The sequence below is a fragment of the Gobio gobio genome (genome assembly GCF_949357685.1).
Source record: "Gobio gobio genome assembly, chromosome: 7".
Taxonomy (NCBI): Eukaryota; Metazoa; Chordata; class Actinopteri; order Cypriniformes; family Gobionidae; genus Gobio; species Gobio gobio.
Window position 1 is genome coordinate 1,990,374 of NC_137103.1, and position 72,089 is coordinate 2,062,462.

General features: G+C 41.3%; 2 protein-coding genes across 2 annotated transcripts; both read right to left on the minus strand.

Annotated features, from left to right (window-relative positions):
* Positions 1-9,725: 9,725 nt before the first annotated feature.
* LOC307128853 (putative C-type lectin domain family 20 member A) lies at positions 9,726-60,507 on the minus strand. The gene is made up of 5 exons (XM_079820864.1): positions 60,408-60,507; positions 29,092-29,457; positions 13,867-14,208; positions 11,522-11,616; positions 9,726-11,420 (listed from the first exon to the last, which is right to left on the minus strand). The coding sequence occupies exons 1-5, from the start codon at positions 60,421-60,423 to the stop codon at positions 11,286-11,288; spliced, it is 954 nt and encodes a 317-aa protein (XP_079676990.1). The 5' UTR covers positions 60,424-60,507; the 3' UTR covers positions 9,726-11,285.
* LOC307129007 (uncharacterized protein) lies at positions 50,421-51,395 on the minus strand (the record flags this gene model as incomplete). The annotated part of the gene is made up of 4 exons (XM_079821119.1): positions 51,167-51,395; positions 50,968-51,062; positions 50,758-50,871; positions 50,421-50,674 (listed from the first exon to the last, which is right to left on the minus strand). The coding sequence occupies exons 1-4, from the start codon at positions 51,286-51,288 to the stop codon at positions 50,421-50,423; spliced, it is 585 nt and encodes a 194-aa protein (XP_079677245.1). The 5' UTR covers positions 51,289-51,395.
* Positions 60,508-72,089: the final 11,582 nt, after the last annotated feature.

The window sequence follows — 72,089 nt, forward strand, 5'->3', positions numbered from 1 at the left end:
GTGGAGCCAGTGTCCGACTATGTACTCGCCCCCCCGAGGGGCCGGTGATGGGCCAGGCTCAGGTGTCTTCGCTTGCTCGCCACTCCACTCCACGGACTGGATACGTGTGATATTCTCCTCAGGTGAGCTCCCCGAGAGCCCTGAGCTCCTCCAGCACTGTCGACGCCGACATCAGTTCAGTCTGCCCTTTCGAGCCCAGACCCTCATGTCTGGCCAGGTGCCCCATGTGCATGGTTCCCCTCCGGTGACCCCCACATGTGTATTTCACCGTAAGTCTCCGCAGTGAGCGGGTTTCTTCCCTTGGCGTGTCCCCGCCACCCCTAGGGTTAAAAATCCACCTTCGGCTGGTACCCTAGAGATCTTCCATATGCAGCCCTTAGTGGGTCATATGTGTCTCTTAAGTCCTCCCCACGGGTAGGCGTTTTGGCATTCCCTCACTGGGATATGCTTCCCAGTGTACCTTGGTATTCCTGTGTTAAGTGGGAGTCCTTCGTCCGTATTAGTCTTACGACAGGGTACTCACACTTACGCAGGGCGCTGGAAGACAGCTGAGTGGCGGGATTATATTGGGACCCCCATTCGTTAGTCACTAACGTTACGTCGTAGTGACTGAATGAAAGGGAACGTCTCGGTTACGGATGTAACCCTCGTTCCCTGAGGAGGGAACGGAGACGTAACGTCCCCTTGCCACATCAGCTGTGCTACCTGGAACGCAGGAGTTCAGTTTTGGCTCCTCAAGCAGGTAACATAATGCGATATTGCCTCGTACTTCCTTATATACTCACGCAGTGAGGCGGAGTTACGTATGCAAATTCCGCATGCCCCATGGCATTGGCACGCCATTGGGCGTTTTCTCTAAACTCGAAGTTGATAGGCTTCTAAGCGAAACCCCCATTCGTTAGTCACTAACATTACGTCTCCGTTCCCTCCTCAGGGAACGAGGGTTACATCCATAACCGAGACGTTCTGTTTGAACACAATGATTTTTTTTGATGGATTTGAATATATATTTAAAAAATCTCAAAGACTATTTATTATAAAGTTTTAGATATTTTTTCGTTTGTTAGAAATATAGATTTTTTTCTGTGAATTTGTGTTTTTGCAGATTTCCCATTCATTTCCTATGATGGTAATTTTTGACCGAAGAGCACAAGTGGGAGTATTTTTTTTACGACCACTTAGCATTTTTTTGTGTGTTTACATACCTAATGCTAGAAAAGTCACCAAGTTTCATATCATTCCGATGAAGCTGTGATTTAAAAAAAATAAAAAATGTGGTTCATTGGCTCAGTTTTTTATAGGTGTGTGTGTGAGTGGATGTGTCAATATCACACTCTTGATGTTTTAGAGTGTCACCCCTTCACTGCTGTGTACCCTGCAAACAAACCTGCACTGGCCCTTTACGGGCCCACTTAGGGCAGGGCCCCAGAGAATTTGACTATATGTAAAAAATGTTTATGTAAAATATCTTATTCAGGACCAGAGTTGGGCACGTTACTTTAAAAAAGTAATTAGTTATAGTTACTAGTTACTTCTTACAAATAGTAACTGAGTAAGTAACTGAGTTACATCATTATAAAAGTAACTAATTACCGGGGAAAGTAATTACTGCGTTACTTTTTTTTTTTTTTTTTTTCAAATGTTCAAATATGTCAAATAACTTGGATGCCCCCAATATTAGATATGTTAAATGAATGAATTGGACACTAAATAGAATAAATTATTATTATAAAACATTGTACATTAATGTACACTATTGTAATGTTGCTGTGGGACAATGTGAGAGACACCTATCAAATTCAATGCATTATTGTAAATATTATCAGTAGGCCTACTATAGTGTAAATATTGTGTAAATATTATCAGTACTATACTTTCCTTTGGTAGTGGAGCTCACGTTATCACCTGGGTTTTTAGCCACTAATTTTGTGGCATATGATGATGTGAGGCGCTTCAGAATCACTTGCCACCGGCGTGGAGAGACTCTTTCTTTCTGGGCATAAGTTGCACGTTACATAAATATTCTTACCTTTCACCTCCATGAGGGAAAAGTAGTGCTTATACTTCCAGTTTGCGAAAGCTACCAGTTTGAAGTCGTTGGACCATCGCTGAATGTGCATATGCGTGTGCGTCATAGGTGTCTGTGTGTGTGTGTGTGTGTGTGTGAACCATCGACCGTGAAAAAAATAGCTGTGAACTCAACCTATCAACTTCAACCTTGTCTCCCACCCACCAATCATCATCAGTTATGTGTACCAACCCACCCACCCCCCCAACACGCATGGCTGAATATCAGCAAAGCATCAGTTTGCCGCTCTGTATGAACTGTGTACCTTTCTTTAAAAAGACTACTCAATCTGTTCATCACATTCCCTGGCCACAAAGCTATTCGTACCATTAAACATGCCTTTTATGGAATAGCTGGTAAGTTCAAATAACTATAAAATATGGAAATATTTCTTGACTGTTGATTTTACATGGGACATATTTAAAACAAACAAATCATTTTCCTAGGTTTCCCAAATGTTATCGGTGCATTGGACTGCACCCATGTGCGTATTAAGTGTCCGTATGGTCCACATGAAGCAGACTTTGTGAATAGGAAATCAGTACACATCATCAATGTACAGGTACGGTCCCACTGAGATGATATTGAAGGCTATGCTCTAGCACTGAGTGTTCTGTACTAAGCTGGGCACCAGTGTTTAGTTCATTGCAATTAAAATGTAGTGACCTACAGGTTTAATTTATTTTAGATGATTAGTGATGCAGATTGCATCATCACAAATGTAGAGGCCAAATGGCCGGGCTCTGTGCATGACTCCAGAATCTTTAGAGCCTCATCTCTCTACCAGCAACTAGCAAGAGGTATGCTAGTAATCACTTAAATCGCAAAAAGTCTTAAAAAAAAAAAAAACCCGACATTATATATCTATATATATTCATTCTGTCTATGCAGGAGAATTCTCAGGAGTTTTGCTGGGAGACAAGGGATACCCATGCCTGCCTCACCCCAGACAGAGGCACAGCACCGCTACAACATTGCCCATGCACGCACAAGAGGTCGAATAGAGATGGCATTTGGGCTGATAAAGTCAAGGTTTCAGTGCCTGAAGCACCTCAGAGTGACTCCACCTAGGGCATGTGACATTGTAGTTGCTTGTGTAGTACTCCATAGCATTGCTTGTCTGAGGAGAGAGAGGCAACCAAGGATTGTTGAAGAGGAAGACTGGGGCAATGAAGCAGTATTGGAAGAAAACGAAACAGGCAGACTTATACGAGACACATATGCAAATAATTATTTTGCTTAATATAGTCTAAACCATGTGTAGCCTTTAAAATGTTCCACTGGCCCCTCAACTTTCTCAGTTGAACAAACACACAGAAGTCAAAGTATTTAATGTGATTTGTCTTTATTCAGAGTGAGTCTGCCTGTTAGAGGTGAAAACATACAATTAATATGTTGTGGAAAGTGATCAAAAAGGTAATGTTTTTTTTTTCTTTTCCTTTTTTAAAAATGGTAGTTCTACTTGCATTTTTCTGTAGCTGTTGAATTTCCAGCTCCAACTTCCTCATCTTCAGTTTTTTATACTGGATGTCGATATCAATCGCTTCCATTTGTTTAAGGAGGTAGCATTTATACACTCCTTTTATGTTTTCTGGGTTCTGTAGCAACATAGATTTAAGTTATTTCATTGAATACTCTTGTCACATTGTTTTCATTTCTTAATACTCACTTTGTCACATGTGGTCCCAGACTGAGAGGGCTCTAGAACAGTGTCAGCATCCTGAAAACACATTATGATAATTTTATCACACAAGTACACTTTTTAATATTCAATACAGTATCACATGGAACCTGTGACTACCTCAGGCCTCCTTGAAAATACAGACACAGTCTCCTCATCCTCCTCAACTGATGGGCCTTCTCCCTGTGACCACTGATTAAACTCAGTTAAACTCATTAGCTTACATGACTGATTTAAAAGGTCTCATACTCACAGGCAACATGATGTCTGGTGGATCCATAAAGCATACAGAATCTTGATAGAATTTTTTTTTTTTTTTTACCAAAATGCACCATTACAGTAGCACAAGTACCTCTACGTGACATTACTGCTATTCTGTACTTAGGCTGACAATGCCTAAGGAAGGAGGAAATCAGTTAGTCAGGAAGGAATAATGATAATAGAACACACACACACAACTTTTTTTATAATGAGGTAAAATGGTTAAATAATGATGTGATTTGAAACAGGTGATGTCAACAGGTGATTGTAATTATGATTTGGTACAAAAGCAGCATCCAAGAAAGGTCTAATCCTTTAGGAGCAAAGATGGGCCGAGGATCGCCAGTTTGCCAACAAATACGTGAGAAAATTATTGAAATGTTTAAAAACAATGTTCCTCAAAGAAAGATAGGAAGATATTTGGATATTTCACATTCAACAGTGCATAACATAATTAAAAGATTCAAGGAATCTGGAGGAATTTCAGTGCGTAAAGGACAAGGGCGCAAACCTAAGCTGAACAACCATGATCTCCGATCCCTCAGGCGGCACTGCATCAAGAATCGTCATTCATCTATAAGCGATATCACCACATGGGCTCAGGACTACTTTGGCAAACCTTTGTCAAGTACCACAATACGTAGTTACATCCACAAATGCCAGTTAAAACTGTACTGTGCCAAAAGGAAGCCCTATGTTAACAGTGTCCAGAAGCGCCGTCGACTTTTCTGGGCTCGGAGGCATCTGGGATGGACCATCACACAGTGGAAACGTGTACTGCTGTCAGATGAATCAGTATTTGAGGTATTTTTTGGGAGGAATGGATGCCGTGTGCTCCGGACCAAGAAGAAAAGGATCATCCAGACTGTTACCAGCAACAAGTCCAAAAGCCAGGGTCTGTCATGGTATGGGGTTGTGTCAGTGCCCTTGGCAAAGGTAACTTGCACTTCTGTGAAGGCACCATTAATGCTGAAAAGTACATAGAGATTTTGGAGCATAATATGCTGCCTTCAAGAAGACATCTTTTCCAGGGACGTCCATGCATATTTCAACAAGACAATGCAAAACCCCATTCTGCACACATTACAAAGTCCTGGCTGCGGAGGAAGAGGGTACAGGTACTTGACTGGCCTGCCTGCAGTCCCGACCTGTCTCCAATAGAGAATGTGTGGCGCATTTTGAAGCGCAAAATGCGACAACGAAGACCCCGTACTGTTGCCCACCTTAAGACTTGTTTGCAGGAAGAATGGGACAAAATTACACCTGAAACACTTCATCACTTGGTGTCTTCAGTCCCTAAATGTCTTTTAAGTGTTGTAAAAAGGAATGGCAACATTACAAAGTGGTAAATGCTTTACTGTCCAAACTTTTTTTTAAATGTGTTGCAGGTCTGAATGACAGGAAAGGATGCATATTTACAAATGACATGAAGTTGACCAGACAAAACATGAAATATTTTTTGTTCATATTGTCTGCAATGAAATACAAGTCAAAGTAAATTTAGAAATCACTTCTTTTTTTTTTATTTGCGTTTTCCATACTGTCCAAACTTTTTCTGATTTGGGGTTGTATGTACAAATAAATTAATTATATTCTTCTTTACTTTGTTTGTGTGTGTGATTATATATGAATATATAATCCGCTTTGAATATAAATACCCCTATATAAAACCCCTTTGAATATCTCCCTAATTCTGAGGTCTCAAGGTTGGCAAGTATGTCGTTAAAACAACATATTTTTCTTGATAAAACAACATATATTTTCTCCTAATAAGGACATGTGTTTTACAGTGATGTGTACAAAATATGCCCGTATCCACATTAGAGAATTCATATAACCCATGTGCCTTCGTCACACTTCCATTCTTTGAAAAGCAGAAGCAAGCTCAGAGTAAAATAGGTTAATCCGCCGCCTGTTTCAGTGGCAGTGCCCACAGCACGAATGTGTTGTAATTTATTGATGTAGCCTACAGTTCATAACAGACAGCCATGGACCCTCATGATTAGCCTCAGCGGCGTAACTTTAACCTAGTTATGACAGACCCCAGTGCACAAATATCATAACTATCTATAATAGGCCTACTGTAATAATTCAAGAAATATAGTTTCAGCCTTACTCAAAGGCCATGGAAACATGGCCAGTTAGGAGCGTCAATCCATTCCCGACGTTCTTGAGAGCTCTCATGTGACGCTCTCGCGTGAGGTTCTCGTCATATTGTAGAAAGAGCGGTAATATTTTCTCCAGGAGAGAGCACCTTTCTGAAGATTCTATTCATTTCTGAAGCTCATCCGCTCAGCACCAAACTCAACCCAGAATGCCCTTTGTGACATGCTGGTTTGAATATAGGCCTATCTGACATAAGTAGGGCTGCCCCCAACTGAAGCTTTTTTAAGCCGTTGTTCACACGGCGCTGGCGCCTCCATGTCATTGTCTGCTCATTGCTTATTATTTATTAAATCCAGGCATAAAACTTAATTAAAACATTTATTTTATTGAAATTAAGATACAACTTATACACAACGAAATTCACTTTAAAGAAAGGCTTTCAACATAACAAAACTTAATGAAGGGATCAAAGTAATAATAGTCTTCTGACATATTTCGATCTTTTCATGATCAACATAGATGGAATAAAAAATAACATTATTTAAACGTGAAACTAAATACGTCTTTTAATGGTTACAACAAGTAGCCTGTATTCTACAGTAGCAGATACATTTCATGTCGGAGCGGGATTTGAGCGCACCTGGTTTTTACCGGTGAGCCGTTCTCCGCTCACATGCTTTGGTAAGGTAGGCAGGTTTTTTGCATTCATATTATTTCCTGTTGCTGTGCAGGCTCTTTTATTATGTATGACAGTGTAAACTGCTCAATAACCCTTTTATTTAAAGGTTTAATGTAGGCCCTACACAAGTGTCCTCACCGATATGCTTGTTGTGTTTCGTGCAGTTTTGACGCGTTGACTTGATATTGTTTCTTATTCAAATTAACTCCAAGACCATGAGAATTTTTATACTGTGAAACGTGAGACTATAAGATGCAGCCTGATTAGGATGTGTTCTGCAACAGTGTTCATTCTGTTATGATTTGTTGATTGTTCTGCCATTGATATAAGGTGCAATGAGTTCATTATTTTAAAGTTGATGCACGTAAAGTAACATAAAATAATTTAATGTTATAGTTCAGCAAAAAAAAATGAAAATCTGTCATCATTTGCTCACCCTCAAGTTGTTCCAAAACTGTATGAATCTCTTTCTGGTTTCTGGTACTTTTTAAAAAACATACTATGGAAGTCAATGGGGTCCATCCACTGTTTGTTTACACACATTCTTCAAAGCTTTTAAGATAAATTACTTAGTGTAAATGATATTGAGTCCAAATGCAATTTGAATAAAAGTCCAACTGTTTGCAAGTATACAGTGGGGAGAACAAGTATTTGATACACTGCCGATTTTGCAGGTTTTCCTACTTACAAAGCATGTAGAAGGCTGTAATTTTCTAAATAAATTTTCAAAAATCCAGAAAATCACATTGTATGATTTTTAAATGATACATTTGCATTTTATTGCATGACATAAGAATTTGATCACCTACCAACCAATAAGAATTCTGGCTCTCACAGACCTGTTAGTTTTTCTTTAAGAAGCCCTCCTGTTTTCCACCCATTAACTGCACCTGTTTGAACTCGTTACCTGTATAAAAGACACCTGTCCACACACTCAATCAAACAGACTCCAACCTCTTCACAATGGCCAAGACCAGAGAGCTGTGTAAGGACATCAGGGATCAGGGATAAAATTGTAGACCTGCTCAAGGCTGGGATGGGCTACAGGACAATAGACAAGCAGCTCGGTGAGAAGGCAACAACTGTCGGCGCAATTATTAGAAAATGGAAGAAGTTCAAGATGGCGGTCAATCTCCCTCGGTCTGGGGCACCATGCAAGATCTCACCTCGTGGGGCATCAATGATCATGAGGAAGGTGAGGGATCAGCCCAGAACTACACGGCAGGACCTGGTCAATGACCTGAAGAGAGCTGGGACCACAGTCTCAAAGAAAACCATTAGTAACAAACTACGCCATCATGGATTAAAATCCTGCAGCGCACGCAAGATCCCCCTGCTCAAGCCAGCACATGTCCAGGCCCGTCTGAAGTTTGTCAATGACCATCTGGATGATCCAGAGGAGGAATGGGAGAAGGTCATGTGGTCTGATGAGACAAAAATAGAGCTTTCTGGTCTAAACTCCACTCGCCGTGTGTTCAGGAAGAAGAAGGACGAGTACAACCCCAAGAACGTCATCCCAACCATGCAGCATGGAGGTGGAAACATCATTCTTTGGGGATGCTTTTCTTCAAAGGGGACAGGACGACTTCACCGTTTTGAGGGGAGGATGGATGGGGTCATGTATCGGCAGATCTTGGCCAACAACCTCCTTCCCTCAGTAAGAGCATTGAAGATGGGTCGTGGCTGGGTCTTCCAGCATGACAACGACCCGAAACACACAGCCAGGGCAACTAAGGAGTGGCTCTGTAAGAAGCATCTCAAGGTCCTGGAGTGGCCTAGCCAGTCTCCAGACCTGAACCCAATAGAACATCTGTGGAGGAGCTGAAACTTGAAGGATCTGGAGAAGGTCTGTATGGAGGAGTGGGCCAAAATCCCTGCTGCAGTGTGTGAGAGTGTGTGTGAGAGAGCGTGCAAACCTGGTCAAGAACTACAGGAAACGTATGATCTCTGTTATTGCAAACAAAGGTTTCTGTACCAAATATTCAATTCTGTTTTTTCTTATGTATCAAATACTTGATTTTTACACATAAAATGCAAATTAATTATTTAAAAATCATACAATGTGATTTTCTGGATGTTTGTTTTAGATTCCGTCACTCACAGTTGAAGTGTACCTATGATAAAAATTACAGACCTCTACATGCTTTGTAAGTGGGCAAACCTGCAAAATCAGCAGTGCATCAAATACTTGTTCTCCCCACTGTATAAGTGGTATGAATTATTTAATGATTTAAACTGAAATGTTTCTCTGTTCTATAAAACAGCTCTTAATTAGGGTGAAAAAGATTACAATGCAATTAATTCCGATGGCATTTAAGAGTACAAATAGTTTTAAGCATATTAATCACTGTTATTGTTATGAGGGGGTCCTTGTAAAAATGTCTCCACTGTAAGGGGTCCCTAGTCCCAAAGAGTTTGATAACCCCTGCCTTAAAGGGACTTCGGTTGAAGTGGTTGGTCTCAGGCATTTGAACGGCCTGGGTAGGACTTCATGTAAAGTGTGAAGCTTCCTCTTGAGGCTTTTAGTGGGTATATCGTTCCCCAAAGCGCTCTAGGACGCAATGCGAGTTCCCTTCGAAAGGGAGGACGCAGTGTAACTCCCTTCGTTAAGTATGTGAGAACAGGGAATGAGACACTGCCTCTGGCCTGCCTGCCAAACAGTCCCTTCAGACGATAAGTTGAATGTCATGTTTGCAAGGCACCCTTTTTTACTTCCTGGTCACACATTGATGACATCATGGGCTGTCTCCAGTCAATAGGGTTGCAGTGATTCGACAGTAGTTTAGTGACAGTAGTGGACAGCCGTCACGCTGAGGCGGTCCCCAAAGCGCTCTAGGACCCAGTGCGAGTTCCCTGTTCTCACATACACAACCTGAGATGATTTCTGGTGAGATTGGGTTGGAAAAAATCTAAACTTTGTTTATTTATTTATATATTTGTCCTTTATTTACCCAGGATATCCCATTGATAAAGTTTCATACATAACCACAAAAACAATAATCCTACAAAATTAATAAAGATAAAATCAAGAAAAGCACTAAAAAGACTCATTTAAAGCACTTTGCAAAATACATTTAAAAGTCTTCAGAAGCGGCAGTATCTCTAGTTTAACTATATTTTGCAGATAGAAAGTTTCCCAAATTCTGAGTACCGTAAATCCTCTAATATAGGCCCGGGCCTTTATTTTACTCAAGCGCATCGCGGTCCAGGCCTTTATTGGAAGGAGGCCAGAATTAGAGGCAGGCCTCAATTTCTATTTGAGCAAATCAAACTACCAGTAGAATGACTAAAAATGAGATTTTGCGTCTATTTCAACCTATAAAATACTAGGTTCATTTATTGAAAACGTACAGTTACCATAACATTATGGTATGCATACAGAACATTAACAACAAATACCGGTAATTCAGGCTAAATTCCAGTGTAGAAATATGGTAACAAAAACGTAGCAAACATAGGCCACCGGTAGTGCATTGTAAACACTTAACCATACACGGTGATAATTAGGTTATTGATTCATAACAAAAGGCAACAGACACCTTACCGCTCCAAAGTTTAACCATTCCTGTCTCGTTTGGTTTGAAGTTATAAAAAAAAAAATCCTCCAATTCTGTTTAATCCTCGTCCTCCTCAGTTTCCTCCTCCTTTTCATCTCTCCCTGTAAACTCCTCATCACTCGCGCCAGCCTCTACAACAAGTTAATTATTGTACAGATCCTCTTCGTCCTCCTCATGTTCCGCTGCGCGTCTGTTCTCATCCTCGCGCCGTAATTAAATGAAATGAATGAATCTTGTTTAACTCAACCATAACATGTTAGTTACAAACTGTAGAGCGTGCAAGATTGTCATTATGTTTATACTTTATACTTTCGTTTTTTGGGGCGAGAGATAAAAGCCCGAAGAGATAAAAGCCCGCCCACACTGACAATTGATTGGTTGACTTACCGAAACAAGCCAATCAGGACGCTCTCCGTCTTACATGCGCTTCATTAGGTGCACACTAGCACACACACGTAAGGTTTCTCGCTCTCTCCCTCTCTGCCGTGCGCGCGTGCACAGTTTGTGTCTCGCATGCGCGCTCTTGCTCGCTCGCTCTAGATTGCGGGAGAATTTTACTAATTTGCGGGCATCAGGGAGCTGCTATAAATATGCGGGAGACTTGGGATGTCTGGGTGATTGACATGACCAGTACCCTGTGGTACTTGCATGTTACTATCACATGCAAGCATAATGTTGAGGCCTGCCCAGAAAAACGTTGGTTCTAATAATAGCCCCGGCCGCTATTAGAGACCGGCCTTTATTTACCTTCGGTGACAGCGAGACCGGCCAATGTTGGAGACCCGGCCGCTAATGGAATACAGGCCAATATTAGAGGATTTACGGTATACATTTGGAACTTTTAATCAAATGTAAATATGCAAATATGTGATGAAATATATATATTTTTTCAGATGTAATGTAATTGATAAGTGAATAAAAAGAGCCAAAAAATCATTCTACATTACATTTTTGTGAGATTTCTTTTTTTGATTCTTTGATCTTTTGGAACAGCTTTCCATCCGGCTGCTCCCGCCACACCACCTTAACATCCGCTGGCATTCCCTGTTCTCTCAGCTTCTGCTGGACCTGAGGACAGAACCAATGCATGAAAAATAATAAATCATTATAGGTTCATTTGAATCTCTGAGACTCCAGAGAATAGGTGTGGTGATCAGCATATGGCTCACTTCCTTCAGCACAGTGTCTGTAATCGCCTGATTGTTGACATCATCCCCTGCTTTCACCTCCAGTCTTAATATCTGTTGCTTCACCGGTTCTTTGACTGAAACACATAAAAACACAGACACTTAGACAGTCATCTCAATCAGACAGATCAGTCACGCTGTGATTGCTGGGATATTTAAAGGTACAGTAAAAGCAAAGCACAATGTGCAGAACCATCATTCTTTCATGCACTGGTCAGTTTGGAGATTTTAGGGTTATTTTGCTTAACATTAAACTAGAGGAAAGAAAACATCCGAAATACATATTTAAGTGTTTGTTTTATTGCACTTTGTCTGTTTGCGTCTGTATATTACAATGCATATTTTTAACCCTCTACTGCTCGTCATTTTTGGCCGAAACATTTTACGTAGTTTTTTTTTAATAGTTTTTACTTCATCTGATTGGTATGAAATTTGCTTAAGGTTTTGGCACTTGTTGTGTGAACACACACACACACACACGGACATGACTGCACTGCGCCCAAACAAAAGCACATTTTTTGAGATATCAAGCTCAAATTTGGAACACAACTTGATTCGATTTATGGATTTGATTTTATTGCAGGTGTAAGGCCGCTGAAAATCGCTCCAAGGATCGGTAGCGATAGCGACTCGAAGGCCGTTGCGCGTTCATGTTTCAGCTGGGTAGAATGGATTTAAAACTAATATATCTTTAATCTAACTCCATTTATCATAATGTCGAATTTAGGATAGAATGCCAATTGGTTGTTTGATCATTTATATCTAATAGTTAATCATACATTTAATCATTTCGTTTTAACCTTTTGTTGCAATTATCGTTCCGTTCTGGAGATAGTTAGCAATTACACAGTAATTCAGAAAGGATCAAAATGTAACAATTTTATTAACAGTCAGGTAAATGTATAATGGCAATTACATAATCAATTCAAAGATAATTCGTATATAACATCAAATACTTTGTAGCAAGGAATAAGATATCGATACCTGACTTCTGAATATTACACAGCGCAGAGTGTCGAGACACCGGGCCAACTCTATTACAGTATGGGCCCCGATCTTTCTGTTCCACCTCCTTATATTACCAAGACAGATTTATTTCAAATAGAAACACATTAAAACAAAGGGAATTTAAATTGAGTCGAATTCCCATTTGGCTCGATTGAAAGGAAACCAAATGGCTCCAACAGCCACACCCACCTTCATAAGTAAAATACCTCTAAGCTCTAAAAACTCTTATTAACTTCTTGTATATTTCTGTGCTTATGAGATTTTTGTACCATTCACACTGAGACATTTCAAACGATACCAAACACATATAATATTGTATAGTGAGAATTGACATTGAAATATACCCAAAATCCATTGTTTTTGTTTTCTGTTTGTTCATCAGGGATCCCAGGAGAGGGGATCAGGAGTTTGGGACAAGGTAAATACATGCAAATGAAGCCATTCTCTCAGGTTGTCTCAGATGAGAGTGATAATTGTATGAGTGGATTCAGATGTTAGTCTCTTTCATTAATTTTCAGACAGTCTTTCTGAAAGTTACTCCAGTTAATCCAGACAATCTGGCCTGGTTCTTTATATTCTTATACAGATTTAGAGTTAAATGTTTTTGAAAATATATATTTAATATAACGTTTCAAAATTCAGTAAAACTTACATACACCAAAACGTACAGTTTTATTCATATCTATATTCAAGGGTTTGTTTATATATCACCCAACCTAATTTATAGAACATTTCATTCCTAAATGTTTTTTTTTTCTTCTGTCCGTTCACAGTATTTTCTGATTTATGGAGAGATTAAAAAAAAATCCCAAATCCCCTCACTAAAAATCATTAACTCTAATATGTCAACAAAATCAAACAAGAGTTTTGAACCCGGCTTTATCCAGTGTTCAGATTCATGTTCTGGAAATGTATGCAAACGACTGTATATTTAAGGAAATAGTGCCTCACTTGCGTATTTAAACATTTTAGAAATAAATGTGTAATATAAAGCAAATGTCTTGGTGTACGCTGTGTTTAATCAGCTGGAGATATCTATATTACCCTAATCACCTGCGGTGTCTTGCCTTATAAAAGGTTATGTTTTCAGAAGAAATGCGAGGGGTGTTTGTCCATGCAAAACCCACAGGAATCGTTCATGCCTTGCACACCCCAAACTTTAATGCCTGTGTTATTCCAATCCTGTTAGTATGAGCAATAATAAACAGCTCTACTAGATTCATTACATGGCAGCTGCTTTGATTTTATGGCTAAAAAAGTATAAAATTAGACCCGGAAACAACCTCAAAATGCTTTAAAATAAAGACACTTAAACTTACCGTTGCAAAAGAAGAAAAACTGTGTGGAGCAGCTCTCATCAGCAATCTGACCGTCACTATTTACAGCAGCACAGATTTCTTGGGGAAACTTGTTATCTGGTTGTCCTGGAGCCCATGGCAGGGAAGAAGGGCTCGAGCTGGTCTGATCCGACCACTTCCACGAGTCTCTGAACAGACCACTCCAGGCAGACCAGATATTCGTGTGACTTTGGATCATCATGGCTAGCTGTTGATTCTCCTCAGTGCTCCTCACGGTGATCAGGTCTGTGTAGTTTTCTCTGCAGTAACTCTGAGCTTCGTTCCAGGACATCTCTGGATCAGTGACTAGCACCGGCTGTCCTGCTGTAAAACATCACAATAACAGATTTATTAACTTATGATGGCATCAAAAAGTCCTGTGGGTTTTATAATGTTTTTGTTTTTTTCAATGTACAGTTGCAAGAAAAAATGTGTGAGCCGCTCGCAGAATCTGTGAAAATGTGAATAATTATAATAAGAATAAGAACAAAATCATAGAAAATGCCTGTTCTTTAGTGCTGTCCTATAAGATATTAAACATAAAGATGTTTTCATATAGTCCACCCGGCTCTGAATGCGTCGGGTTTCCTTCTGGAGCATCAGTGAATGTGTGTGAAGCTCTAATAGTTGTGTTTGAGTCGCTCAATCACACTCAGATCTGAGAATCACACAGTCACTGCACGCACACACACACACGCACACACACACACACACACACACACACACACACACGCAAACACACACACACACACACACACACACACACACACACACACTGCTCTGTCCTTCCTCCCTTCAGCACCAGAGGGCGTTCACACACACACACACACACACACATGTCTGGTTCACTATCTTTGTGGGGATTTTCCATAGATGTAATGGTTTTTATACCGTACATACTGTACATTCTATCCCCCTACACTGCCCCTGCCCCTAAACCTACTTTTTGATGACTTCAGGATTTGATGACCAAGATGGCGGCGCGAGTAGATCGCGAGGCTCAGCGTCTCTCCAGATTCTGCAATTTTGCGGTATTTTTCCTGTTCTTCTCGGGTCTGTTCGCACAGAACAGTTGTGCCTTTACATCGTACACCCGCGCTGAGCTTTTGGATATTGGTTTGCGAATTTCCGACAGTTTTATGGACAATCTACAACTCCTTCCTGAGATCGCTAAGACACCGGTGACTCTGCACTCTACCCGGCCGGGCGGAAGTGCACGCAGACGGCGGCGTGATCGTAAACAAAGGCGAGGGAGACGTGGAGGAACGCGTGCTAAGCTAACGCTTACTCCTCATCGGCTCTCTTTACCCAGCATTTTCCTTGCCAATGTACGGTCGCTAGTGAACAAAATGGAGGAGATTCGACTCAGCATCACACACAGTAAGAAACTTTTGAACTGTAACGTCCTAATATTCACGGAAACCTGGTTAAACAGCGGAATACCGGACACCGCTATCGAGCTAGCGGGACGCCACACACTCCGGGCGGATAGAACATTAGATGGCTCTGGGAAGAGCAGAGGGGGTGGATTGTGCATTTATATTAACAAAGCTTGGTGCACAAACTCTGCTATTGTTGGGAGTCATTGTTCAGCTAACCTGGAGTTTCTCATGGTTAAATGTAGACCGTTTTATCTACCGCGGGAGTTCACCTCCACTATTATCACAGCAGCTTATATTCCACCCGATGCTGATGCCAAGCTTGCTATGAAAGAACTTCACGCAGCCATCAGTAAACAACAGACTGATCACCCGGAAGCTGCGTTTATTGTTGCAGGTGACTTTAATCACTCAAACTTAAAGTCAGTGCTACCCAAGTTTCACCAGCATGTTTCCTGCCACACCAGAGGAAACAAAACCTTAGACCATGTCTACACAAACATGGCCGGAGCTTACGTTGCGACACCCCTCCCCCACCTGGGACAGTCAGACCACCTCTCTTTGTTTCTCAGACCCAAATATTCACCCCTCATCAACCGCGTGAAGCCATCAATGAAAACCATCAAGGTGTGGCCTGCGGGGGCAGACTCCACACTCCAGGAAAGGTTTCTAAACACAGACTGGAGTATGTTTGCTTCTCAAGCCACCAGTGGCGCTCACACGGACATTGACTCCTACACCTCCTCAGTATTGGATCATATCAATACCACCATCGACAGTGTTACAACCCAGAAACAGATCACCACATACCCAAATCAGAAGCCTTGGATGAACAGGGAAGTACGACTCCTGCTGAAGTCACGCAATACTGCCTTCAGATCAGGAGATGCACAAGCCTACAGCGCATCCAGGGCAAACCTGAAGAGGGGCATCAAAAAGGCCAAGCACTGCTACAAGCTTAAGATTGAGGGTCACTTTTCCAACTCTGACCCTCGACGCATGTGGCAGGGCATCCAGGCCATCAGTGACTACAAACCCCCCCACTCCACCCCCGCAGCCACTGATGTCAACTTCCTGAATGAGCTAAATTACTTTTATGCTCGTTTTGAAAGAGACAACAGAGAAACTGCCACCAAGCTCAAACCCTCAGCTGACCACCCACCAATCACACTCTCCACCACAGATGTCTGCAAGGCACTGAGCCGGATCAGCGCGCACAAGGCTGCTGGACCAGACAACATCCCTGGACGTGTGCTCAGGGCATGTGCGGAGCAGCTCGCTGGGGTTTTTACAGACATTTTCAACCTGTCTCTCGCCCAAGCAGCTGTACCGACATGCTTTAAACGCACTTCCATTGTGCCAGTGCCGAAACACTCCAGCCCGAGGTGCCCTAATGACTACCGCCCTGTAGCACTCACACCCATCATTATGAAGTGCTTTGAGCGGCTGGTCCTGGAACACCTAAAAGACTCTATACCATCCACATTGGACTCACACCAGTTTGCCTACCGCAGCAATAGGAGCACAGAGGATGCCGTTTCCATGGCACTGCACTCTGTGCTCACCCATCTGGACAGTAAAAACACTTATGCACGCATGCTGTTTGTTGACTTCAGCTCAGCATTCAACACTGTCATCCCATCCAAGTTAATTGCCAAACTTGGAGACCTGGGCATCAACACTTCAATGTGTAACTGGATTTTGGACTTCCTAACTGACAGACCCCAGAATGTTCGATCAGGATCCACCTGCTCCACATCCATCACACTCAACACTGGTGTACCACAGGGCTGTGTGCTAAGTCCGTTTCTCTACTCCCTCTTCACCTCCGACTGCAAGCCTGTGTATGGAACTAATTCCATCGTCAAGTTTGCGGACGACACTACGGTGATTGGTCTCATCAGCAACAACGATGAGACTGCCTACAGGGAAGAGATCCAGCACCTGGCCACATGGTGCGCTGATAATAACCTGCTCCTCAACACCACCAAAACGAAGGAGCTCATCGTGGACTTCAGGAAGGAGTCAAGAGGCACACACGACACCATCCACATCAATGGAATGGCTGTTGAGCGTGTCTCCAGTTTCAAGTTCCTGGGGATCCACATCTCGGCGGACATGTCGTGGACGACCAACACCTCCAGCCTGGTCAAGAAGGCTCACCAGCGCCTCTTCTTCCTGAGGACACTGAGGAAGAATCAGCTCTCCTCGGCCATCCTGGTGAACTTCTACCGCTGCGCAATAGAAAGCATCCTGACCAACTGTGTGGCAGTGTGGTATGGGAGCTGCTCTGTTGCGGAGCGCAAGGCACTGCAGCGGGTGGTGAAAACTGCCCAGCGCATCACAGGAACTCCACTGCCTGCCATCGAACACATCCAGAGGAAACGCTGCCTGCATCGAGCTCGCAGCATCCTCAAGGACTCCTCTCACCCAGCCCACAGACTGTTTTCTCTCCTGCCCTCCGGCAGGCGTTTCAGGATCCTCCGGACCAGGACCAGCAGACTAAAGAACAGTTTTTTCCCCAGAGCTGTCTCTTTATTGAACTCAAACCCCCGTTGATCCACTTCCCTCATAAACTGATAACTCTCCTACCTCACATCTGCCTTCACTTTGTTATTTGCACTACTGACTGTTTATTACAGTAACAACTGTTTACTTATGCATTCTGCACCACCATACCGTAACTGGATAATGCTCATCTGCACTGCCGACTGTATTTACAGTAACAATGTTTACATTTGCATTTTGCACCGTACTTCTAACTGGAATATGCAACCACTTTCCACTGCACTTTTACACTTTCTTTCGGATAGCTCTGTCCATAATTTATTGTACTAACTTAATCCACTGCTATATTCCTCATATTAGCCTAACATATTACTGTATACCTCTAACTGTAAAATTCTGTTCAAGTAATAACCGTCTGTATATTTATTCATAGTACATAGTCACCTGTAAATTCTAAATTCTGTTTATAGTAATAGCCATCTGTATATTTATTCATAGTACATATTCACCTGTAAATTCTGTTTATAGTAATAGCCATCTGTATATTTATTCACTGTATATATTCATCTGTAAATTCAGTTCTACTTATAGTAATAACCATCTCTCTACTTATACATATTTATATATATTCAGAACATTTTTATGTCCTGCACTTACGCAACCATTGTATATATATCCTGCACTTGCTGCTATTGCACTTCTGGTTAGACCTAAACTGCATTTCGTTGCCTTGTACTTGTACTTGTGTAATGACAATAAAGTTGAATCTAATCTAATCTAATCTACCCATCACACACACACACACACACACACACTGCCCCTGCCCCTAAACCTCCCCATCACACACACACACACACACACACACACACACACACACTGCCCCTGCCCCTAAACCTACCCATCACACACACACACACACACACACACACACACACACACACACACACACACGTTTGTTTTTGTGAAATGTGAGGACATTCCATAGGCGTTATGGTTTTTATACTGTACAAACCGTATTTTCTATCCCCTTACACTGCCCCTGCCCCTAAACCTAACCCTCACAGGAGACTGTGCAGTTCACTTTCTGTGAAAAAAAACTTGTTCTGTGTGATTTATAAGCATTTTGAAAAGTGAGGACATGGGGAACGTCCTCATATTTCACCCTCTTTTTGTAATACCCATGTCATACCCATGTCATTATACACATTTGTGTCCTGATATTTCACGAAAACATGCCCACACACACACACACACACACACACACACACACACACACACACACACACACACACAGGATAAAGAGTGAAGGGTTCATCCAGTATTTAATGTGTGTGAGCTCTAACAGTTGTGTTTGAGTCGCTCAATCCAGTATTTACTATCTTATTATTTGTCAGTGTGAACTAGTGAAACGATATCATCTGACGCTTGGCTGATGTGTTACTCCACCTACTCTACTCAACTATAGTATATAAACTCATTCAAACACATTTACACACATCTCCACTCCTCATAGCATCTTCATTATTGAGTGTTGGATTCTGTGTAGAAAGTCTATGTATCATTGTATCCAGTGGCGTAACTTAGTAATGATGGGCCCCAGTGCAGGTTATTACGACGGGCCCCCTGGTCTGCACATTTATGAAGCACATACAAACACAAGTCAAGTCAAGTCAAGTCAACTTTATTTATATAGCGCTTTTAACAATGTAGATTGTTTCAAAGCAGCTTTACAGTGTTAAACAGGAAAATAATGCAGCATAATTTTAATCAGCTGTATAGCCATTCTGGAAAAATTTCAAGTATCATACAGTGCCAGTGTGGGCGTTAGATCAATAATTCGATCAGTAATTTAGTTTAAATGGTTAATTTAGTTTAAATTTTTCAACTAAACATCGAAATAAATCTAAATAATAATGTCCCCAACTGAGCACGCCAAGCCAGAGGCAACAGTGGCAAGGAAACCAAAACCCCATTAGGTGACCTAATGGAGAAAAATAAACCTTGGGAGAAACCAGGCTCAGTCGGGGTGCCAGTTCTCCTCTGGCCAATTAACAAACAGCGTGTTATTATTATTATTCTGGCCGCTTTACAGCTCGGAGGTCATAATAGATCAGAATATTCGAGGGACCGGGGGCAACATGCTGGAGACGGGTTTATTGAGGATGATGTTGAATAAATAATTATTAAAGTGCAATATTCGAATGATCGGAGGCAACACGCTGGAGACGGGTTTATTGAGGATGACATATCGATTTAAGTATTATTTAATTGTAATATTCGAACAATCTGAGTCAACACGCCGGAGACGGGTTTATTGAGATGCCGTGTCGATGTGGCAGTTGCAGGGGAGTCTAATCACGGTCTCTCAGACACTTCGGGGGCCTGTGTTGGTCTGTGTGTGTGTGTTGGACACACACACACACTGCGCTCTAGAAGGTAATATATGCAAATTTGTGTGCCTAACGTACTTCATTTAGACCAACACTTATCAGTTTCTTATATTTAGTTGAACAGTTCTCTTTGCGTACACCTCTCTCCAACACACGCTACAGTGGCTGCGCTGTTTGCGCCTGGCCGCAGAAGCCAGATGTAGGCTACCAAATCAGCACTATGGTTTTGAAATTACCGCAACCTTTTTGGTATTTTTAACACAGTAACCCTAAAATCCAAAGGAATCTAATTTTGGAAGCTTTGCAGTCTTCTCCTCCTGTTCTTTTCTCTCCTGTCTCTTTTTAGAACCACTTTTATGTTTGAATGGCATGGCTACTCTCGCACTTCAGTCTCAGCTAAGCTGTTTGATTTTGCCGCCGGAGTATTGTCGTCTTGTCACGTGATCAAATAGAGATTTATGAATGGACCATTTTCACGGACTGCGATGACGTGTTTCCACAGCCGTCAACATCGCAGATCTAGTACATTTTCCTAGTTTTTGTTTTGTTTTTTGTATTCTGTTATTACTTATGTATTGTTTTGAACACACACACACATATATATGCATACATATACATATATATATATATATATATATATACATATACATATATATATATATATATATATAGCTATATATATAATATATAAAGTATTGTTTTTTTTATATCTTATTAGATTAGATTAGATTAGATTCAACTTTATTGTCATTACACAAGTACAAGTACAAGGCAACGAAATGCAGTTTAGGTCTAACCAGAAGTGCAATAGCAGCAAGTGCAGGATATACAATGGATGCGTAAGTGCAGGACATGGATATGTACTGAATATGTATAAATATGTATAAATAGAGAGACGTTATTACTATAAACAGAACTGAATTTACAGGTGAATATGTACAGTGAATAAATATACAGATGGCTATAACTATAAACAGAATTTACAGGTGAATATGTACTATGAATACAATATACAGATGGCTATTACTATAAACAGAATTTTACAGATAGAGGTATACAATAATATGCTAGGCTAATATGAGGAATAGCAGTGGATTAGGGTAGTGCAATAAATTATGGACAGAGCTATCCGGAAAAAAAAAGTGGAAAGTGCAGTGGAAAGTGGTTGCATATTACAGTTAGAAGTACAGTGCAAAATGCAAATGTAAACATTGGTACTATAAATACAGTCGGCAGTGCAAATGAGCATAATCCAGTTAAGATATGGCAGTGCAAGATGCATATGTAAACAGTTGTTACTGTGATAAACAGTCGGTAGTGCAAATAACAAAGTGAAGGAAGATGTGAGGTAGGAGAGTTATCAGTTTATGAGGGAAGTGGATCAACGGGGGTTTGAGTTCAATAAAGAGACAGCTCTGGGGAAAAAACTGTTCTTTAGTCTGCTGGTCCTGGTCCGGTGGATCCTGAAACGCCTGCCGGAGGGCAGGAGAGAAAACAGTCTGTGGGCTGGGTGAGAGGAGTCCTTGAGGATGCTGCGAGCTCGATGCAGACAGCGTTTCCTCTGGATGTGCTCGATGGCAGGCAGTGGAGTCCCTGTGATGCGCTGGGCAGTTTTCACCACCTGCTGCAGTGCCTTGCGCTCCGCAACAGAGCAGCTCCCATACCACACTGCCACACAGTTGGTCAGGATGCTTTCTATTGCGCAGCGATAGAAGTTCACCAGGATAGCCGAGGAGAGCTGATTCTTCCTCAGTGTCCTCAGGAAGAAGAGGCGCTGGTGAGCCTTCTTGACCAGGCTGGAGGTGTTGGTCGTCCACGACATGTCCGCCGAGATGTGGATCCCCAGGAACTTGAAACTGGAGACACGTTCAACAGCCATTCCATTGATGTGGATGGTGTCGTGTGTGCCTCTTGACTCCTTCCTGAAGTCCACGATGAGCTCCTTCGTTTTGGTGGTGTTGAGGAGCAGGTTATTATCAGCGCACCATGTGGCCAGGTGCTGGATCTCCTCCCTATAGGCAGTCTCATCGTTGTTACTGATGAGCCCAATCACCGTAGTGTCGTCCGCAAACTTGACGATGGAATTAGATCCATACACAGGCTTGCAGTCGGCGGTGAAGAGGGAGTAGAGAAACGGGCTTAGCACACAGCCCTGTGGTACACCAGTGTTAAGAGTGATGGATGTGGAGCAGGTGAATCCTGAACGAACATTCTGGGGTCTGTCAGTTAGGAAGTCCAAAATCCAGTTACACATTGAAGTGTTGATGCCCAGGTCTCCAAGTTTGGCTATTAACTTGGATGGGATGACAGTGTTGAATGCTGAGCTGAAGTCAACAAACAGCATGCGTGCATAAGTGTTCTTATGGTTCAGATGGGTGAGCACAGAGTGCAGTGCCATGGAAACGGCATCCTCTGTGCTCCTATTGCTGCGGTAGGCAAACTGGTGTGAGTCCAATGTGGATGGTATAGAGTCTTTTAGGTGTTCCAGGACCAGCCGCTCAAAGCACTTCATGACGATGGGTGTGAGTGCTACAGGGCGGTAGTCATTAGGGCACCTCGGGTTAGAGTGTTTCGGCACTGGCACAATGGAAGTGCGTTTAAAGCATGTCGGTACAGCTGCTTGGGCAAGAGACAGGTTGAAAATGTCTGTAAAAACCCCAGCGAGCTGCTCCGCACATGCCCTAAGCACACGTCCAGGGATGTTGTCTGGTCCAGCAGCCTTGTGTGCGCTGATCCGGCTCAGTGCCTTGCAGACATCTGTGGAGGAGAGAGTGATTGGTGGGTGGTCAGCTGAGGGTTTGAGCTTGGTGGCAGTTTCTCTGTTGTCTCTTTCAAAACGAGCATAAAAGTAATTTAGCTCGTTCAGGAAGTTGACATCAGTGGCTGCGGGGGTGGAGTGGGGGGTTTGTAGTCACTGATGGCCTGGATGCCCTGCCACATGCGTCGAGGGTCAGAGTTGGAAAAGTGGCCCTCTATCTTTAGCTTGTAGCAGTGCTTGGCCTTTTTGATGCCCCTCTTCAGGTTAGCTCTGGATGTACTGTAGGCTTGTGCATCACCTGATCTGAAGGCAGTATTGCGTGACTTCAGCAGGAGTCGAACTTCCCTGTTCATCCAAGGCTTCTGATTAGGGTATGTGGTGATCTGTTTCTGGGTTGTAACACTGTCGATGGTGGTATTGATATGATCCAATACAGAGGAAGTGAATGAGTCAATGTCCGTGTGAGCGCCACTGGTGGCTTGAGAAGCAAACCTACTCCAGTCTGTGTTTAGAAACCTTTCCTGGAGTGTGGAGTCAACCCCCGCAGGCCACACCTTGATGGTCTTTACTGATGGCTTCACACGGTTGATGAGGGGTGAATATTTGGGTGATAGAAACAAAGAGAGGTGGTCTGACTGTCCCAGGTGGGGGAGGGGTGTCGCAACGTAAGCGCCAGCCATGTTTGTGTAAACATGGTCTAAGGTTTTGTTTCCTCTGGTGTGGCAGGAAACATGCTGGTGAAACTTGGGTAGCACTGACTTTAGGTTTGAAGGATTAAAGTCACCTGCAACAATAAAAGCAGCTTCCGGGTGATCAGTCTGTTGTTTACTGATGGCTGCGTGAAGTTCTTTCATAGCAAGCTTGGCATCAGCATCCGGAGGAATATAGGCTGCAGTGATAATAGTGGAGGTGAACTCCCGCGGTAGATAAAACGGTCTACATTTAACCATGAGAAACTCCAGGTTAGCTGAACAATGACTCCCAACAATAGCAGAGTTTGTGCACCAAGCTTTGTTAATATAAATGCACAATCCACCCCCTCTGCTCTTCCCGGAGCCATCTAGTGTTCTATCCGCCCGGAGTGTGTGGCGTCCCGCTAGCTCAATAGCGGTGTCCGGTATTCCGCTGTTTAACCAGGTTTCAGTGAAGATTAGGATGTTACAGTTCAAAAGTTTCTTACTGTGTGTAATGCTGAGTCGAATCTCCTCCATTTTGTTCACTAGCGATCGTACATTGGCAAGGAAAATGCTGGGTAAAGAGAGCCGGTAAGGAGTTAGCCTTAGCTTAGCTCTTAGACCTCCACGCCTACCCCGTCTTTGTTTACGATCACAGCGCCGCCTTCTAGCACTTCCGCCCGGCCGGGCAGAGCGCATCGCCTCGGGCGTCCGAGCGATCTCAGGAAGGAGTTGAAGATTGTCCATAAAACTGTCGGAAATTCGCAAACCAATATCCAAAAGCTCACAACGGGTGTACGATGTAAAAGCACAACTGTTCTGTACGAACAGACCCGAGATGAACAAGAAAAATACCGCAAAATTGCAGAATCTGGAGAGACGCTGAGCCTCGCGATCTACTCGCGCCGCCATCTTGGTCAAAAAACCAAGAAAAAAAACATATCTTTTATTATATGTTATAAATTAATTTAAAATGTGTTAAAGCCTATCTTGGAAGTAAGTAAATGACAAAAACAGAATTAGCGCTGCTGGGTATCTCTGGCTGAGACTGCGAGGGATAGCCTACGGCAAATTTGACATCTTACTTTCTTCGTCTGCCAATCTCTTAATATTTCCCCCTCTTTTGGAAAGCCGTGGAAATGACATATAAGAAATGAAACAAGACTAATTAATTATGTGGTAATTGGAATATTTTTATTGGTTTCCTCAAAGTAGCCTATTTCTATAGCCTACGTTTGCTTGCTAGTGCTACTGTCTTTTTTTTCGATAAAACACCAAGGCAAAGGGCACATTTCGGGGTGTAGTGAGCGGTGACGTGTGATTTTAAATTCAGCGCATTTAATTTCACAACGCATAGGCGCCGATGTTTCTGCCAGTGCGTGCCCAGTGCCCACACAGTAGATCTGGTGATCTGATAGTAGCCTACTAGTTCACTAAATAAATAATTCATTAAACACATTTATCATAAGCACTTAACTCAAAAATATACGGTGGCCGAGAGAGCTCAACGCGCTGCAAATGAAGAAAACACATGCAAATAGAAAAAACACCTGCAAATAAAGAAAACATCTTCATCAGTTTTACAACACATGCGCAGCAAAAGTTCACAACACATGCAAATAGAGAAACGCGCTGCAAAAAGTCCACAACACATGCAAATAGAGAAACGCTGCAAATACTCACAACACATGCAAATAGAGAAACGCGCTGCAAAAGTCCACAACACTTGCAAATAGAGAAACGCTGCAAATACTCACAACACATGCAAATAGAGAAACGCGCTGCAAAAGTCCACAACACATGCAAATAGAGAAACGCGCTGCAAAAGTCCACAACACATGCAAATAGAGAAACGCGCTGCAAAAGTCCACAACACATGCAAATAGAGAAACGCGCAGCAAAAGTTCACAACACATGCAAATAGAGAAACGCGCTGCAAAAAGTCCACAACACATGCAAATAGAGAAACGCTGCAAATACTCACAACACATGCAAATAGAGAAACGCGCTGCAAAAGTCCACAACACATGCAAATAGAGAAACGCGCTGCAAAAGTCCACAACACATGCAAATAGAGAAACGCGCTGCAAAAAGTCCAAGACATGCAAATAGAGAAACGCGCTGCAAAAGTCCACAACACATGCAAATAGAGAAATGCGCTGCAAAAGTTCACAACATGCAAATACAAAAACGCAGCTGCAAATAGGCCTGCTCATAATGCACATATGATCAGAATGTTAAAATAAACAAACAAACACCTTTCAGGTGCACCCCGCCGAAGACTGTACGTCAATTGTTGGTGTTCCCTTAACACTTTCGTTTTGGTATGCCAGTCCCGGTGCCAGGACAAACGATTTGGGGTATTATTTTGTGTTAAAAAATATTATTAATAAATTATTAATAATAAATTATATATATTTTTTATAATTTACTTGATTTTATGACTCAAATCACAATTAATTATTCACTGCAGAAAGTGAAACTAAAAGTCAGCGATGCAAGCTCTTCTTCAACATGTTCTGATAACACTATTTAACCTAAATTTATGTATTAATATTTCCCTTGTGGCCCGTAGTTAAAAGAAATGAGAACAGGTGTTATACAAGTTTTTTTTTTTTTTCATGGGTTAGCTGATCTTTACAGCGCGTCAGTTATGTGATGCACTGTAAATTATTGTAGTGCAAATTAAAATGTTAATTTAACTCTAAAAGTAGCCTAATCATCATCATCATCATCATCATCATCATCATACAGATCATCGCAGAAAGGGCCAGTTCGCCGGGCCTGGAATGTGTTGCAGCGCGTATTTGCATGTGTTGTGGACTTTTTGCAGCGCGTTTCTCTATTTGCATGTGTTGTGAGTATTTGCAGCGCGTTTCTCTATTTGCATGTGTTGTGGACATTTGCAGCGCGTTTCTCTATTGGCATGTGTTGTGAGTATTTGCAGCGCGTTTCTCTATTTGCATGTGTTGTGGACATTTGCAGCGCGTTTCTCTATTGGCATGTGTTGTGAGTATTTGCAGCGCGTTTCTCTATTTGCATGTGTTGTGGACATTTGCAGCGCGTTTCTCTATTTGCATGTGTTGTGAGTATTTGCAGCGTTTCTCTATTTGCATGTGTTGTGAACTTTTGCAGCGCATGTGTTGTAAAACTGATGAAGATGTTTTCTTTATTTGCATGTGTTTTCTTCATTTGCAGCGCGTTGAGCTGTCTCGGCCACCGTAAAAATAACTAGGCCTATTAAACAATAAAATAACTAGAGAACTGGCTGACTAAAATCAGATTTCAAAGGAAGCAAAGGTGAAGTCCGTATAATTTACATAGGTAGCTTACCTAAGTTACTGTGTTATTTATTTTATCAGTCAATCGTGAAAAATCTGGTGGTCTAAAGTTTCTGGCAACATTAAATCAAGGATAGAAGAAAATTCTAGAGAAAGAGCAATAGATTCACGAGTGCACAGAACACAGTTTGAGCACGCACACGTAATATGCGAGCAAGAGCAGAGCCGTGAGACGTTTGAGAGCGCACGTCGATTTTCTGCTAGAGAGCGGAGAGATTCGTAATATGGATGCGCGTTAATGCCCTCGCATTTGTCATTAAAATAACGCAATAGAAACGGCCTCAAATTAACTATACAACGAGATGAAAGTCGTGTCTGAAAGCTGCAATCGTTTTTATTATTGGTTAAAATGAATGGAGAATATTTAGCCTTTTTTCCCGAGGGTGCTCGAGCCCTCGTGAACCCAAGGTATTGGCGCATCCTGTCACACTGACACTTCATCGCCAGGGCCCCGCTTGCGATGTTGGCTGGGCCCGCGTTCGTTACGGGCCCCACCGGCCGCACGGGCCCCAGTGCGGCTGCACTGCCTGCACTGTCTGTAGTTACGCCCCTGATTGTATCTCCTTCTATAATATATGCTAACAAACTTTGAAGGGTGGGGATTTGTGTCTCAACGATGTATCTCAAGCGGTCTAGTATGGCAGCTCGAGCACCTTGGAGCCTAAGCCTTTCGCCAAAGCCAAAGATTGTCAATAAATTTCATTCTCAAAGTCCTGACTGAAATAAAAAATAACATGCTTTTTGTATGATCTCTCTTATTTTGTTCAAATTATTCACATTTTCTGCAAATGTATGTTCTAGGGATGTGACGGTGAGGAAATTTTCCCACCGGTTAATTGATGTGTGACAACACCGGTAATACCGGTATCACCGGCGGAGGCTTTTAAATCACTAATTCTATCTAACCGAAAGTAACATGCACACGACCGCTCTGAACTGAAAACGTGCCAGTGTTGCGTATTCACACACTGTGAATGACAGCTCGTCTGTAAATGCGCGCTCTGTGAGACCATGGGTGCGTCTCAATCAGTTCCTAGTTCAGTAGTCAGGGCACTGATCAAGCATTGATCAGTCTATGATTGAGATGCACGCCATGAATGAATAACAGTTCGTCCGTAAAGCCTCGTTTATACTCGACGCGCCCGCACGAGCACGAGGGTGCGCGCGGCAAAAATAAATGCGCGCAGTCAGCGTAGCGGAGGCTCGCACTGCGGAGCCAGGCCAAAGTAAACAATGCGCGCTCTGTGCGGCCGTGCACATTTTACTTTCGGTTTTGAATTAGCGCCAATTCGGCTGCGGGTTGCTTGAATTATGGGTTCATTAGTCTATTATTTTTAATGAAAAACACAACAACAAAACAAATGACAAACTCCCTTAAATAGGCGCTTTTACGTTTCGCTTTGAAACCAAATCTTCCGCGATCATCTCAGTCAGCTCCTCACTCTTAAATCTGATGAATGACTCCTGCCGCTGCCGAGACTCACGGTCGGATCCTGCTTTATTAAGCAGATACGTTCAGTTTTTATTTGTATTGTCTGTTCTCTAACTGAACTAAATTATTTTATTACTATAAAAAAATCAAAAAGACGGTGGGCGGTGCCACGGTGGGCAAGTGATGTAACCGGTGTTGAGTCTGGACACCGGAAACACCGGAAACACCGACAACACCGACTATCGTAGCAAGCCTAGTATGTTCACATACTTTTCCTAGGACCTGTAGATGTAAAATAAAGTCTGTGTATACGTGAATGTTTTCCTGTATGATGTGAATTACACACTCACCCACATCGAAAATGTGAATTCTGAAGCTATTTCATTTTTAAACATGTTTCATTTAAGTTATTAGATATGAATATTTAGGTTGAGAGTGTCTGCAGTTTCTGTTGTTGAAACAAGTATTGTCACATTATGTGCACATTATTATTATTAGATTATTTTACTCATAAATGGAAAAAAAGCTTCACGATTTGAGTATTTGTAATTATTTGTATGAAATGCACGATTTGTATCATTACACTGAGAAGAAACACTGGTGTAGGATTTACCTTAAAACTATTCTCATTTAGAAATATCTAGTAAATAATTGCAAAGAAACAGCAACACATTGAATTAAAAGTCAAATGTTGAAGTAGAAAGACTGAAATAGTATTTTCTTACCGCTTTGACAAATAAAGGGAAGTCTCGATTCACATCTGTAGTCATTCCAATATCCATCTGAATAAAAATATGCCCAATATTCTTTTCCCATATAAGTATTTGGCTGAGGCGCATCCCAGTTCATGAATGTGATGTTTTCATTTTGAAAAGACCAGCGCCAGCTGTTCACGTCGTCATACAGTCCGATCCAAGTGTTCAGTTGTAGTCCAGCTCTTGACTTGTTGAATTCAATCCACTCTTCATCAGTCTGTACAGTGGCCAGGTCCCAGTGGTTCTGTCGACAGTATTCCTGAGCCTCGGCCCATGTTTTACTCTCTCCGATCAGAATATATTTATGTGAGCTGCACAGAATCACTGAGAGAAACCCTGATGAACAAACAGAAAACAAAACGTTAGCATTTTCTAAAAGCAAATACAATTATTCAGATTTCAGATGAGACTTAAACAGACAGAGAATTAATTCAGAGTCCATCTTGCATGTGAAAAATGAAGACAAATGTAGGTCCTCCAGAGATGCAGATTATCTGAGTGTTGTTATACAGTATGTTGTAACGTCTGGACTGTCTCACATTGCTCATTTCAGAAAAGTTGGGCATATGTTGCCTTTAAAAGCCAACTACCTTCAAACTCCCTGCGGATCGATCGCGGAAGAACCAAGAGAAAGCTTCAGCTCACACACGCTCTGAGAAGCTCAACACACACATCTCACTTTACTCAGATCAAAACCCATGCAGGTTTCCACTTTTACTTTAGATAAACTTTAGATGCGTTTAAGCTGTGCCTCCTTTTTAAGGTGATTGTTATTCATTGCTGGCTCTCGAGGTTAACTGTTTGTGAAATTGCCGTTTCTTGATTATTCTGTATATCTGTATTCTTTGTTTGTCGTATGTATTTGTAGTATCAATTATTAAAACCACAAACCACAGTTCAGATTTTTCTACAGGCTTTCATATAGTATCGTTGAGTACACTAATTAATATTCTAATAGATCAGAAAGTTATTCTTCACGGCCAGAAGGATAATCATCCTGTAGATTTGATAGAAAGAATAAAACTTCATGAGAATTGATAAGAAGATGGTACTGTCGGACGAACGGATCAGTCAATTTGAAATTAATTCTTTAAAGGTTATTAAGTTGGCTTGAGAAAGCCAACTTACTGAAATCCTAATAAACTTATTATTATTTTTCTTACCCAAATTTCTGACTATCTCCTCCTAGAGCTTTAACTCTACAAACTCCAAACTTGGCTCAGACCTTCAGACTGTTCTGACTCGCGTTGCTGTATCTTTTCTAACTGATCAGACTCACGGTTTTCCTGAAAATTAATATTAAATATCATAAAAATCCCATAGACTTTCATTGACCAAAGGTTCATGACTGTTTTAACTGTTTAACTTAAACTGCTAGAAGCCATTGATACTCAGTTAAGCTTTAAACTACCTATCTTCTTTCTAACTAATCTATCTATCTATCTATCTATCTATCTATCTATCTATCTATCTATCTATCTATCTATCTATCTATCTATCTATCTATCTATCTATCTATCTATCTACCTACCTATCTACCTATCTATCTATCTATCTATCTATCTATCTATCTATCTATCTATCTATCTATCTATCTAAAGACTGTTTTTATCTATCTATCTATCTTCAAACTTTTTCTATTTATCTATCTCTTTCTAACGAATCTATCTTTCTTTCTAACTATCTTTCTTTCGAACTAATCCATCTTTCTTTCTTTCTAACTAATCCATCTTTCTTTCTTTCTTTCTTTCTTTCTTTCTTTCTTTCTTTCTTTCTTTCTTTCTTTCTTTCTAATCCATCTTTCTTTCTAACTAATCTTTCTTTCTTTTTAATATATCTTTCTTTCTTTCTAACTAATCCATCTTTCTTTCTTTCTAACTAATCCATCTTTCTTTCTTTCTAACTAATCCATCTTTCTTTCTTTCTTTCTTTCTTTCTTTCTTTCTAACTAATCTTTCTTTCTTTCCTTCTAACTAATCTATCTTTCTTTCTTTCTTTCTTTCTTTCTTTCTAACTAATCCATCTTTCTTTCTTTCTAAGTAATCCATCTTTCTTTCTTTCTATCTTTCTTTCTAAGTAATTCATCTTTCTTTCTTTCTTTCTTTCTTTCTTTCTTTCTTTCTTTCTTTCTAACCGATCTATCTTTCTTTCTTTCTAACTAATCCATCTTTCTTTCTAACTAATCTTTCTTTCTTTCTAATATATCTTTCTTTCTTTGTTTTTCTTTCTTTCTTTCTAACTAATCCATCTTTCTTTCTTTCTAACTAGTCCATCTTTCTTTCTTTCATTCTAACTAATCCATCTTTCTTTCTTTCTAACTAATCTTTATTTTTTTTTCTTATAACTAATCCATCTTTCTTTCTTTCTTTCTTTCTAACTAATCAGTCTTTCTTTCTTTCTAACTAATCCATCTTTCTTTTTTTCTAACTAATTAATCAATCTTTCTTTCTTTCTTTATAATTCTTCTTTCTTTCTTTCTAACTAGTCCATCTTTCTTTCTTTCATTCTATCTAATTCATCTTTCTTTCTAACTCATTCATCTTTCTTTCTTTCAACTAATCTATCAATCTAACTTTAAACTACTTTAAACTTCTAACTTCTTTAAACTTCTTCAAACTTTCTGGTCAGGCTTTCTCAAGCCAACTTAAAGTTTGTCTCAACAAACTTTTTTTTCTAGTTCTGTACTTATATATATATATATATATATATATATATATATATATATATATATATATATATATATATATATATATATATATATATATATATATATATATATATAGTTAATGTAAAAATCCATTGTTATTAATTATTTATATATTGTACAAATACTTAGGTTAGGAATTTCCCTTTTGGGTGATTTTAAATATTTATAATTCGGTCATAACACGTTACGATTAATTATGAATAAATAAATATAAACACTGCATGAAAAGTGGGATTTTCGTCAGTATGTGGCACTGTAGATTGCCGTGGAACTTCAGGTTTACGACTGTGCACGGCAATTTGCAGGCAACACCGAAAACTGCCGTAAATTGTCGTAAATTGACGTGGGCCTTGCTTGGCAGTCGTCCCCCCATGACCCCCCCCCCCTTAATTATAGGAGAGGCTTTATCATGTAAATGAACATGCTGTGAGCTACACAAATGCAAATCAGAGTAGCAGCAGGGGGAGTTTTATCTAGGTTCTGAATTTTTTTTAACCAAAACAAGTTTAAAGTTTAAGTTAAAATGTTAACTTAAATTTAAGTTAAATGTACTCGTTTTAGTTCACATTACTACATTTTTAGGGCAACCAGTTTGCTCCAATTTTTTAAGTAGATTCAACTTGTCCGGGCTCACAGTGTAGATTAATTACTCTGTATGTCATTAGCAATAACCAATGTTATGTAAAAAAAAAATACAGGACAGCAGTTCATGTCTTCAACCTTTAGAGAGGTTATGTGATGCAACAAGACAATGAACCAAAGCACACAAATAAATCAAGTAAAGCATACAGTTTACATACCAACATAAATTTTTCCACCCTGCACTGTGAATGATTTCTAAATGGCTATTAATCATAAATGTGAAAAGTACAAGTTTGTGTGTTAATAGTTATTTTAGTCAGATTGTGTTTTTCTGTAATTGTCATTTAAATTGAGCTCACACCACATTTTATGAATTATCAATGCAGATTTACAAGAGGTGGTTTCCTGGACAGGGTTTAAATTATGCCAAGAGTAGGCCTTAATCTAGTTAATCGTGAGTTAAAAACGTGTTGCCTGGAACAAAGATTAAGCACAGATTACTAACACCTGGACTACGAGTCCTGAACTAAAATAAACTGGATTCATTTACAGTTTTATCTAATTGCTTACACACAATTTCTGAAAATATGGCTCCATTTCTTGTAACTCTACACACAAAACACACAAAACATCAGACATCTCTTGCAAAAGCAACACTTTGTGCAAAACTATTTTAACTCTTCCAAAAATGTTGTTTTTGCATATATCTAACTACACACAAATATGCACATCTGAGGAATTTTACAGTTGAACTGAAATCAACTGAACTGAATCAACACTGAAGTCACTTGAGCTGAATATTGACACTATATTGGCTTGTTAGAGCCGGTTTACAGCAGAATTTGTTTTGAACTTGTTACTGAAGCTGCTATGAAACAATATATTTTGTTGTATGCATTTTCTTTCTCAAACCTGAGTTTTGATTTCTAAGTGATCAATTTATGTATAAGTGTTTTCACACATGATCATTGGCTGTATGGGTCCTCAGTAAATTAATGTGGCATTTAAATGGCAAAAGTTATTCTTGTCTCTATAACTTATGGCTTCCTAGAGACACGTTTATGGGTAAATAAAATATTAATAATATAAATAAAATGAATATCAAAACATATTTTAAATATAATGAAGTCATTTTATTATAGCACTCATCAGATGTTCCTGGAAACAAAACAGAGACAGAACAGTATAAACAAACTATACAACAAACTAAACACCAAATTACAAAAACATTATTATGTGAAAGTGAATAAAGTTGTGTGTGTGTGTGTGTGTTTTCAGTTATAAATATGTGCTGTGTAAATTAGCCTATATATACTTTAGAAATTATATATAGCCTAGCTTTAAAAAACAAACAATAACCCATATAGATAAATTATAATAATTGTATAATATTAAGCTACTAATAACATTAGGCTACTTTACTCTAGCACAGTAGTCAGTTAAGCAATTAATTAACATCTTATATTAATATGTATGTAGCCTAGGCTACATCTAAAGGTAAGTCTGCTTTAAAAAATATATATATATATATATATTACACTTCGACATGTACAGAATGTGCGCGTTAAGAAACATGTTCAAATGTGTCTTCTTAACATGTTAAAACTGTGCGTCGACTGTGTGTGTATGCCTGTTACACGACCAGAATGTGCATGTCTACACATACAAAAGAAACACGTAAAAAATTGCTGCATTGACGCGGACAAACAGTGCGTGTTAACACGATCACAAGTCACGCGTTTCGTATAAAGAGATTTGGCCCCGGGCGCGTTCCATAGTAGAGCCCTAGTCCAATCACGTGCGAGGTCGAGGTCATGGCCATGACGCGTAGAAGACGAGCTTTAAACTTTTTTCCAGGACGCCGTCTTCAACTCCTGGACGCGACCAACTTTTTGGACTTTTTCAGGAGGCTGTCTTCGTCTTCACAACTCTGAGGCAAACTGCAGGCGCTATGAACCAGAGCATGGGTAATGTAACGTTACGATTTAAAGAATATGCTTTTATTCAGCTGTATAAGGACATGGATGCGTTAATAGATCCGAGCTTAAAACTGCACATTTTGTTTACACAGACTATCCTCGCCTCATAACGAAGCCGTGAGCTCTTATCTGCTTGGAGCGATTTCCGCGAGTCCAGATTTAACCACTGATCACGACGACATTCTGTGTAAGTAAGTTATAACTTATAATGTGTTTCTCATTCCTTGTTTAATTTTACCGTGACTGTTTTTATTGATACCAGTCTCATGTAATTGTTTTCCAGCTGCCTGTAAGACGTATTATGAATCGACACGCCGGAGCTTCAGATACAAACAACCTGAACTTACATCGCAGGCGGAAACTACGAAGTTTAGCTCAGAGTCGATCAGGAAGAAAAAGGGTAAGATTTATTATATTAGATCCGTTTTTTGTCAATGTGAGTATTTTCCAGGTTGCTTATTGTCTTTATGGATTGTATTACAGTTGCTGGAAGCGAGAGTGTGCTGGCTGAGGTGGACATTTGGAAGTCCGCGACCATTGAACTCATGTCTGATGAGGAAGACGCTTTGTTGACGGGGTGTCTGGATGGATTGTGCGGCCACCGCCCTCTCGTAGCCTGGAGCACGCCGAACTTTACATTACATTACGAGACATTACTGCTGCACTGTACATAGTTGTGTGTTTAACAATAAAGCTGTTTCTTTGAGTAAACCGCTGTGTTTTATAAATGAAGCCCTTTCTTTGAATGAACAGCTGTGTGTTTATATGAAGCTCTTTCTTTGAATAAACGGCACGGTCCGTATCATTTTCCCATATATTCCTTGATGGTATGAATACTTCATAGCACAATAACATTAATATAAAACATAAATTATTACAACATAAATTATATATTTATTATTATTATTATTGGGGTTTACATTTATAATGAGCCAGGGGGACCAATAATGATTGGTTTGCAGTGATCTGCCAACCAATCACGAGGGATTTTTCTTGTTTAAAAGTGAGTAAATTCAAGTCTGGCCGTTGACTCTCTGGTTTCGCTGCTATTCATATGCTAATTAGAGGCATCGCACCTCCGCGCGGTCTCTCAGCAGGGGGCTCTCCACCTACGTCATGGTTCGTTTACGACAATTTGTGGCACAGACGAACGCGACGTTCGCTGCCTCTAAATTGTCGAAAACTGCCGAAAATTAGGGAGATTTCCGGGAGTATACAGGCGTTTACGGGGTCGAAAATCCCACTTTTCATGCAGTGAAATACATAATTCCCTTTCTGAGCTTATTTAATGTATTAACATATGAAGCCGAGTCGTTAAAATGTTATGCATATGATAGACAAAGGACACAAGAATACAAATATAAAGTTTCTTATTCTTTAAATGTTTATAAAACACGCATTCATAAAAGGCAAGTTTATTTATATGGCACATTCATGCACAATGGTAATTCAAAGTGCTTTGCAATTCAAAAATAACCATAAAAACAGATGATTAAGTAATAAAATGAACATTAATTGGAAAAATGTATTTAAAATATTTATAAAAAATTATAAAGAAAAAAATTATAAAATAAAGGGTAATAAAAACTGACCTGAAAACAGAAAGAGCTGAATCAGTCTTCCTTCCATCGCTGTGTAGATCACGATGAGCTCCTCTCATCCGCTGCTAAAAATGGAAGATTCTGAAGATGTTCTGAAATATAGCCGTGACTAAGGGCTCAAAACACACCCAATTTCATTTGTGTATTTAAACCAGCTTCATCAAAAAGCAGCAAAATGACAAATTCATGATGTAAAATATTTGCTAAGCTAATTACACAAATCAGGCAAAATCAGAGCAAGAAGACACTGGTTTGCATGGGAAATCATCAACATGTGTTTGGGAGAGGCTTTGGCCCTGGCAGCATCACACCATCATAGAATGAGGAGTTACATCATGAGGTTTTTACTCCGCAGTGCATTTCAGGAAGGCTCCGCCATATTAGCAGGAACACCATCTGATGTTCTGCACAAAGACTGCACAATCACCAATGCATGTTCTTCCAATGACAGGAACTTCTCCACTAGAAATTTTACATTCCCAAAACACTCCGAGATGCAGGATGATCGCAGAACATTTAGGGAACCATATTTTATAAGGAAATGTGATGTGTACATTGATTCACACACACAAATGTGATTGAAGGACCTAAATAGGACCAAAAAATAACATTTTAGGTTGGTCCAGCAAACATTATGGGAATGTAGTGTAGAGACTGAGCACTGAACAAGATATGTTGAATCACAGTCCTAAATGAAACGAATATCCCTATAAACCCGTCTCCGGCGTGGTGACTCTGAATTTTTGAATATTCCTGTTTAATAACTGCCTCACCGACACGGCATCCTCAATAAACCTGTCTCCGGCGTGATGACTCCGATCTTTCGAATATTCATATCTGATAATATGCATATCTAATAATTGCCTCATCGACATGACATCCTCAATAAACCTGTCTCAGGCGTGATGACTCTGATAAGTGATATAGTGATCTATACATATACTCTGAAAATGAAAGTGAAGCCAGTATAGATGATGACCCTGACTTAAACTTACCACCACCTGCAGTAGAAAGAGAGACACTTCCTGAGTCTGTTATCAACCTCATAGAACAACTTACTGATAAAGTCAGTGCGCTGGAAGGACGGGTTGCTGAATGTGTCAAGACGATGAGTGGATGTTGATCACAAGAAGAGTTCCAGAACAAGGGTAAAGGGATGAAAGATCGGTTGGTGTATCGTATGGAGCGTGAATGTGAGAGATTCAAGAAAGTGGTGGAAAGGTCTGTGCAGGAACTCGGAACCTGCTGGTTCTGGAGGAGTCCACCGCTGACATCATCCTGGGCGCCCGTGGTTAGAGCAGCACAACCCAGTCATCTCCTGGAAGACGGGAGAAGTCCTGAAGTGGGGCGACAACTGCTTCCCGGACTGCTTCCCATCTCCACCGATTCGTCCCTCTCCGCGTTCCCAAGATCTCCCTGTCTGTGCCACGTCCATCGAGAGTCCGGTAGAGAGACGATCGGTGGATGTTCCCGCCTGTTACGCCCCCTTCAGTGACGTCTTCTGTCCCCAACGGGCTTCCAAGCTGCCTCCCCATCGGCATGGGACTGTACCATCGATCTGCTGCCAGGTGAACCAGTGCCCAGAGGGAAAATCTATCCCCTTTCTCTTCCGGAGGAGAAGGCCATGGAGGATTACATCAAGGAGGCGCTGGAGCAAGGCTACATCCGTCCATCCACCTCCCCTGCTGCTTCGAGTTTCTTCTTCGTGGCGAAAAAGGATGGAGGCTCGTGGCCCTGTATCGACTACCGCGCACTCAATAACATCACAGTGAAAAAGAATTTGGAAAAAATCCAAGTCAAGGCACTCAATAGGATGCAAAAGTAAAAAGCCTTTATTAGTTGGGCTAAAACATTAAAACACCAACGCGTATCGGCCCATTGGCCTTCATCAGGGTGTTGGTAACAAACAGACAGGATCAAGCAATACTTATAGTTGCATTGGTTTCAGGTGTGCCACTTAGGCACTTGCAACAAAATTTTTGGCCACTAGAGGCAATAATTCAGATAATGGCTGTTGCCAAAGGTAGGACTATACAAATACAAGGCAAAATAAGAGATCTCCAAGTGGAAAAAACAAAAAGAGTGACACCAATACAAACATCTTGTGTACTCCACACAGTTATGTCCCTGAAGTCAATAAATGTGAATAGGCTAGTTACCCATCTTACTTCTGAATTCATTGTCAAGATAGTTCTACAACAACAGAAGAAAAAATGTTATGGGCATTACAGTACATTCAAAGAATAGTCAACATTCACGGACAACAATACACGGTCCCTAATGAGACACAGCCATTACAAAAAAGGTGAGAGGTCAAAATCTTCATTGAGACCTGGATGACTGGTGGCCCTCAAGGAATAGATCCAATATGTCTCCCTTTGTTTAAGGCGTTTGATGATATCCCCACCCCTGGCATCAAGGCGAATAGCCTCAATGCCCACTACTCTTAGGGTCGAATCACTCCCATGTTTTGCGTCTATATAATGTTTGGCCATTGGATAGTTCATATTTCCAGTCCGAATGGCATATCTATGTTAAGCTACCCTGTCTCTTAGTCTCCTTTTAGTTAGGCCTATGTAAAAACATCCACAAGTACACTCTAAACGATAAACAACATGGGTGGTATTGCAATTTATAAAACTATTAATAGTGTAAGTCTTATTGCTAAAAACATCCATAAATTTTAATTGAAGAAGCCAGAAAGCAGAAGTCAGTGTTACAATCTCAGATTGAAGAATTGAAATCTGAGCTCACTCAGACAGAAACAGAGGAACACAGGTTGCCTTTTGAAAATAAATTAAAAGAAGATCTTGATAAACTGTCAACTAAATTGAAACAAGGCAAAATAATCAAATTTAAGCGAGACCGCAATGACTACAGTAATTGTTCTATATACGGCTGGGGCAAGAAGGGACACCTGACGAAAAGAAGAGTATCTTTTAATCTTCCAAGCACTGATGATGAGAACTATGATGAAACTCATGTCACTAATGACCGTGACAAAATTGCTGATGTGTATGACAGAAATGCTTTTTTGGAATTTCGCCCCAGACAGCACAACCAACCTTACAAAAGAGGAAGAGGAAAACGCGGAGGGGTGGAAAGCGGCGGAACCCACTCTCAGGAACCACCAATCACAAGGAGCCGGTTGAAGCATCGGTAGTAATTAATATCTCAGATCTCCCCCTCTCTGATGACTGCGTTTCTGTCTTGTCCAAGGGTCTCTCATTTTCTCCTACAAACTCAAGTAGACCATTTGACACCAAAGTGGACCTCTATCGATTCTACAGAAGTCTACATTTGAAGGCCTGGTACTCCCAGAACGCACAGGGTGCAGGTACCTACTCAACCACCACGGTAAACTCTTCTTTTCGGCCTAAATCTACTTTTTCACCGTGTACCACAAATCCCATATTGACTACTTTCACCAAAAAGGTGTCCTATGAAGTAGAAAAGCTTTACAGTAAACAAAAAAAGATCACCCAGCATAATCTCACACAAAATGAATCTCAAGCACTCAAGTGGCTTTCGGAGAGAGATGATATAATCATAATAAGTGCTGATAAGGGTGGTGCTGTCTGTGTGTGGGACAAGAAGAAGTATATAAGTGAAGCTCTTCGCCAACTAGACAACACTCAGTATTACTCAAAGCCCTCATCCAATACAATGGACACTATAAGAAGAGAGCTGGAGCAATTGCTTAATGAGGCAAAATTACATAATTGGATCACTAAGAAAGAATATGAGTTTTTGCTTTGTCAACACCCACGTTATTCTTCTTTTTACATGCTCCCCAAAGTCCACAAGGATCTGGAAAATCCACCTGGCAGACCGATAATCAGCGGGAATGATTCAATAACAGAACCTGCTTCCAAGTTTGTGGATTACTTTATCAAGACATTTGTGGCAGATTTACCTTCTTATATTCAAGATACTACACAGGTTTTAAAGAAAATTGAACAAATAGGTAACATAGGCTCTTGTTTTATGGCCACAATGGATGTGGAGTCTTTATACAGCAATATTGTACATGACGAGGGTCTAGAGGCTTTAAAACACTATCTCTCATCCAGACCTGAACATTTGATGCCTCCCAGTGACTTTATAGTGCGACTTACTGAGTGGACTTTAAAGAACAACATTTTTCTCTTTCAAGACAAACTGTATAGACAAGAAAAGGGGACTGCAATGGGTGCTTGTTTTGCTCCCAATTATGCCAATCTGTTTCTAGGCTTATGGGAGGAGCGCTATATATTTTCCCAAGTTAACCCTTTTAAAGATAAAGTCTTGTGGTGGGGTAGATACATTGACGATGTGATTCTGATGTTCTCAGGCTCAGAAAAAGAACTTGTAGACTTCCATGTATATGTAAATAGCTTAAATGAGAACCTAAAATTTAGTCTGGACTATGATTTACACGCTATTAACTTTCTGGATCTACGGATCTCAAAAGATAATGAGGGATTCTTACATACATCTATCTTTAGAAAGGCAACAGATCGTAATACCTTATTGCATGCTAATAGTTTTCATCCCTCATGGCTTATTGATAACATACCCTTTGGACAGATCCAGAGACTAAGGCGTATATGTGATTCAGACCAGGATTTCCAGTATCAATCTATGGATATGCAGCAGCGTTTTCGACAAAGAGGTTATCAAACACAAACTCTCGTTCAAGCTCATAATCGAGCCCAATCACTTGAAAGGAAGAGCCTGCTTCAGTCTAGACCCAAAAGAGTATCAACACAGAAACCCTATTTTGTCACTCATTACAGCAAGGAGGCTGTCCAGATTAAACACATTATAAAGAAAAACTGGAACATTATTGAATGTGACCCGACTTTACGGGAAATATTCACGGAACCCCCTGGGATCAGCTTTAGGAGGGCCCCCACACTTAAAGACAAGTTAGTAAGAAGTTACCTCCCTGCTCCTAAACGTGAAACTTGGCTTCGTCAACCCAAGGGAAACTTTCCTTGTGGCAATTGTAATTATTGTGAGAATATTGCTAAAACTGACAAATTTATGGATGTTTTTAGCAATAAGACTTACACTATTAGTATATTATATAGTTTTATAAATTGCAATACCACCCATGTTGTTTATCGTTTAGAGTGTACTTGTGGATGTTTTTACATAGGCCTAACTAAAAGGAGACTAAGAGACAGGGTAGCTGAACATAGATATGCCATTCGGACTGGAAATATGAACTATCCAATGGCCAAACATTATATAGACGCAAAACATGGGAGTGATTCGACCCTAAGAGTAGTGGGCATTGAGGCTATTCGCCTTGATGCCAGGGGTGGGGATATCATCAAACGCCTTAAACAAAGGGAGACATATTGGATCTATTCCTTGAGGGCCACCAGTCATCCAGGTCTCAATGAAGATTTTGACCTCTCACCTTTTTTGTAATGGCTGTGTCTCATTAGGGACCGTGTATTGTTGTCCGTGAATGTTGACTATTCTTTGAATGTACTGTAATGCCCATAACATTTTTTCTTCTGTTGTTGTAGAACTATCTTGACAATGAATTCAGAAGTAAGATGGGTAACTAGCCTATTCACATTTATTGACTTCAGGGACATAACTGTGTGGAGTACACAAGATGTTTGTATTGGTGTCACTCTTTTTGTTTTTTTGTTTTTTCCACTTGGAGATCTCTTATTTTGCCTTGTATTTGTATAGTCCTACTTTTGGCAACAGCCATTATCTGAATTATTGCCTCTAGTGGCCAAAAATTTTGTTGCAAGTGCCTAAGTGGCACACCTGAAACCAATGCAACTATAAGTATTGCTTGATCCTGTCTGTTTGTTACCAACACCCTGATGAAGGCCAATGGGCCGATACGCGTTGGTGTTTTAATGTTTTAGCCCAAATAATAAAGGCTTTTTACTTTTGCATCCTATTGAGTGCCTTGACTTGGATTTTTTCCAAATTCTTTTTCCAAATTTAACCCTTCCAAGAGCACCAGAGGATACAAGGGATTCCAGCAGCGCTCCAGTTCTCTTTTGTCTAACATCACAGTGAAGTTCCGATATCCCCTTCCTCTCGTCGCAGCTGCCCTGGAACATCTCCGTGGTGCAACTGTGTTCACGAAGTTGGACCTCCGCAGCGTGTATAACCTCATCCGGATACGTGAGGGGGACGAGTGGAAGACCGCCTTTGTCACGCCCACAGGACACTACGAGTACCTCGTGATGCCATATGGACTCGCCAACGCCCCCTCCGTATTCCAGGACTTCATACATGAGGTGCTCCGGGAGTGTCTCCACGGGTTCGTGCTGGTCTACATTGATGACATCTTGATCTACTCCCGGAGCCTGGCCGACCATCACCGTCACGTTGCGGAGGTCCTTCAACGGCTAAGGAAATACCAGCTCTACCTTAAGGCCGAGAAATGCTCATTCCATCAGCCCTCAGTGCAGTTTCTCGGCTACATCATTGATCACAGTGGCATCCGGATGGATGAGAGGAAGGTGGAAGCCATCCGGTCCTGGCCAACCCCATCATCCGTGAAAGAACTCCAACGATTCCTAGGGTTTGCCAATTTCTACCGATGCTTCATCCAGAACTACAGCTCCATCGCCAGCCCCCTCACCAGCCTTCTCCGAAACAAGCCCAAGTCTCTGTCCTGGACCCCATCCGCCAACCAAGCCTTCCAGACCCTGAAGGATGCCTTCACGACCGCTCCCCTCTTGGTCCACCCCGATCCTGACCTCCCTTTCCTCGTCGAAGTGGATGCCTCCACCACCGGGGTGGGTGGGGTCCTATCTCAGCAGTAGGGGAACCCCAGTCGTCTCCATCCATGTGCCTTCTTCTCCCGCAAGCTCAGCCCGGCGGAGGTCAACTACGATATTGGTAACCGTGAACTCCTCGCCATCAAGCTCGCACTGGAGGAGTGGAGGCACTGGTTAGAGGGCGCCAAGCATCCATTTCTGGTTCTTACCGACCACAAAAACCTGGGGTATCTCCGCGAGGCAAGACGACTCAACCCCCGACAAGCCAGATGGGCTCTCTTCTTCATGAGATTCGACTTCCACATCTCTTACCGACCTGGGGCCAAGAACATCAGGGCGGATGCCCTTTCCCGCATCCACGGCCCCGAGGAACGGTCCGAGGAAGAAGAGGAACCCATTCTCCCCACTAAGCTCTTCCTTAGCCCCATCACTTGGTCGAAGGAGACCTTGCCCTCTACCAATGCCTCCACCAACGTGCCGCCCTCCAGGCTTGCAGTACCTCACACGAGCACAACACATCCCTCTCATTCACTCCTCGCACACATCACTGGGCACTGGTCACCCTGGGGTCAATGAAACCCTCTCGCTGCTACGCCAGCACTTCTGGTGGCCACACATGTCAGCTGATGTCAGAAGGTACGTGTGGGGATGCCGGGAATGTGCCATGTCTAAGAGCCCACAACACCTGCCAGCTGGTAAATTCCTTCCTCTAAACTACTAAACTGTACTGGAATATTTTGTTCAGCTGATGTGCGTTTATTTGTTAACATGGCCACTGTACTAAATAAAAACCTGGGGTTGTTTTGGTTATTTTCTATCAGTTTATGGTAATGCTCAGCCCTGGCTGCTTTTAGAGCCTTTTTATAACGGGAAGTGCTGTCTTTCCACCCGATTCTAAAGACCTCTAAACGTGTTTGTTTCCATTTGCGCTCGAGATGACGAGTTTCTCTCTTGATAGCGTGAGTAATATTGTTGTACCACTGTGCAGTACTTTTCTCTCTCACCTTTTTTAATCTGATCGGTGCAACCGTTTCTAATGTACTAGAGAAAATGGTGCTCATACTGCTAGTCATTTCCTCTAGTTCATTTGTGTTGTCGGACAGAAGATCCGCTCCAATCCTGCTGGGGTGCAGGCCATCAGCACGGAAAAGCCTAGGCCGCTCCCAGAAAAGATTCCAATTATTTACAGAGAGCAGCTTCTGTTCATTACAGCATGACAATAACCATTCATTTAGAGCAAATAGTCTACTGAACCTTTCATGCCCTCGTCTGTATGTAGGAAACGGTCCGGACACGATGATCCACGATTCACGATGAGAATCCACGATACTGAAAATGGATTATGCCACATATGTAATTTTGAACTTTCGGGTTTGCTGTGATATTGATATCAACACTGAGGTTTGCACTGGGGAAACTTTGGGATGCATTTTTGGACAAGGGCTTTCATGGCCATTGATTCCTAGGGTGTGGTGAATGAACTTTCAATGTTATTGTCCTTGTTATCATCATCATCTTCATCGTCATCATCACCCAAAAACAGATAAGACTTTCATTGCTATGCTGTTGATTCTTGAGGGGCAAAATGTGTAAGATATTTGTGTGTGCCTATGAAAGAGATTGAAAGTAAAAAAAAGATGAAAATTAGTGAGAAGTATTTGTGTATCGTTTTCCATACATCAACAACCTGTACATCACAGGTCAGTATTAAATACGTCCAGAGTACCGTAAACAGAATATAGTTAGTGATTCAAACCCTATAAAAACAGATTTATAACTAATTCTTTTGTAAAATCAAGGAAATCGTTATACAATGGTGCCCGAATAGGGACCAGAATATTTGTTGGGAAAGTAGAATAGTTCACTCAAGATGGAAAGTCATATAACTCTGGATAGGGATGAGTGCGTGCCAGAGGTTGATTTCTCCACTGGTTCATTTACCAATCCCAGAGAACCCCTCAAAGATTTAATAACTACCTTTAGTGATCTATACATATACTCTGAAAATGAAAGTGAAGCCAGCATAGATGATGACCCTGACTTAAACTTACCACCACCCCCACCACCTGCAGTAGAAAGAGAGACACTTCCTGAGTCTGTTACCAACCTCATAGAACAACTTACTGATAAAGTCAGTGCGCTGGAAGGACGGGTTGCTGAATGTGTCAAGACGATGAGTGGATGTGTATCACAAGAAGAGTTCCAGAACAAGTGTAAAGGGATGGAAGATCGGTTGGTGTATCGTATGGAGCATGAATGTGAGAGATTCAAGAAAGTGGTGGAAAGGTCTGTGCAGGAACTCGGTCAATCAATGGTAGACTGCCTAAAGAGAAGGGATGTGCAGCTTGAAGCCAAGTTCAAATCATTGACTCCAATGTCCACACCTGTAACATCCAAAACTTGTTGTGGTGTTCATGATTCTGGCCAAGTCAGCATCATACCTATGAAGTTCAGCAAAGTCTTCTCTTGACTGGTCAACAAGTTATGTTAATGCCCTACAATCCTCCAGTTAAGTTAGACTTTCCTTGCTTTAGTAATAAGCAAGATGAAGACCCTATTCTGTTTATTGAACGCTGTGAGGAGTACTTTGCAGTTCGGCCTTTGAGTGATCAGAAAGTCCTGGCGCTGCTTAACACAGTGCTCAAAGAAACCGCTAAAGACTGGTGGCAAGCAGAAAGAAGGACAGTGAATAGTTGGAGGCAGTTCAAAGATGTTTTTTTAAGATCATTCAAAGTAAAGATTATGAGGATGTGGCATCAAGACGATTGGTGGAGAGAAAACAAGGGGAAAAGGAAAGCATAAGAGACTTCACTTTTGATTATCAAGATTTGTGTTTGAGATGGAGAAAGAATATGCCGGAGAAGCACATTGTACTGGCTATACTGTGTAACTGCAATCCTCGCCTGGCAAGTCTGTTAACCCTCTAGGCGCCACGGTCGAGTTTACTCTACAAGATGCGGCACTGAATAAAACGGCCGGTTTTGTCAAACAAGGTGTCAAATTTCATTCGACCTCCCCTCCACTAGATGGCAGACATATCATACTTCATTCCCGACTCAAAAAAACGTCATGCTTCTGTGGCAACCCTGAGGTGTAAACAGAGGATAATTTACCAACTACGCCACTCTGGGAGTTACACCCAGAGAATGTAGTGTCTCTAAAAGGACACGCAAGTTCGTTCATCAATAATCGCTCAGAGACATGGGTGACAATACAAAAGAGTTGACTTTATTAAGTTACACAACGTTAAAACAATCCTTAAAATATGTCAGGCCTCAGCCAAGCGCAGCTCATCATAAGGGTTTAACTCTAACAAGGTCACAGGAAAACCAGCTAACTGGGGCTTACCAGCAGGGTCAGGCTATCAAAGATTAGGCTGCTTCTAGCAGAAAAATCATTCCTTTCACCAGTGCACGCAAACACACGCACTCACACCATACTCCACGGATGGACACGGCACACTGTGAACACCACACCACCACCACCTAGAAGAGAATAGAGCCAGCCTCCCTGCCTTTGGCACCCAGATCCTGTGACACAAGAACAGAGAAAGCTTAAGAGAGTCACTAAAAATGCACACAGAATAATTAAGGCGCTGAATTGCCCTATGTCAATTTAAATTAAACCCAAAATAAGAATTAACAAAAAGATTTAAAGAAATACAAAACAATGGATTTGAGGTTACAGAAAAATAAACAAAACTGATCTCAACAGTTTGCAGGAAAATACACGACACTGGGTTTAACAGTTTGCAGGAGCATACGGCAAACTGGTTTTAACAGTTTACAGAAAATAAACCAATCTCAAATTACAATAATTAGCCTAACAAACCAAAAAAATAGAAAAATACAAAAGAAAAATATAGTTACATTTAGTAGGATAAATCAATAAACCACACAAAATAAATGTACTGCAAAACAAACCCCAAAAAGGATAAAGCTCTTTGCAAAATAGAAAACACTAAATTAGGATATATATAAGGCTTATTATAAGGCACTAAATAAGGCAAAGAGTATCAATTCTATTCAAATGTAAATAAAGACGAGTTAAACAAAAAGAAAATATAAAGCAAAATCAACAAAACCAAGACAGCAACTTTATCCGTGGGCAGGACGTGAAACGCGCCCAACTAGCAAATCACAACAGCGTGAGATCTGCAGGAGAAACAAATCCGTTGATTTGAACCATACGAGAGGGAATGGCAATCGAGCAATCAGCTTACGCTCTCCAACGTTTTAGGAGAGCACCTGGAATAAAATAGAATGTCACCATTTAATATTATTATTATAAAGGTCTCACCTGAACCTAGTAAACGCCTGTTACATACCGATGACGAATGATGCGTGCATAATCAGGAGCGCACACAGGTCGTCGGCAAATGACGTTGACCTCAAGCACAGGTCTATCGCATTTTATACCTCCATAGTGACAGCAAATTGGCTTACAATCCACATATAATTATAAGGGAAGATTATAAGGGAAGGTAAAGGGCCTTCCCACCACACTTCTATACAAAATCTTCGAGCAAGAGCGCATTGAATCGGTGCGAATAAAAGCGGAGCTAGTGTGTGAGTGAGCCATTTTATCAGAGCAATATTATCAATGTCAGCGAGAATTGAAATTAGATTATTATAATAATTATTTTCTAATGGCATCAATAAAGCTTACCCGCAATGAAGTGTTGGGTCTACTATTCGCGGACCCTGATTCTGAAGGGGAATATCTGCCTTCAGAAGATGATGGTGATTCTGAAAGTGAAACTATAGCCCTACACCAAGCACAAACGGTGAATCCTTTGCCCAATGTAGATGGTCCTTTGCCCAATGTCAGTGGGAACAATGTTTCCCGGGGTCAGAGTGTTCATCGCGAAGTTAGCAGGCGTGTTAGTGCTGTACACACTCTGTGGCAGATCTGGCCGCGCTGCTCGAAGCAGGAGCAGACACGGTGTGATACGGGGCAGAGGGGCTATTATGCATAGTCTACTTGTGTTTGTGTGTCATATGAATAATATATATGTGCCCCATACATGGAATCAGAGTGCCTACTGTATGTAGTAAATGGAAAATCTCTACAACAAAAGGCCAATCGCTACATGCATTCGGTTTGTTTGTACCATTTATTAGTAATGATTTACACAGTTTGTTTACTATTTACCTGAGCATTCAGTATTGTGCAATATAGCATACAGAAGGTGAGGGACATTTTGGGGGGAAAGAAGTGCAGCATTTTATCATTTAAACATGGGACTTTTCATGAAAATTCTATAATCCAAGATGACCACCACCATATGACGTCATAATATGCAAATTAGATGGGAAAATGTAATCCCTACATAAACTTTGGGTCATCCTCAATATTTCTCTAATTTACACAAAGTCTCTATCTTTTATCACTTTTAAGATATAGCCTTTTGAAATAAAAATGTCAAAATCGAATGTTTTAGGAAAAAACCTCTGGCGCCTAAAGGGTTAAGAGGCACTGTGGCAAATGTTGGTGAACTGGTCAGAATTGGGACTCAAATTTAATGTGATTTTGATGAAGCCAAGAAGTATTGGAATCAGGTTCATTCCGAAGAGCAAAGAAGAAAACATACGCCATCAAGTACTAGAGTGGTACAGTCCATTGAAATGCAGTGTCCCACTGTAACAAAGACGGTCAACATACCTGTAATCCTCCGTGATCGTTTTCTTTCGGCCATGTTGGACACTGGTAATTCGTTGTCCTTATAGGGTAACTTCAGTGATTTAGCATTAGGCTTTGTATCAGTAGAAACCTGATAGTATATTCAAATTATGGTACTTTCCCCCCTCATATCCCCCTGAGACGAGAGAATTATGCATTTTATTTCTGGAAAAAATCCTCAGATGACGCAAATATCGTTATTTTCTGTCATCAGAGGATTTTTTGGCCAGAGGCTAAAAACTACAGCCACTAGATGGAGCTGTTCCCCATGTTATCAACCCACCCTTTGCAATTCAAAAATAACCATAAAAACAGATGATTAAGTAATAAATTGAACAATAATTTGAAAAATGTATATAAAATGTTTATAAAAAATAATAAAGAAAAAAATTATAAAATAAAGGGTAATAAAAACTGACCTGAAAACAGAAAGAGCTGAATCAGTCTTCGTTCCATCGCTGTGTAGATCACGATGAGCTCCTCTCATCCGCTGCTAAAAATGGAAGATTCTGAAGATGTTCTGAAATATAGCCTTTACTAAGGGGTCAAAACACACCCAATTTCACTTGTGTATTTAAATCAGCTTCATCAAAAAGCAGCACAATTACAAATTCAAGATGTAAAATATTTGCTAAGCTAATTACACAAATCAGGCAAAATCAGAGCAAGAAGACACTGGTTTGCATGGGAAATCATCAACATGTGTTTGGGAGAGGCTTTGGCTCTGCTGGCAGCATCACACCATCATAGAATGAGGAGTTACATCATGAGGTTTTCACTACACAGTGCATTTCAGGAAGGCTCCGCCATATTAGCAGGATCACCATCTGATGTCCTGCACAAAGACTGCACAATCACCAATGCATGTTCTTCCAACAACAGGAACTTCTCCACTAGAAATTTTACATTCCCAAAACACTCCGAGATGCAGGATGGTCGCAGAACGTTTAGGGAACCATATTTTATATGGAAATGTGATGTGTACATTGATTCACACACACAAATGTGATTGAAGGACCTAAATAGGACCAAAAAATAAAATTTTAGGTTGGTCCAGAAAACATTATGGGAATGTAGTGTAGAGACTGAGCACTGAACAAGATATGTTGAATCACAGTCCCGAATGAAATGAATATCCCTATAAACCCGTCTCCGGCGTGGTGACTCCGAATTTTTTAATATTCCTGTTTAATAATTGCCTCACCGACACGGCATCCTCAATAAACCTGTCTCCGGCGTGATGACTCCGATCTTTCGAATATTCATATCTAATAATATTCATATCTAATAATTGCCTCATCGACATGACATCCTCAATAAACCTGTCTCAGGCGTGATGACTCCGATGAGTGATATAGTGATCTATACATATACTCTGAAAATGAAAGTGAAGCCAGCATAGATGATAACCCTGACTTAAACTTACCACCACCCCCGCCACCTGCAGTACACTGCATGAAAAGTGGGATTTTCGACCCCGTAAACGCCTGTATACTCCCGGAAATCTCCCTAATTTTCGGCAGTTTTCGACAATTTAGAGGCAGCGGACGTCGCGTTCGTCTGTGCCACAAATTGTCGTAAACGAACCATGACGTAGGTGGAGAGCCCCCCCCCCCCCCCCCCCCCCCGGTGAGAGCCCGCGGAGGTGCGACTCCTCTAATTTGCATATGAATAGCAGCGAAACCAGAGAGTCAACGGCCAGACTTGAATTTACTCACTCAGTATTGGCTGAGGCCACTACTTTTAAAAAAGAAAAATCCCTCGTGATTGGTTGGCAGATCACTGCAAACCAATCATTATTGGTCACCCTGGCTCATTATAAATGTAAACCCCAATAATAATAATAATAAATATATAATTTATGTTGTAATAATTTATGTTTTATAGTAATGTTATTGTGCTATGAACTACACTATTCATACCATCAAGGAATATATGGGAAAATTTGCCCGGACCGTGCCGTTTATTCAAAGAAAGAGCTTATAAACACACAGCTGTTTATTCAAAGAAAGAGCTTTATTGTCAAACACACAACTATGTACAGTGCAGCAGTAATGTATCTTATGTTGTCCTCCAAAAACGTCAAAAAGAAGCGCCCAAAACATTCGGGAAACACAGGCGTATATGGCGGTGGCCGCACAATCCATCCAGACACCCCGTCAACAATGCCGTCTTTCTCCTCAGATATGAGTTCAATGGTCGCGCACTTCCACATGTCCACCTCATCCTCACCCAGCACAATCTCGCTTCCAGCAACTGTAATACAATCCATAAAGACAAGAAGTAACCTGAAAAATACTCACATTGACAAAAAACTGATCTAATATAATAAATCTTACCCTTTTTCTTCTTGATCGACTCCGAGCTAAACTTAGTTTCCACCTGCGATGTAAGTTCAGGTTGTTTGTATCTGAAGCTGCGGCGTGTCGATTCATAATACGTCTTACAGGCAGCTGGAAAACAATTACATGAGACTGGTATTAATAAAAACAGTCACGGTAAAATTAAACAAGGAATGAGAAAAACATTAACTTGGACGTTATACTTACACACAATGTCGTTATGGTCTGCGGTTAAATCTGGACTCGCGGAAATCGCTCCAAGCAGATAAGAGCTCACGGCTTCATTATGAGGCGAGGATAGTCTGTGTAAACAAAATGTGCAGTTTTAAGCTCGGATCTATTAACGCATCCATTTCCTTATACAGCTGAATAAAAGCATATTCTTTAAATCGTAACGTTACATTACCCATGCTCTGGTTCATAGCGCCTGCAGTTTGCCTCAGAGTTGTGAAGACGAAGACAGCCTCCTGAAAATGAGTCCAAAAAGTTGGCCGCGTGCATGCAGAGTTGAAGACGGCGTCCTTTCATTGTTGATCACGAAAAAGGATGTTTGGATGGAAAACATAGGAAATGTAAAAAAAAAAAAAAAGTTTAAAGCTCGTCTTCTACGCGTCATGGCCTCGACCTCACACGTGATTGGACTAGGGCTCTACTATGGAACGCGGCCGGGGCCAAATCTCTTTATACGAAACGCGTGACTTGTGACCGTGTTAACACGCACTGTTTGTCCGCGTCAAGCAGCAATTTTTTACGTGTTTCTTTTGCATGTGTAGACACGCACATTCTGGTCGTGTAACAGGCATACACACACAGTCGACGCACAGTTTTAACATGTTAAGAAGACACATTTGAACGTGTTTCTTAACGCGCACATTCTGTACATGTCGAAGTGTAATATTTTTTTTTTTTTAAAGCAGACTTACCTTTAGATGTAGCCTAGGCTACATAGATATTAATATAAGATATTAATTAATTGCTTAACTGACTACTGTGCTAGAGTAAAGTAGCCTAATGTTACAATGTATATTAAGTAAATGCTTAATATTATACAATTATTATAATTTATCTATATGGGTTATTGTTTGTTTTTTAAAGTTAGGCTATATATAATTTCTAAAAGTATATATAGGCTAATTTACACAGCACATATTTATAACTGAAAACACACACACACACACACAACTTTATTCACTTTCACATAATAATGTTTTTGTAATTTGGTGTTTAGTTTGTTGTATAGTTTGTTTATACTGTTCTGTCTCTGTTTTGTTTCCAGGAACATCTGATGAGTGCTAGAATAAAATGACTTCATTATATTTAAAATATGTTTTGATATTCATTTTATTTATATTATTAATATTTTATTTACCCATAAACGTGTCTTTAGGAAGCCATAAGTTATAGAGACAAGAATAACTTTTGCCATTTAAATGCCACATTAATTTACTGAGGACCCATACAGCCAATGATCATGTGTGAAAACACTTATACATAAATTGATCACTTAGAAATCAAAACTAAGGTTTGAGAAAGAAAGAATATGCATACAACAAAATATATTGTTTCATAGCAGCTTCAGTAACAAGTTCAAAACAAATTCTGCTGTAAACCGGCTCTAACAGGCCAATATAGTGTCAATATTCAGCTCAAGTGACTTCAGTGTTGATTCAGTTCAGTTGATTTCAGTTCAACTGTAAAATTCCTCAGTTGTGCATATTTGTGTGTAGTTAGATATATGCAAAAACAACATTTTTGGAAGAGTTAAAATAGTTTTGCAGAAAGTGTTGCTTTTGCAAGCGATGTCTGATGTTTTGCATGTTGTGTGTTTTGTGTGTAGAGTTACAAGAAATGGAGCCATATTTTCAGAAATTGTGTGTAAGCAATTAGATAAAACTGTAAATGAATCCAGTTTATTTTAGTTCAGGACTCATAGTCCAGGTGTTAGTAATCTGTGCTTAATCTTTGTTCCAGGCAACAATTTTTTAACTCACGATTAACTAGATTAAGGCCTACTCTTGGCATAATTTAAACCCTGTCCAGGAAACCACCTCTTGTAAATCTGCATTGATAATTCATAAAATGTGGTGTGAGCTCAATTTAAATGACAATTACAGAAAAACACAATCTGACTTAACTATTAACACACAAACTTGAACTTTTCACATTTATGATTAATAGCCATTTAGAAATCATTCACAGTGCAGGGTGGAAAAGTTAATTTTGGTATGTAAACTGTATGCTTTACTTGATTTATTTGTATGCTTTGGTTCATTGTCTTGTTGCATTACATAACCTCTCTAAAGGTTGAAGACATGAACTGCTGTCCTGTATTTTGTTTTTTTTACATAACATTGGTTATTGCTAATGACATACAGAGTAATTAATCTACACTGTGAGCCCGGACAAGTTGAATCTACTTAAGAAATTGGAGCAAACTGGTTGCCCTAAAAATTTAGTAATGTGAACTAAAACGAGTACATTTAACTTAAATTTAAGTTAACATTTTAACTTAAACTTTAAACTTGTTTTAGTTAAAAAAATTCAGAACCTAGATAAAACTCCCCCTGCTGCTACTCTGATTTGCATTTGTGTAGCTCACAGCATGTTTATTTACATGATAAAGCCTCCCCTAGAATTAAGGGGAGGGGGGTCATGGGGGGACGACTGCCAAGCAAGGCCCACGTCAATTTCAGACAATTTACGGCAGTTTTCGGTGTTGCCTGCAAATTGCCGTGCACAGTCGTAAACCTGAAGTTCCACGGCAATCTACAGTGCCACATACTGACGAAAATCCCACTTTTCATGCAGTGGTAGAAAGAGAGACACTTCCTGAATCTGTTACCAACCTCATAGAACAACTTACTGATAAAGACAGTGAGCTGGAAGGACGGGTTGCTGAATGTTTCAAGACAATGTGTGGATGTTGATCACAAGAAGAGTTCCAGAACAAGTGTAAAGGGATGGAAGATCGGTTGGTGTATCGTATGGAGTGTGAATGTGAGAGATTCAAGAAAGTGGTGGAAAGGTCTGTGCAGGAACTCGGAACCTGCTGGTTCTGGAGGAGTCCACCGCTGACATCATCCTGGGGCGCCCGTGGTTAGAGCAGCACAACCCAGTCATCTCCTGGAAGACGGGAGAAGTCCTGAAGTGGGGCGACAACTGCTTCCCGGACTGCTTCCCATCTCGGCCGAATCGTCCCTCTCCGCATTCCCAAGATCTCCCTGTCTGTGCCACGTCCATCGAGAGTCCGGTAGAGAGACGATCGGTGGATGTTCCCGCCTGTTACGCCCCCTTCAGTGACGTCTTCTGTCCCCAACGGGCTTCCAAGCTGCCTCCCCATCGGCATGGGACTGTGCCATCGATCTGCTGCCAGGTGAACCAGTGCCCAAAGGAAAAATCTATCCCCTCTCACTTCCGGAGGAGAAGGCCATGGAGGATTACATCAAGGAGGCGCTGGAGCAAGGCTACATCCGTCCATCCACCTCCCCTGCTGCTTCAAGTTTCTTCTTCGTGGCGAAAAAGGATGGAGGCTCGCGGCCCTGTATCGACTACCGCGCACTCTAACATCACAGTGAAGTTCCGCTATCCCCTTCCTCTCGTCCCAGCTGCCCTGGAACATCTCCGTGGTGCCACTGTGTTCACGAAGTTGGACCTCCGCAGCGCGTATAACCTCATCCGGATACGTGAGGGGGACGAGTGGAAGACCGCCTTTGTCATGCCCACAGGTCACTACGAGTACCTCGTGATGCCATATGGACTCGCCAACGCCCCCTCCGTATTCCAGGACTTCATACATGAGGTGCTCCGGGAGTGTCTCCACAGGTTCGTGCTGGTCTACATTGATGACATCTTGATCTACTCCCAGAGCCTGGCCGACCATCGCCGCCACGTTGCGGAGGTTATTCAACGCCTGAGGAAATACCAGCTTTACCTTAAGGCAGAGAAATGCTCATTCCATCAGCCCTCAGTGCAGTTTCTCGGCTACATCATTGATCACAGTGGCATCCGGATGGATGAGAGGAAGGTGGAAGCCATCCGGTCCTGGCCAACCCCATCATCCGTGAAAGAACTCCAACGATTCCTAGGGTTTGCCAATTTCTACCGACGCTTCATCCAGAACTACAGCTCCATCGCCAGCCCCCTCACCAGCCTTCTCCGAAACAAGCCCAAGTATCTGTCCTAGACCCCATCCGCCACCCAAGCCTTCTAGACCCTGAAGGACGCCTTCACGACAGCTCCCCTCTTGGTCTACCCCGATCCTGACTTCCCTTTCGTCGTCGAAGTGGATGGCTCCACCACCGGGGTGGGTTTGGGTCCTATATCAGCAGCAGGGGAACCCCAGTCGTCTCCATCCATGTGCCTTCTTCTCCCGCAAGCTCAGCCCGGCGGAGGTCAACGACGATATTGGTAACCGTGAACTCCTCGCCATCAAGCTCGCACTGGAGGAGTGGAGGCACTGGTTAGAGGGCGCCAAGCATCCATTTCTGGTTCTTACCGCCCACAAAAACCTGGGGTATCTCCGCGAGGCAAGACGACTCAACCCCCGACAAGCCAGATGGGCTCTCTTCTTCACGAGATTTGACTGAGATTTGGCCAAGAACATCAAGGCGGATGCCCTTTCCCGCATCCACGGCCCCGAGGAACGGTCCGGGGAAGAAAAGGAACCCATTCTCCCCACTAAGCTCTTCCTTAGTCCCATCACCTGGTCGGAGGAGACCTTGCCCTCTACCAATGCCTCCACCAACGTGCCGCCGGGCTGCCCTCCAGGTTTGCAGTACATCACACGAGCACAACACATCCCTCTCATTCACTCCTCGCACACATCACTGGGCACTGGTTACCCTGGGGTCAATGAAACCCTCTCGCTGCTACGCCAGCGCTTCTGGTGGCCACACATGTCAGCTGATGTCAGAAGGTACGTGCGGGGATGCCGGGAATGTGCCATGTCTAAGAGCCCACGACACCTGCCAGCTGGTAAACTCCTTCCTCTGCCCGTTCCCAACCGTCCATGGTCACACCTAGGGGTAGACTTCATTACGGATCTCCCAGTATCAGACAACTGTACCTGTGTCCTCGTTGTGGTTGACCGCTTCTCGAAGTCCTACCGACTGCTCCCACTACGAGGACTACCCACAGCCCTGGAAACCGATGAGGCCATGTTTAACAATATCTTCCGTTATTATGGCATCCCCGAAGACATCGTATCAGACAGAGGTCCCCAATTCATCTCCAAGGTATGGAAAGCCTTCTTCTCGCTCCTAGGTGTGACCGTAAGCCTCACGTCAGGATACCATCCCCAGACGAACGGGCAGACGGAGAGGAAGATCCAGGAGATTGGCCGTTTCCTCTGTACCTTCTGTCACGGCCACCAGGACTCCTGGAACCAGTTCCTTGGATGGGCCGAGTACGCACAGAACTCCCTCCGACAACCTACCACCGGCCTGACCCCATTCCAGTGCGTACTCGGCTATTAACCTCCCCTCTTCCCGTGGTCCGGGGAGCCCTCCGACATCCCTGCGGTGGATTACTGGTTCCGGGAGAGTGAACCATATCTGACTCTCACCTCATCTGCTCACATCCTGGTACTGCAAATAAACTCTGCTTTCACCTGCCTCTGTTATCCGTGTCTCCTCTGTTTGTAACATTTAGTTGGTATTGGATCTAATAAACATGTTGTTGGTTTAGAAGCAATGATTAGTTTATTTCGCTCTTCCTGTCCTATAGTTGTAAAGCACTGCAGTTGTTCTTCTGGGGTTATAACTGAGGCTGAATCGTAAAACCCTGTCAACGGTTGTACTTTTATAATTGTTTTTCTGATGTTTTCGATTTTTTTAGTTAAGAAATTCATAAAGTCATTACTACTAAACTGTACTGGAATATTTTGTTCAGCTGATGTGCGTTTATTTGTTAACCTGGCCACTGTACTAAATAAAAACCTGGGGTTGTTTTGGTTATTTTCTATCTGTTTATGGTAATGCTCAGCCCTGGCTGCTTTTAGAGCCTTTTCATAACGGGAAGTGCTGTCTTTCCACCCAATTCTAAAGACCTCTAAACGTGTTTGTTTCCATTTGCGCTCGAGATTACGAGTTTCTCTCTTGATAGCGTGAGTAATATTGTTGTACCACGGTGCAGTACTTTTCTCTCTCACCTTTTTTAATCTGATCGGTGCAACCGTTTCTAATGTACTAGAGAAAATGGTGCTCATACTGCTAGTCATTTCCTCTAGTTCATTTGTGTGTTTGGGTACACTGAGCAGCTGAGATAAATCTGGTAGGTTATTTGTGAATTTATCAATAGTGTTTGGGAGAATTGTTCTTCCTGGTCTATAACGCGGAGCAGTATGTAAAATATCAGCAGTGCGCAGTGTGCACGTTACAAGGTAGTGATCGGTGACATCAACACTTTATGATGTCTATATCAGTAGGATTGATTCCATGTGATATAATTAAATCTAGTGTATGATTAAAACGATGAGTGGGCCCAGTCACGTTTTGCTTGACCCCAAAGGAGTTTAATAAATCTGTAAACGAAACCCCTAGGCTATTGTTTGTATTATCTACGTGAATGTTCAAATCACCGACAATCAGTTCTTTATCGACAGTAACTATTAGGTCTGATAGAAAATCTGCAAACTCTTTTAAGAAATCAACATAGGGCCCTGGCGGTCTATATATGGTGGCCAAAGCAAAAGACAATAGGAATTTTTTTCTTATATCTGAGAGTGTAACATTTAGCACAAGCACTTCAAATGAATTAAACATGTGTCCTGTTTTCTGAGTAACATTAAGAATATCTCTTTAGATAGTTGCAACACCACCACCACGACCAGTCAGATGGGGCTCGTGCGTATAATAGTAGCCTGGTAGAGTAGACTCATTAAGACCGAAATAATCATTAGGTTTAAGCCAGGTTTCAGTCAGACATAGCTTTGATTTACTATTATCTCTGATCATTTCATTTACAATAACTGCTTTAGGTGTGAGCGATCGAATGTTAAGGAGACCTAGTGTGGCAGGTCTAGGAATCCCCTCCTTTCCAGCTGCATGCGATTATTCCGCTCATTGATTGTCCTATCACTGTGTAGTGGACAGGTATAAATTTGGTCGTCAAGTTGTATGGCGTCACGAGCCACGCCCCCTTGCGATTGCGTCATTTCTAGTCGCCGGTCAGGTATGTTTGGTGATGTTGGCTAACTTTTAGTAGTGCGCTGTTTCATATTGGTATTATCCTTGTTTAGAGCTGTAACTTGGGACAAACCTTGCGGCTGGTGCTTGGTTGATGTGGTTCCTTGTGCAGTTCAATACATGCGGTTTCCTGACGCGACAGACTTGTCTCCCGTTGTGATTGTATTACCATGAAGTGAGCTCACGGATGCACCCATACGGTATGTGGTTTTAAAGTTTGTTAGTGTTTATTTATAAAAGAGTGCGTTTTATGTTTTTGTTAATTGTATTATAGATTGCGCTGCTGCGTATCAGCGGTTCCTTGTTCCCCCCTGTGCACGTATTTGACGCGGATTGATAGAACGAGCCCGCAGCGTTCTGGTTCACCTGTGCACTTAATGATAACGTGTGCTAGACATCTGATTCTACCGATTTGTAGCTATGTGCTGAAAGTGACAATAAGCTGGCATTTCAGTTGGGCTGTCTGATCTGGTTTTATATTTTAAATTTACAGGTAGACTTGCGCCTATGGGCCATTAAATCTCGTGCTGTCGGGGCTTCGTGGGAATTATCATCCAGGGGCGCTGTTGCTTTGCCTGTCATTTTATACATTTGTTGTGTTTTTCTTTGGTTTTGTTTTCTTCTGTTGTATGTTGGTTGTAAAATATTTGTTCTTATTTCTTTTGTTTAATGTTTTTTGGTTAATTTATTTTGTTGGTATAACTTTCTTATAATTCTTTATTGTATATTAAGTTATTTTGTGTATGATGTGTTGTATTTATGGGTGAAAGGCATGGTTAAAAGTGCCTTCACATCCCGTGCCTTGACGTGCTAGATGCAGTGTGTTCGTGAATCTACCAGTGATTTTGTGAATATCCTCAAGTGTAACACACCATCTCTTTGTTACAGGAGCTGGGTGTTGAAGGTGGCGGATTTTGGTGGTGGTGTTGCTTCACAAGTGCTGTGCTGTGTGTAGTAGGCATGTGCCGGTATCACATTTTCATGTTGCGATTAATTGCTGAAGCTTTTATCACGGTATACGGTATTATCACGATATTGAAATGTGTTGCAAAAAAGTGTGGTCATACTATAACAGGTTTAATAACTTTCTTATAACAAAAGAACCAAACATTTAAATACAATAAAGCAACACACACAAATGTATAAAGTAAACAAATATTTAAAACAGATTAAAGTGCAAAAGAATTATAAAGAACAATAGGTAACACTTTACAATAATGTCTCACCAGTTAATGCATTAACATTAACAAAGAATGAATAACTACATTTTTACAGTTATTATTCTTTGATAATGTTAGTTAAAAAAGCAACTGTTAGTTAGTGTTAGCTCAGGTCCATTAAATAATACAGTTACAACTTTTGATATTAATAATGTGTTATTAAATGCTGAAATTTACATCTAACTAAGATTGATACACGTTTTAGAAGTATTTTTCATTGTCAGTTTGTTAATGAATGAACTAACGTTAAATAATAGAGCCTTATTGTAAAGTGTGTGACTGAATAACAATCAGAACATATTCAAACAATATCTAGGGCATGTAATTTAGTCCAGATTAAAATATAAAATGTTTAAGTTTGAAAATGAATAGTCTTAAGTCTTTAAGTATTTAGGGGAAACGGCTGCATTTCTGCTGTTCCGTCAGCGCCCTCTGCTGTCAGAGAGTGAATGTGCACTTCAGCGTGTCTCGTTCACGCGCTCAGCCATGTGCTCATGCACGTTGAGTTTGTTTACATCAGTGCGCGGTCCTCTTTTACATATTGTTCATTTTAAACGGTTGATGGGTAAAGTATTCTTAAAATGCATTCTAAAAATCTGAATAATTCGTAATAAATAATTATTCACGGTATTTTGAAGTGCCCACGATAACAATATTGTGCATGTTCATTATTGCGGTATATCGTATTACCGTTTACCGGCACATGTCTAGTGTGTAGTGGTGTGTGAGTGAGTGTTTCCACACAGGTGTTACTAAATTGTGCTGTGCTGTGGAGGCCTATTAGTGCCCTTACCCCCCGCCTGTTGCGCCTGGGCTCCTGTACTTATTCCTATAGAGGTGTCTGAGAATGCAGGTCACCCATATTACATTCTATTGAGTATTCATTTGTTTTCCATTGTTGCTTTAGATATAAATTTTATCTGTAATAAAATTTTCATAATTTTTACCCACGTCTTCTGCCCATTTCTTGCACACGAACCTGTGTTGCCCAAGGGCAAGTCCTTATCTCTGGCAAAGTGCCAGAGTGGCGTAGTCGCTTCATCATTTATTCCACCAGTCCTCCGTGTCATGCCACACTAGTTTTAGAGAATGTTTTTGTTAATTTCTTTTAAGATTATCTGGTTTAATAATGAACAGATTTTCTCTAGATCCTATAGAGGATTTTGACCTAAATATTCGTGGAACAGACAGTTTCTATACAATGCACTACAGAACAAGAACAGTCAAGTGTAGTTTGACTTACTTGTCATACGGTGCATAGCGTCTTGGAGATGTTGTCGGACAGAAGATCCGCTCCGATCCTGCTGGGGTGCAGGCCATCAGCACGGAAAAGCCTAGGCCGCTCCCAGAAAAGATTCCAATTATTTACAAAGAGCAGCTTCTGTTCATTACACCATGACAATAACCATTCATTTAGAGCAAATAGTCTACTGAACCTTTCATGCCCTCGTCTGTATGTAGGAAGCGGTCCGGACACGATGATCCACGATTCACAATGAGAATCCACGATACTGAAACTGGATTATGCCACATATGTAATTTAGAAATTTCGGGTTTGCTGTGATATTGATATCAACGCTGAGGTTTGCACTTGGGAAATTTTGGGATGCATTTTTGGACAAGGGCTTTCATGGCCATTGATTCCTAGGGTGTGGTGAATGAACTTTCAATGTTATTGTCCTTGTTATCATCATCTTCATCGTCATCATCACCCAAAAACAGAAGACTTTCATTGCTATGCTGTTGATTCTTGAGGGGCAAAATGTGTAAGATATTTGTGTGTGCCTATGAAAGAGATTGGAAGTAAAAAAAAGATGCAAATTAGTGAGAAGTATTTGTGTATTGTTTTCCATACATCAACAAATGTACATCACAGGTCAGTATTAAATACTTCCAGAGTACCGTAAACAGAATATAGTTAGTGATTCCCACCCTATAAAAACAGATTTATAACTAATTATTTTGTAAAATCAAGGAAATCGTTATACAATGGTGCCCGAATAGGGACCTGAATATTTGTTGGGAAAGTAGAATAGTTCACTCAAGATGGAAAGTCATATAACTCTGGATAGGGATGAGTGCGTGCCAGAGGTGGATTTCTCCACTGGTTCATTTACCAATCCCAGAGAACCCCTCAAAGATTTAATGACTACCTTTAGTGATCTATACATATACTCTGAAAATGAAAGTGAAGCCAGCATAGATGATGACCCTGACTTAAACTTACCACCACCCCCAGCACCTGCAGTAGAAAGAGAGACACTTCCTGAGTCTGTTACCAACCTCATAGAACAACTTACTGATAAAGTCAGTGCGCTGGAAGGACGGGTTGCTGAATGTGTCAAGACGATGAGTGGATGTGTATCACAAGAAGAGTTCCAGAACAAGTGTAAAGGGATGGAAGATCGGTTGGTGTATCGTATGGAGTGTGAATGTGAGAGATTCAAGAAAGTGGTGGAAAGGTCTGTGCAGGAACTCGGTCAATCAATGGTAGACTGTCTAAAGAGAAGAGATGTGCAGCTTGAAGCCAAGTTCAAATCATTGACCCCAATGTCCACACCTGTAACATCCAAAACTTGTTGTGGTGTTCATGATTCTGGCCAAGTCAGCATCATACCTATGAAGTTCAGCAGAGTCTTCTCTTGACTGGTCAACAAGTTATGTTAATGCCCTACAATCCTCCAGTTAAGTTAGACTTTCCTTGCTTTAGTAATAAGCAAGATGAAGACCCTATTCTGTTTATTGAACGCTGTGAGGAGTACTTTGCAGTTCGGCCTTTGAGTGATCAGAAAGTCCTGGCGCTGCTTAACACAGTGCTCAAAGAAACCGCTAAAGACTGGTGGCAAGCAGAAAGAAGGAAAGTGAATAGTAGGAGGCAGTTCAAAGATTTTTTTTTAAGATGATTTCTGAGTTAAGATTATGAGGATGTGGCATCAAGACGATTGGTGCAGAGAAAACAAGGGGACAAGGAAAGCATAAGAGACTTCACTTTTCATTATCAAGATTTGTGTTTGAGATGGAGAAAGAATATGCCGGAGAAGCACATTGTACTGGCTATACTGTGTACCTGCAATCCTCGCCTGGCAAGTCTGTTAACCCTCTAGGCGCCACGGTCGAGTTTACTCTACAAGATGCGGCACTGAATAAAACGGCCGGTTTTGTCAAATAAGGTGTCAAATTTAATTCGACCTCCCCTCCACTAGATGGCAGACATGTCATACTTCATTCCTGACTCAAAAAAAACGTCATGCTTACATACAAAATCTTCGAGCAAGAGCGCATTGAATCGGTGCGAACAAAAGCGGAGCTAGTGTGTGAGTGAGCCATTTTATCAGAGCAATATTGTCAATGTCAGCGAGTGAAAGTATAGCCCTACACCAAGCACAAACGGTGAATCCTTTGTCCAATGTAGATGGTCCTTTGCCCAATGTCAGTGGCAACAATGTTTCCCGGGGTCGGAGTGTTCATCGCAAAGTTAGCAGGCGTGTTAGTGCTGTGCACACTCTGTGGCAGATCTGGCCGCGCTGCTCATAGCAGGAGCAGACTCGGTGTGACACGGGGCAGAGGGGCTATTATGCATAGTCTACTTGTGTTTGTGTGTCATATGAATAATATATATGTGCCCCATACATGGAATCAGAGTGCCTACTGTATGTAGTAAATAGAAAATCTCTACAACAAAAGGCCAACCGCTACATGCATTCGGTTTGTTTCTACCATTTATTAGTAATGATTTACACAGTTTGTTTACTATTTACTATTTACCTGAGCATTCAGTATTGTGCAATATAGCATACAGAAGGTGAGGGATATTTGGGGGGGGGGAAGAAGTGCAGCATTTTATCATCTAAACATGTGACTTTTCATGAAAATTCTATAATCCAAGATGACCACCACCCTATGACATCATAATATGCAAATTAGATGAGAAAATGTAATCCCTACATAAACTTTGGGTCATCCTCAATATTTCTCTAATTTACAGAAAGTCTCTATCTTTTATCACTTTTAAGATATAGCCTTTTGAAATAAAAATGTCAAAATCGAACGTTTTAGGAAAAAACCTCTGGCGCCTAAAGGGTTAAGAGGCACTGTGGCAAATGTTGGTGAACTGGTCAGAATTGGGACTCAAATTTAATGTGATTTTGATGAAGCCAAGAAGCATTAGAATCAGGTTAATTCCGAAGAGCAAAGAAGAAAACATACGCCATCAAGTACTAGAGTGGTACAGTCCATTGAAATGCAGTGTCCCACTGTAACAAAGACGGTCAACATACCTGTAATCCTCCGTGATCGTTTTCTTTCGGCCATGTTGGACACTGGTAATTCGTTGTCCTTAAAGGGTAACTTCAGTGATTTAGCATTAGGCTTTGTATCAGTAGAAACCTGATAGTATATTCAAATTATGGTACTTTCCCCCCTCATATCCCTCTGAGATGAGAGAATTATGCATTTTATTTCTGGAAAAAATCCTCAGATGACGCAAATATCGTTATTTTCTGTCATCAGAGGATTTTTTGGCCAGAGGCTAAAAACTACAGCCACTAGATGGAGCTGTTCCCCATGTTATCAACCCGCCCTTTGCAATTCAAAAATAACCATAAAAACAGATGATTAAGTAATAAATTGAACAATAATTTGAAAAATGTATATAAAATGTTTATAAAAAATAATAAAGAAAAAAATTATAAAATAAAGGGTAATAAAAACTGACCTGAAAACAGAAAGAGCTGAATCAGTCTTCGTTCCGTCGCTGTGTAGATCTCGATGAGCTCCTCTCATCCGCTGCTAAAAATGGAAGATTCTGAAGATGTTCTGAAATATAGCCATTACTAAGGGGTCAAAACACACCCAATTTCACTTGTGTATTTAAATCAGCTTCATCAAAAAGCAGCACAATTACAAATTCAAGATGTAAAATATTTGCTAAGCTAATTACACAAATCAGGCAAAATCAGAGCGAGACGACAGTGGTTTGCATGGGAAATCATCAACATGTGTTTGGGAGAGGCTTTGGCTCTGCTGGCAGCATCACACCATCATAGAATGAGGAGTTACATCATGAGGTTTTCACTACACAGTGCATTTCGGGAAGGCTCCGCCATATTAGCAGGATCGCCATCTGATGTCCTGCACAAAGACTGCACAATCACCAATGCATGTTCTTCCAATGACAGGAACTTCTCCACTAGAAATTTTACATTCCCAAAACACTCCGAGATGCAGGATGGTCGCAGAACGTTTAGGGAACCATATTTTATATGGAAATGTGATGTGTACATTGATTCACACACACAAATGTGATTGAAGGACCTAAATAGGACCAAAAAATAAAATTTTAGGTTGGTCCAGCAAACATTATGGGAATGTAGTGTAGAGACTGAGCACTGAACAAGATATGTTGAATCACAGTCCCGAATGAAATGAATATCCCTATAAACCCGTCTCCGGCGTGGTGACTCCGAATTTTTTAATATTCCTGTTTAATAATTGCCTCACCGACACGGCATCCTCAATAAACCTGTCTCCGGCGTGATGACTCCGATCTTTCGAATATTCATATCTAATAATATTCATATCTAATAATTGCCTCATCGACATGACATCCTCAATAAACCTGTCTCAGGCGTGATGACTTCGATGAGTGATATAGTGATCTATACATATACACCACTCCTTCCCGTGGGCCCACCACTCACGGGAGGGACCATAAGGGGCCGGTGCCAGGCGAATCGGGCGGCAGTCGAAGGCGGAGGCCTAGACGACCCGATCCCTGGACACAGAATCTGGCTCTTGGGACATGGAATGTCACCTCGCTGGCGGGGAAAGAGCCTGAGATTGTGCGTGAGGTTGAGAGGTTCCGACTAGAGATAGTCGGAATCACCTCCACGCACGGCTTGGGCTCTGGAACCACACTCCTCGAGAGGGGATGGACTCTTCACCACTCCGGAGTTGCCCATGGTGAGAGGCGGCGGGCTGGTGTGGGTTTGCTTATAGCCCCCCAGCTCTGCCCCCATGTGTTGGAGTTTACCCCGGTGAACGAGAGGGTCGTTTCCCTGCGGCTTCGGCTCTGGGATAGGTCTCTCACTGTTGTGTGTGCCTACGGGCCGAACAGCAGTGCAGAGTACCCGACCTTCTTGGTGTCCCTGGGAGGGGTGCTGGAGAGTGCTCCGACTGGGGACTCCGTCGTTCTACTGGGGGACTTCAACGCCCACGTGGGCAATGACAGTGAAACCTGGAGGGGCGTGATTGGGAGGAACGGCCCCCCTGATCTGAACCCGAGTGGTGTTCAGTTATTGGACTTCTGTGCTAGTTACAGTTTGTCCATAACGAACACCATGTTCAAGCATAAGGGTGTCCATCAGTGCACATGGCACCAGGACACCCTAGGTCGTAGGTCAATGATCGACTTTGTGGTCGTTTCATCTGACCTGCGGCCGTATGTCTTGGACACTCGGGTGAAGAGAGGGGCGGAGCTGTCAACTGATCACCACCTGGTGGTGAGTTGGATCCGATGGCAGGGGAGGAAGCTGGATAGACTCGGTAGACCCAAACGTACTGTGAGGGTCTGCTGGGAACGTTTGGCCGAGTCTCCTGTCAGAGAGATCTTCAACTCCTGCCTCCGGCAGAGCTTCGACCAGATCCCGAGGGAGGCTGGAGATATTGAGTCCGAGTGGACCATGTTCTCCACCTCCATTGTCAAAGCGGCCGCTCGGAGCTGTGGACGCAAGGTCTCCGGTGCCTGTCGAGGCGGCAATCCCCGAACCCGGTGGTGGACACCGGAAGTAAGGGATGCCGTCAAGCTGAAGAAGGAGTCCTATCGGGCCTGGCTGGCTTGTGGGACTCCTGAAGCAGCTGACAGGTACCGACAGGCTAAACGGACTGCAGCCCGGGTGGTTGTGGAGGCAAAAACTCTGGCCTGGGAGGAGTTCGGTGAGGCCATGGAAAAGGACTATCGGCTGGCCTCGAAGAGATTCTGGCAAACCGTCCGGCACCTCAGGAGGGGGAAGCAGTGCCCTACCAACGCTGTTTACAGTGGCGATGGGCGGCTGTTGACCTCAACTGGGGATGTTGTCGGACGGTGGAAGGAATACTTCGAGGATCTCCTCAATCCCGCCGTCACGTCTTCCATTGGGGAAGCAGAGGCTGGGGGCTCAGAGGAGGACTCGTCTGCATTTTTGGACAAGGGCTTTCATGGCCATTGATTCCTAGGGTGTGGTGAATGAACTTTCAATGTTATTGTCCTTGTTATCATCATCATCTTCATCGTCATCATCACCCAAAAACAGAAGACTTTCATTGCTATGCTGTTGATTCTTGAGGGGCAAAATGTGTAAGATATTTGTGTGTGCCTATGAAAGAGATTGGAAGTAAAAAAAAGATGCAAATTAGTGAGAAGTATTTGTGTATTGTTTTCCATACATCAACAAATGTACATCACAGGTCAGTATTAAATACTTCCAGAGTACCGTAAACAGAATATAGTAAGTGATTCCCACCCTATAAAAACAGATTTATAACTAATTATTTTGTAAAATCAAGGAAATCGTTATACAATGGTGCCCGAATAGGGACCTGAATATTTGTTGGGAAAGTAGAATAGTTCACTCAAGATGGAAAGTCATATAAATCTGGATAGGGATGAGTGCGTGCCAGAGATGGATTTCTCCACTGGTTCATTTACCAATCCCAGAGAACCCCTCAAAGATTGAATAACTACCTTTAGTGATCTATACATATACTCTGAAAATGAAAGTAAAGCCAGCATAGATGATGACCCTGACTTAAACTTACCACCACCCCCACCACCTGCAGTAGAAAGAGAGACACTTCCTGAGTCTGTTACCAACCTCATAGAACAACTTACTGATAAAGGTTGCTGAATGTGTCAAGACGATGAGTGGATGTGTATCACAAGAAGAGTTCCAGAACAAGTGTAAAGGGATGGAAGATCGGTTGGTGTATCGTATGGAGTGTGAATGTGAGAGATTCAAGAAAGTGGTGGAAAGGTCTGTGCAGGAACTCGGTCAATCAATGGTAGACTGTCTAAAGAGAAGGGATGTGCAGCTTGAAGCCAAGTTCAAATCATTGACTTCAATGTCCACACTTGTAACATCCAAAACTTGTTGTGGTGTTCATGATTCTGGCCAAGTCAGCATCATACCTATGAAGTTCAGCAGAGTCTTCTCTTGACTGGTCAACAAGTTATGTTAATGCCCTACAATCCTCCAGTTAAGTTAGACTTTCCTTGCTTTAGTAATAAGCAGAGATGTATAGTAACGAAGTAGAACTACTTCACTACTGTACTTAAGTACTAAAAGACAGTATCTGTACTTTACTAGAGTATAATTTTTTTCTCCTTCTTCCACTTTTACTTCAGTACATATTTTCGATGAGTTGAATACTTTTACTCCGATTTTTTTTTTTTTGTGCTGCATTGTTACTCGTTACAATTATAAAAATGTTACGAATCATTCCATTCCAAACCCACATTACCACTGCCAGAACGGTAGATGCAGGTTTGATGAAGCTGAATCAAGCTATTAAGAAGACCGTTCTGCCTTTTGATCAGCTTAAAACATGGACAAACCAAAAACACCACCTTCCACCCCTTCAACTTCAAGTGATCGTGGCTGTGAGAGAGAGTGAGAGAGCGAGTGAGAGAGAGCGAGAGAGCGAGCGAGAGAGAGAGAGCAGGGGCGGATTGGCAATCGGGAATACCGGGAACAATCCTGAACGGCCGGTCCATTTCAGGCCGAACCGGCCGCTTTTTAAAAAAAAATTTATATATGATACGTAACGCTACCGTACCGGCCTGTGGCCGGCCGCTCAGCTGCAGCGGAACGCAGCTTTGTGTGTGTGTGTGTTTCAGACCGGGCCAAACCAATACTTCCAATCTTGAGGGGGGATACGAGCGGCCCCTCCCAACTTGGACTGATCCTCGTATTTCCTGACATCCGATTGGCTCAAAGGAGTTTACTTGGTTAGGTTTGGGTTTGTGTAAATGCAACAGAGACAGACAGTAAAAATGGCGAAAAGAAGGAAAGAAGAGAAAGAAATGGGTGGGGCCGAAAAAATAAGAATGAAAAAGAAAAAAATGCTGGCACAAGAGGCAGCTAAATGTGCCAAATTAACGGACCTTTTCCGCACTGAAAAGGGTGCTGTGGCAGGAGGTGCAGATGAGGAAGGACCCAGCAGCATGGACAGAATTGGTGCACGATTAGGCCGGCGAGCGGCGGAGACACGCTGGCTGCCTGTGCGTGAGCGTGGCGTTTCTGTTGAGTGTCAGCTGCGTGGCGTTTGCATGGCGTTTTCCATGTCTTTGCACACCAGAAACGTGTCTGACGCGGCGCTGCTGCTAGGTGTCATGATAAGCCTCTGGTGATATATTTGTTTAAATTACATTTATATCTGCATTTAAGTCAAAACCTAGAGACTCTCAAACATCAAAATGTAATTTGTTAATATTTATTCGTGTCAAAATGACAAACATCTTTTCCTATTCTATTTTGCTTGGAAACGCTTCCAACACGCTTGCGTGTCACGTGAAAAATAGACGTCTGTTCTATTTCTAGCATGCACGCGTAACGGACATGCCACGCATCCAGTCTGTCGCCGGCCTTAGTGATAAATGACACAAAATATTGATTTGAAAAGGAGTTTATTGATTTAAAAACGATTGTATTGGTGCCGCTAAGAAAATAGTCCATTCCGGTGTGATGAACAAATGAGTCCTATTGAAGAGATGAGTTCGAGCTTAGGACCCCATTAGTATGCCTGATCTAAATCTGTTCTTGCGAAAACTTGTAGCTAACGTGAGCTGTCTAATCTGTTAATAAGAAAAATAGTAATATACACAAACATTATTTTATGGTTCTTTTTATTTGAAAAAAGTGTGATTGTAACATATTGTGCTGATTATTACGATAAAAAATAATGACATAATTATAATTACATTACGAATTGCTGTGAATACGGTAAGGCAGTATCAGGGCAGTAGAAGCTCAGATAAAGCTCCGCTAGCACGATCATCGGATAACGTTAGTTAGCTGTATGCTATGGTACCATCTAAGCTAACTAAAAACACACTAACAATGAGGAATATTTAATTTCACAATCTATAGCTTTGGTTAAATACTAGTTTCTAAAACGTATAAGTTAAAATACTGTTACGTCCCTAGTCAGTCTAGGGTTAAAAGGAACTTGTAACAGAATAGGATTGGTGTGATGTGTGGAAGCAGTAAGGTTCAGTTCTCAACCCTAATGCTTTAACAGAACAACTGCAAACAACTCACTGTAACAATTAAGATCTTTTTTTGTAATATGGGAGGATTCAGGCTTCAAGTAGTGATGGGCAGACCGAGGCTTCGTGAAGCACTGAAGCAGTTGAAGCAAATGTGTCATATTGTTTCTAAGCTTCGAATCAATCTGACACCCGTCTCTACGGCGCCATCTAGTGGTCATTTCCATGTGTTGATGTGAAATACCTTGACAATGATCCATGTAAAAAAAATTGTTTTTAACATCTGTCTGACAACTACATGATCTTGGTTTTGTAACCTGTAGCCTCGTCATTGTAAAGAACTATATATATTTTGTTTGTTATACAAAATGAACATTAATAAAATAAATAAAGCCACAATGTGTCACATTTGTCACAAAACATTTTTATTCAAAAATATGAATTGCTCTGCTGTTGAAGGACTCAGCTGACTTCTTTTTTTACATATAATTTCTCCAGCCTTTGAAAAAATCCTCTCACAAGGGACACTTGTTGCTGGCATGCACAAATATTTTTGGATGATGTAAATACATGGATGATGTATTGTTGCAGAAGGCTAGCTGCCTATCACAATACACACATCTCACTTTATTTGGTGCTTCCAAATGGAAATGCTCCCACACCACAGATGTACGGCATCTCTTGCGTGCAGCCTCCATTTTTATATATTCTATTAATATATCTATCTATATATCACCTATGAATCTATATCTATATAATTCTATATATCTAACTTATGCTGTGCTATCTATCTGTCACTATCTAACTTAGCCTATATGAATGTGTCACTATATCTATCCTAACTATATGTCACTGTCTATACCTATCAGTCAATATATCTAATTTAAATCTAGCCTAAATATAACTAACCAAAGCGCACTATAAATCTCACTTATATCACAAAATCACTGCTATCACAAAATCACTCTCCTCTCACAAAAACCCACGAGGTGAAGATGGATTTACTTCACTTTTAAACGGTGGTGAATTAGGTTCATACAGATGTGTGACTGTGTGATTTGTTCTCGCCCCCTTTAAAACCTGTTAAACTGCAACCCCACTTTGGGGCTCACAGCTGAAAACGACCTACCTGAATTAAAACAATTATAGCTCCTGAGAACAGTGTGCTACAGGCACAATTAAGGTATCTTTGGAAAGAAGACACTTGGGACTCTACTAAAAAGCAATCAGAGTTGATAATTCTCAAACAGATAAAAAATTATAATAGTTGAAATGCCTCAAAAATTATTTGCACTACACAGAATGTTGTATTATTTCATGTAAAAATATATGAAAATAGACCTGGAGGAATCCAGTTCAGTTATGGATTGAAAGCCACACGACTTATCAGTTTATATTTCAAGTTTGAGGAAGATATAATGAAAAATGTGGTTCCTGCAAGCTTTTTTCCAAGACTATGTCTGTTCCATTTCTCCCTCCGCCTGCTTGAGGCACATCCCCAGAAATGACATCTCCCAACTAAAACAATTGCAGTTGCTAAACAATTTGCACTACATGCACAATTTAGACATCTTTAAAAAGAAGACACTTTACAGTTTATTACCCAAACATTAAAGTAGAAAAAAACTTAGAAAGACAAACAGTTATAGAAGTTGAAGTGTCTTGAAGATGATTTGTGCTACAATGAACACTTTATTATTTGATGTAAAAATATATGAAAATAAGCCTGGAGGAATCCAGTTAGTTAATGAATTGAAAGGCAAAAGTCTCATCAGTTTATATTTAAAATTTGACGAAGATATCATGAAAAATGGGGTTCCTGCATGCTTTTTTCTAAGAATATGTCCAGGTGCCAAGAAACCTACAGGAGACTTGATAACCTAATGTTATGAAGTGTACTGCAAGCTGTTTTAGCCATCATATATGATGCTTGAATGCTTTTTCAACTATAAAATAATAGGCAGAACCATAAGACTTTGTATTAGTGATTTATTTGTACAACAGAACTTATAAAAATATAATAAAAATGAAATATTAATAAAAAAGAGCTAAACTTCTTTGCAACTGAAAATACAACAAGTAATATAAGTATAATAACTATAAATATAACTAGTAATATAAATAACAATATAATATAAATATATAGCTATAAAAACACACACAATTTGCAAATGTAAAAAAAAAAAACATTTACTGGCCTTTTACTGGCGGATTCAGGTCTACAACAGCAAGTGCAGATCTTGAAGAATCTGAAAGCGTTCTTCTCTTTTCTGCTGGTTGGCTGGTGCTTGGATGCCATAGCTCATCTGAAGACTCAACCTGATGCCTGTAGAATGGCAAGGAAAGGAATGAGAATTAGCACTGCATGTACTATTTCTGTATAGTTTGCCCATTCAATCAACAATCACACTGTCATCATTCACTCTAATTACAGGCCATCCCATGAACAATGAAACTGATGGGCAGTCGGTTAGACAGCATTCATATTGACGGCGGCCCATACATTCTCACACAGTCCTACAATCAATCTAATGGCCTGTGATACAGTGAGCATTCATATTGACGGCGGCCCATACATTCTCACACAGCCCAAGTATCAATCTAACGGCCGGCTATACAGTGAGCATTCATATTGACGGCGGCCCATACATTCTCACACAGCCCAAGCATCAATCTAACGGC

Bases quoted from the DNA above. Each gene is read 5' to 3' on its own strand.
- LOC307128853 (XM_079820864.1), bottom strand. The intron at 14,209-29,091 runs GTAAGAAAATAC...GATGTTTTACAG, and splicing joins TCCCTTTATTTGTCAAAGCG to CAGGACAGCCGGTGCTAGTC. The intron at 11,421-11,521 runs GTGAGCCATATG...TTCTGTCCTCAG, and splicing joins CAGACACTGTGCTGAAGGAA to GTCCAGCAGAAGCTGAGAGA.